The sequence below is a fragment of the Phaethon aethereus genome (assembly GCF_964289735.1).
Source record: "Phaethon aethereus genome assembly, chromosome: 14".
NCBI classification, from domain to species: domain Eukaryota; kingdom Metazoa; phylum Chordata; class Aves; order Phaethontiformes; family Phaethontidae; genus Phaethon; species Phaethon aethereus.
Window position 1 is genome coordinate 10,437,742 of NC_138590.1, and position 69,461 is coordinate 10,507,202.

Here is a 69,461-nt window from a genome sequence, read left to right on the forward strand (position 1 = left end):
GCTACGGGCAAGTCACATGGCGATTTGTGTTTGGGTTCGTTTTCTGAGTGTGGGAATAGAGGAAAGGCTAAAACTGAACATGCAGCAGAAGAAATGACAAGCCTTCAACACAACGTTGAGTCAAAGACTGAGTCAAGGAGGAAGCCAAGGCTCAAACTGGTAGAGAAGGGCCGTTAGTACTTTCTGCAAAAGAAAACGTGAGAAGAGAAGGCTTGGGGGAAACAATCGAGCACATACTTGGTTGCATGGCATACGAGGACAGTTGTCCTGTGCCGTGACTGTGTGTTACCCAGTGAGGCGAGCCCTGCTTTGTCTCAGGGTAAGAAAGAGGTACATGTTGTTGCTGAGATGGGTAAAGCCCACCACCCTCCTAACATGGAGCCCAGGGCTCAAAAGAAAGAGAGGCAAAACCAGAGTCTCAGCACTGAGGATCTCCAAACGCAGCCTCTCACAAAGAGCTTTCCGAGAAGCTCAGAAAGTTATTCCCAGAGGCAGTATTCCTCAGGGGACTGCCACAACGCACACTCACTCACTCGCCGAATTCACCTGCACATAATAACAGGTGAGGAATGCACAGAGTAATGCTTTTTTCTGGAGATAACTCAGAAAAAGTGACTTGTTTCAGCGGGGATCTGCAGTTTTTTACCCAAATCAACAAAACCCACAACAGGACCTGAATCAGGACCGTCCTGTTTTGAAAGATGGGCCCTGGGAACAGGAAGAGGTACATAACCAAACTGGCAATCGTTGCACTACAGGCTTGCATGCGTATGGTTTAAAGAAGGCATTCAGGTCAGTCTCCACCCAGGAGGGATCCCAGCACACTCTGTACTGGGAAGGGAAAAGTCTGAGCCAACTATGTAATCATTCTCCACCTTATCATTGCCCCAACATGACTAATGAGCTAGGGACAGTCTGCAGGGAATGAGGAACATGGAAGCAGCAGCAAAAACAAAGTAGGTGTTTGCAGCTCCTCTTGTTCTGAGCAAGTGCCCTGAAATTACACAGCAATCTTTCCTGCAAAGCGGAAGAAATGGCTCTAGCTTGGGTGTTAGATGACTTTTTAATTTCTCCTCCAAATTAGCAATTGGGGTTTTTTCCAATCTGAGGGTGGGGGGAGGTGAGAGTGGAGGAGTTGTTATTTTATATTTCAACTTTGATCTGATCTTCTTGTCTCAAGAATTCATTTCAAATTCTTGTAGCAGACCCTAGAAGTCAAAATGAGATTAGTTTTATAACCGGAGTTGCTGGTTATGTACATCATGTGCTTACCACATACACATGGCCCCGTTGCTTTTTGCTTGAAGACCAGGTCTGAACTAGATAGATTTGTGCGAGCAGGGCAGGGACGTGCTGCGTCTGCCAGAGCTCCTCGTCTTTCTTTTCAAGTGGTAGAGCCCACAGGTCAGGGGCGAAGATCCTCCTAACCAGTTATTTATAAAGTGTCTTTTGACAGAGCTGTGAGTGAGGGAGAACTTGGCTGTATTGACTGTGACCAGAGCGAAAAAGCCCTTGCTTTCAGGAATACTAAATGAACTGCAAAATAAATAAATAAAATGAAGCGCTCGCTCTCGTTATTGTGCTGCAGGCATCATTTATTAGATGCTGCTGTACTGCGGAGTCCTTATCTCTCCCTCCAGATAGTGTAAATCAGAACTCCTGTTGCTGACACCCCGAGAGTGTTCTCATCTGTCAGAGATTCAGCTGCCCTTTTCTTGTATGTTTTCCTAGAGAGTGATTTTTTATTTTCACTTTAACCCTCAGCATACTCATCATTCATGGCTTACACACTCAGGAAATAAAGGGCCAAGGAGGGATGCTCCAAGGTCTTTTGTTGCCATTGATGAACGTTTCTTTCTGTCCGTAGTGAGAGGATCTCTGTCAAAGGCAGATGCTTTAGCCATGCTAAATACGTAGTGCTTTATGCACCGTAAGAGTCAGGGCTCCCAGACTGGTTTCTCCCCCTCTTCCCCATCCAGCTGCAGTCATCAGGCTTCACCCCGCCCCGTACCGTGGCTTTCAATATTATTCCTCTAATGGACTTAATGATTTTCCCACTTCTGAAACATGAATCAAATATACAGATTACTCGTGAAGGTACTCAGAAAAAACTGTGATTTTATTTAGCTCCAGTGACTTCTCTCACTGAGAATCACTGGTACCTCAGCCAGAGGCAGGAGAAGCAGATCCCATATGGAGGGGTGATCCATCTCAGCAGGCAGTAGGTTTGGTGATTCATCACTGCTTTACCTCGTTTAAATACACTTTCCATTCGTCCTGATGACTTACCGTGGCAATGGGGCCAAAAAAATCTACTTTTAATTAGTAAGTGGCTCTCAGGCTACAGTAAGACTCTAGGAAATATGTTATCTGCTCTGCCCAGTGGATCCCTTCCCGATAGTAAGGGACTTTGTGCAAAGAAGTCCCTTACATAGAGCGTGGAATTTATGCGGTAACTTTGCTTTTTGGTAATATTATTTAAATAATTGCGTAGGTACATACTTTTATGACCTTTCTCATGTTTCTTCCCTTGTGTCTGTCTTGTCAGTGGGTGTCTTGGCCTTATTGAACTTTATGTCTTTCTCTAAAGTCACTCCAGTGTTCTTCCCTCCCTTAGCCATCATCATAAGTTATATCATTCATAACTTATCTGTGAAAACTGTCCAACAAGAAAACAGTTGAGTTTTCAGGAAAAAAATGATAGTGCCTTGTCTCCAGTAAGACTGTATGTCTTTGGGTATTTGGGTAAAAAAACCCCAGATTTTGTTTGCAGAGACGTGGTTTTAGTTTGATTCTTCCTTTCAGCAAGGCTCCTGAGTAAACCAAATTCCTGTGTCTATTTTACCCATTTTTAATCTGTCTCTGAAACCGAGACATCCTCCGGGTCTACTGTCCAATCAGAAGAACAGAAAGAAACTTTACGAAGAGCTCAAACAAATTAAAATAAATGTAACACGTTGACATGCAATCCGAGTTGTGGTATAGACATTTAAAAGTGTAAACTGATCATATGTTTTTGGGTTGGTGATCAAGGACTCTGAAAAATTAAATGGTGCCTAGCCCTATTACAAGTGTTATGACAGCTAAATGACATACACGAATGCTAAAAGGAGGTTTGTTTGTATACACTGTATATACATGTGTATATATAAGCATCACTTTGCATATGAGTGGAAGTGTATATTGTATGTGTGTGCTATATACATTCTAGACTGAAATATTCTGCTCCAATCTTAGTGCAAATGAACAGTGTCAAAAAATCTGCTTTTCATTCTTGAATCTTTCAGAGACAGATTCAAACAGCTGGTTTGTGCCCAGAAAATATTAATCTGAGGAACTGGAGGGTCACCAAATCCAATTCCCTTTTATGGTGATTTTGATTCAGCTGTATTTAGCTTCCAAAGTTTCTTAAAAATCCAAACAAAGCAGCCATCATTTTAGAACTTCAGACAGCAGCTCTGAAGCCTCCTAGCAACAACGCTTAATTATCTCTGCAGGTCGGTGTTCTTGTTTTAAGCATCGGTAAAGCTATCTGTCAGCAACCCGAACACAGTGCCGTAATTCCTGGGCCAGTTTCTGGTGCTCAGCAGGAGTTGACTGTTGCCACACATTGTGCACAAAGAGCAGAGTTTGGCTTGAAGATCGACAGAACCTTGGATGAATTTCAGCCCAGAGCCTACAGTAGTAGTTGACTGAGACAAGCCACATACACCTCAGGAAAGCTGCCAGAATTAAGTCAAGGTTGCACAAGAAGAAATAAGCCAGTGGGTTTTTACTGGCCTGATAGGTCAAATGTACCACTTTTACTATCCTGAAGAACCATTTTTTACGATGCCCAACCATAACAGCAGAAATACAGCTTAATATTTTGGGTGCTAGCAGATGATCTGGGGACACCTGAACCGCTTTGCTCCAGATTTATTGGGTAAACTGTGTCCAGATCAATTGGGTTGAGGTACTAAAAGATGGTTAAATGCTTGAATACTGTTGACACCAAGACAAATTAGATTCCCAGTTCATGTTTAGGTGCCCACCTAGTCTGCCTCCATTCCTACTTGTCAAATGTGTCCTGCTCCATTTCCTTGCTCATTTTTCACAGGGTGCCGGGGATAAAAGACTGCGAGGCACCTGCTTCAGTGGTAAACAGCCATTTAGAAGATGTGTGTACTTGCCCTGATAGATCTAAATTGATATAGCATGAGATCACAAAACCACAGGTTAAATTGAGCTGGCTTATAGTAGACTGGGATATAGCTACTTTCCTTATTAATTTTGTCTTGTATGTAGAATCCGTTTTGGTTTTTGTTTTTTGTTTCTTTTAAAATTATGGCTTTAATGCTATGATTAAAAGATTATTTTCAGAATGCAGATTAATTAAATGCAGTGCCATTGGTCCGGGTATGGTGAGAACTTGAAAAACATCTCAGAGGCATGCTTATGGAATGGAGAGTATACATACAAAAAGTACCAGGACACCAACCTCAGGGATGGTGCAAGTACACTGCAAGAGGGGACCTGCCTTTACTATATAAAATTGTGTTGACACTGAAGCTCAGCGAAGGTATTTGTAAACCTGTCGGCGTGGTCTGGCTCATACGATTATATACTAGTCAGTGTGTCGTGCTGTCACCTCATTAAACGTCGGCATTTTCCAATAATTGTTGATTTCCATATGTCGAATTAGCTATATTCTGCAGCTGAAAACACGGATGAAAGTGGAGGAATGATTCCAATGCAAAAAGTCGGCAAAGTCAGCTGCCTGCAATATAACCTGGAAACACACTACGGCTTAGAAACGGGCTTGTGTGGCCCGAAGGATATAGATAGAATCTTTTATCTCTGTCAGATATAGGCCAGAGCAGCAAAGTTCAGATCTAGTTTTGCATCACTGAACTAGTTCAATAATAACCAGCAGGAACCTGACCCCACCAGATACCCCGTCTGTTTTGGGGGTTTTGGAGATCTGCTTCTCTGGCACACTTCCACCCCCTTTAGACCGAGATATACGGAGTGTGTATATATATATGTATTGAATAAATGCAAGTTTATCCAGTGTAAAGTGTAGAACTAGGTCTAGATGTACCATCCACAGAACTGGGAGACGCAAACCAGAAAACCACAGTGAACATCTGCCTTTTTAGTAGGTGGACTTTAGACTGCAGCAATGGAAGACTCAGTTCTGTTACTGAAAGATTTAGTTATTGCATTTATTTTTATTACTAGCGGCTTTTAGGGCACCATTACGTTGTGGGGTACTGTACAAACACAGGGGAAGAAATGGTCTGAAGAAAGTAGAGGGGAGAGAAGGGTTAGAATGAGCTGAAAGATCCTCCAAGGCAGAGAGGCCGCCGAGGTATGCAGGATGGGTGGTTAGGGTAAGGGAGCAATGCCTGAGACTGTGGTGGAGGATACTTGAAATTCCAAGCTCCAGGACTGCACATACTGGACATTTCATGTTTCTGATGGGGTTTTTTTTGCTCCTCTCCCTTTAAATGGCACACCTTCCATTTGTTTTTCAGAATTTCAGTTGTAAACTTCAAATTCTCCTCCTCATCCTGCCTTTATCTTATTTACATCCAGGAGATTCTGTGCTTCTCTGAGGGCTGATATGCCCTGGCTTAAACTGGAACTGCCCTGAGGATGATTTTATATTTAGTAGCTCCTTATGAGCTGCTCTCATTTGAAGCAGCCCAGACTGCCTGATACAGTATTTACTGCGGAAATCTCTCTCTTGCCTCTCCCGATCACAGTGCAATGATAAGGCTGAGCTTGAGAAGGGGCCAGGGCCTTACCCAAAGCGTGCCTGGGTATCAGACCCTCGTGGGGCACAGTTTCTCCCCCCTTTATGCCATCAGAGTAACTCACAAGATCTGTGGCGAGGGGTGAAATTCTGTCCCACAAAATCTGTTGCCAGGAGAGCACAGCTATCAGCTTGTATCGTTCAGAATATACCTGTATAAAAGGCCTAACCAAGTGCAACCTCCGATACTCAACCCTCATATGTTGGAGGTTTTTTCCTGCGTTTATTACAGGTTGGCCTCTTCTTAGAGGGCTTAAGAGAAAGAGTTCTTCTGCAGAAGTGACACAAATACAAAATCACGTGTCTTCTCCCACCCTTTGAGTCACAGCTTTTTAACAGGGAGCCTTCAGGAATCCTCTTCTCAGTTTTTATACCGAGCTCCTGGCTTTAGTATCCAGATGCTCTGACATGACCGTTGCTCCCCACGCCAAGTCCTTGTGATAGCGACGGGGTGAAGCTCTGCCCCGCAGCTTTCCTCTTTCCAACGGAAAAGTCAGCAGCGAAGGCTCACAGGACTGTGAAAGCCCCACACCTCTCCCCGCAAGCACCCCACTGGGCTCCAGTCTGCAGCAGACAGGCCAGTCCCTTTTAAAATTGTCCCCACTTCAAGCCTGCGATGCTTTTAAGTATGGCAGGGTGTGGGTGGGACGCGGGGTATCAGATGGAGCACAGTCTCGGCTCCGAGCATCGTGAGCCTGCAGAATAAAGAAATGGCACGATATTGCCTCTGTGGAGAGCAGCCTTTCCCGGAACATTGGACTGAAGTGGCGACGCAGGAACAGACTCTGGTCTCTCTAGATTGTGTTCCTGGAAAAGCCGTTCAATTATTGATAAGGGTCGCACTGACATCACCGAAATACAACGAGGCTCTTGCTTGCCTTTAATAATTTCTTACTCAGCAGATCTTTCACTTACAGCTCAGCAGAATTGGCACTGCAGACACATCAGCTGAAATACAATATGCGTGCTGGAAAGAGAGGCGACTGCCCAGCTTTTTCATTTGCAAACTAGAAAGGAACATAGAGCCGGCACCCGGGATCGATTCTGCTCTGAAAAATGCTAACTGCCATTATGGAGTTGGCACTACCAGGTTTTCTTTCTTGCTGATAACGTTTGGTCCTTGTTCATTGTTCAGAGCTGCTCTTGAGTTTCTCCTCCCCCACTTATCACATACGCTGGAAAGGAGGATTTCCCAATAAAGGTAAAGAGAAGGGACTGATACTAATGTTCCAGATCAAATTCAATTTAACAAGCACTACTCTAGCTAGTAAAGCTGCTGCTGTTTTGTTCAAAGTATAGTGCTGACAGCTAAGGAGCATTAACCCTATCTGTTCCTTGTACGAGGTTTAGTATTCCAAGAGAACTTTCTCAATTAGAGAGAAAGCTTTAAGCCTAAATGTCCCTTTGGGACCTGGGACTCTCTTGGGTTTGTTTCTGTGAACGTGCCCTAGAGAATCAGCACCAAGTGGGAAGCAGGGTGACGTTCTGGAGGACCCTCATGAGATTCTGGCACTCTTGAGCCTGAACCCATAGTGAGTTTGGACGAGAAGCTGAATTGCCACCTAAAATAAATGCATATGAAGAGTCTCTTTTTTAACCTGTTTTATTGTTCATAGGCATTTCCAAGTCTCCTGGGAGCGGCTGCCATTCACCTAACTCATGGGCTCACTAGCCGCCTGTGAGGTAAGGAGGCTAATGACTGAGACTCAGAAAATGGAGGCGAGAGGCTCTTGTATCAGCAGATCCCCATGTCAGGCAGGGCTCCCCATCGGCTTGACAACATGAGACCCAAAACGTCCCAGAATTTCCAGGCGGTGCTGCAATATCACAACCGTGCAGCGGTGTCGCGCCTGCGGAAGGGTCAGCCTGGTCATGGAGCTTCACTTCAGCGCTTCCATTTCGTCTGAGAGCCTCTGCAGCCTCAGAAGCTGTCAAACCAACTGCTTTTCCGCTTCCACGCGGATTTAACAGCAAGGGGTATATGCGTGTTTAAGGAGCCTGTTTACCGTGCAAAGGTAAACAGCCAGGTTCCATTTTCACAGTCACTCCTGTGTGAGAGGTAGATGCAAACATTGGGTTGCCAGCGCTACTGCGTCACAGATGCAAACAATTTTCACCAGAGTGAAAGCCCGGATGATACCACCATGGCAACCAATTTTAAATAGAAACAACAGGCCAGCTCCGTCGCTGAAATAAAGGCACAGGACCCGAGGATCTGGTTCCATATCCGTACAACAGACAGTACAATTTTTGAGCATTCCCATTTTCTATATTTTTATTGCTTCTTTCCTCAGAGCGTCGCAACATGCTATTTGCAATTTATATGCAGTAAATACTAATGGAATGAAGCCATCTCTGTGGGGCTAGCAGCAGTCAGAGAACAGTATGGTGGATAAAGGAAGTTCTTGCCAGCTTCTTTATCTTTCCAATTACAGAATCTTTAAGTCCCATGCAGAGAAGTCAGTCTGTTTTTTTCCCTTGAAAATCTCTAAAAAATAAACAATAAATCATTAATGTTGGAAAGATGAAGTGCTGAATCATGCCTCCCACGCTTTAGAACTTGTGTTCCACCGAGTCTAATTATTTCATACTTGCTACGTAAATCTTTGAGCAGCCTCTTCCAAGGATATTCACAGTGAGGGTTGAAAAAGAGAAAGTTCTGATGGACAGTCTAACATGGGGACAATAGTTCTGGTCAAGCTCACTGGAACCTAATGTTGACTTATCTCATAGGAATGGGATTTTATTTGGCCCCAAACAACCTCCAGCAAACTTGAAATTGCCGTGAGAACAGCACAGTCAATGTGCAGCTGACTGAGTGTATAGAAACTGCAAGAAAATGTTGAACATGTTTTGAAGCATTTTAACCAGTGTCTTTTGTGTATCTGAAATGAGGTGAAAATATGTTAAAATCCCACCAGATCTCTCTCTCCCTTGTTGCAGCCAGCGTGCCCTTAACAGAGTCGGTGGGTGTAAAAATAGGAAACTACTTTTTGCTTTTGCTTGGGGATGGGGAGTTACTATTTGGAAAAAAAAAATGCTACTAACCTACAGCAAATTCAGGAAGGGCATGTATCAGGTACTCCACAGCTCTTAATTCTGAGAAGGAACTTCAATGCTCTGACATTGTTTTCCCCTGTGCCATTTTTATCTGACAAGGTAGTATCAGTTGCCAGAAACGATGTGGGTTTATTCTGTACTTTGTATTGTAATATAAATGGAGCTGAATATTTGTCATAGTCCTTTGGGCAGGGCTCCTTACTGCTGCAGAGTTTAATATTGAGATTGGCAACGCTAAGTTAGCTGATGTAATCCATTCCATTACAGATATTTACGGCACACCATGTTACAATACAAAGGCAGAGGTTTAGAGACTAGAAAGATGTGACAAGCCAAAAAAGCCAACCTATTCAAAACCGAGGCTGACACTGCAGGGGTCTATTCCCCTCACTGTACATTCACAAAAATTTATTTTAATGCCATTAGGAGCACTAATGATGCAAAATTCAGATTGGGCATAAAGCAAATGGCAACTCCACCGATGGCAAACAAAGTCGCTGTTATACACACCGCATCTGACCGTAGATCTGTCGTTAACATTAGCCAGTGACTCATGATCACCAGCACATATTGCCCAAAGTCACTCCTAGGCTTCCCCATTCTTCGGCCAAATGTCACAAGCCTTGGCTTATTGTAACGCAGGGGGAAGGAGCAGCATAGAGGTGTGTACGTTCCTCTTTCCAAGCCTCTGTACGCTCCTGCAGTAGCCCACGAGCCGATACAGTGATCTGTGCATTCCTGCAAGTCAGAAAACTATGTGCAGCTTATTTATGCTTTCAAAGTCCTGGCTCTTTCCTTCTTGAATTTCTTGCTTACCTCTAAGCCTTACCAAGCCTCATCAAGCGGCTCTTTTAGATTCAAGGGTAGAATCTGAGTGACTCCCTACCTGTTTAAGAGCCCATTTCTTTCCTACAGCTCTCCTGGAGGATCTGCGGCATCTGTTGTGCAGAATCAGCATTTTCATTAGTCTTAATTGAGCCTCTTCTTGTGGCAGACATTGTAGAGGCTTCACACGTAACCGAGGAATTTCTATTACAGACCGCTGAGGAGCTATACACCCCACACTGCCTGGTGCTTGTGATTTGAAGTGAAAAAAATACTGATAATGTGGTACGAATGCAGTGCTGTGTTTCCGAGACAGACCAGGCCAGCCCAGGAACTTTTTCCCCTGAATTTCTTAAAGTTCAAGGGAGGTTGGAGCCAAAGTGCTTAACTGAACAGTCTAATTTTGTGTTTAGTTTTATTTGCGATGGAAGTGGCAAAATTTGCTTTATGAAACAAATGTTATTTGCCATACCATTAAATCAGTTTCTTGCCTTTTGCAATGGATTCTCAGGGCTGTTGGTAAAAATAATGTTGCTTTTCCAGTATATCATGTAAAGTGATTTCAGCTGTGGTTTTTCCATTCCGACCTCTGAAATGCTTGCATTTTAGACAGTTTTATGCACTTATTGATTACCTGATGTACTGTTCTAATTTCTAGGAAGTACGAACATAGCTCTTAAATCATCCAGACTCTTTGAAATGTTTTAATTTCCTCAAGTAAATAGAGTGTATTTTGACAGCCTTAAATGTACGATGCATGGATCTGATTCCGCTTTTGCACAGGTCTCGTACAACTCCCTTCAGTGAAATTACTCCCGATTAGCGTTGAGGATCAGGTCCAGTATATGGGGAGGAGAGTGGGTTAATGCCAGTTTTTTTCTGACATGGAGTGCTTTAAAAGCACACTGAGACTGTCACCCATTACCATTTCTCAGTTCCCTCTGAGAGGACTGGGAAGGATTGAAGAATTTTTAAGCAGTAAGTCACTTCAGGTCTTTCACAAAACAGTAAAGATTTAGCCATTTCTAGCTAGTGGCTGTTTAGTGATTACGTAGAGTTGGTAAGTTGGTGGTCTCAGACACTGGTGGACAAGTGTCCATACCAACAACTGCTGCTGTCGAGTTCGCTCCCTCGCTGCCAGTCTGGAAGGAGGCTGAATGGGGCATGGGTCTGGTGCTCTTCCCAGGCTTTGCAAGTTTTCTGCCAAGCAGGAAGGCAAATGTTTTATAAAAATGCTTTACAAAGGTGTATTATTTGCCTCATCCAGAATTGTCATGCTCCAGCGCCTAAATACGAAGGCTGCTATTCTCTAACCACCCCATCAAACTCCCACACTGTAGATGACTGCTACAAGTTAGCAGCAGTCCCAGAATAGGGCTGGATTTTCACAGTGATAATTGAGAGCCGTAACTTTCCACCAGGGAGGCTCTGTAGATGGGAGCAACAGCAGAGACAGCAGTATCAACAGTCGAGGCTTTTTACCAGGATGTTATCTAATTTTATTATAGAATATATGCTGTAATCCTATCAACGCACAGCCTTTCTTTAATGGATGTCTCCTGTAAATGGTTATGGACCCATCTTTTGCCAGCATGAGAAGAACCATAGGGGAGCTAAGAAAAAGACTTTGTCGTCATGACTGCCCTAAGTCGTGGCTCAGGAAAATCACAGAATCACAGAATCGTTAAGGCTGGAAAAGACCTTTAAGATCATCAAGTCCAACCATCAGCCCAACACCACCATGCCCACTAAACCATGTCCTGGAGTGCCACATCCACATGTTTTCTGGATGTTCATATTCAGGATTGTGCTTAAGCTTTATGGACATTTTTAAATCGTGCTGACTTCAGTGAACTGATGGTGAGAAAAAAATATTCATGCAGGGTTTTGTTTTCCTTCAAAAGAACTGAAAAGGTTTCTTAGTGCTACCACTACTAAGGAAAACCTTAAACCACCACCAAGCACTCATTAGCTCAATTCTGATGTAAAAATCGGAATATTTAAATGCAAGTTAAATAACAAGAAGCTAAACAGAGCAATATTCTCAGTCACTGTACGCAATAATTGTTGTTCTTTTGGGACTACATGGCCAGGAAGATTGAATCAAAGAACATTTATGGCTCACATTCTTATCTGGTACACAGCCACCTCAATCAAATAACGCCAGGGTTGCACTGCGGCAATTGCTGTTGAGATCAGAATCTGCATATAGATATTCTGTCTCTCAAGTTCTAAAAGTACTGTTATATTTCAAGTCAAAGAGAAAAGAGAACAAATAACACAATTCATTGCTGCAGATTATTTTTATGCTTGTGTGCTCCATTTAAGAGAATAATCTGTAAATTACTTATTATCAAGAAAAGTTATTTGTTTGCACTAATCAAGCCTTAAACTTGGAGGCATAAAATGGAACTAATTATTTTTAACTAACTAATCAACATGTTTCATTCATAAGTTGGGATTTATCAATATAGCACATGAAAGGAGAGAACATATTATTATTTCAATTTAGATAATATGCAAAAAGCACTGTGTTTGTAATGACCTGCTTTCACTGAATATAATCAAGCTCCAAAGCTCTATTACAGGCTGGAAATAGCAGCAGCTTACTTTAATGAGATTTCTGGCTCTGGGCCCCAGCTGTTCTACGCAAGGCTCTCCCTTTGCTCTATGACCTACCAATATGTGCTGTCACCAGTAATGAGACAGGACCTATTTCCTAACATGGGGAAAAATTGGAAAGCATGAGTTCATTCTACTCTGTCGGTGGAAACACACCCTCCTTCCCCTGCAAGGCAGAAGGAGGGGAACACTGAATATGCAACAGCCCCCCCCTCCCTTGCCAGTGGAAATATAGCATGAAACCCATAAGGTAGAGAACTCAAAGGTAAGACCGCAATGCTCTTCTTAACTCGTTCTCCTTAGCACAGAGAAAACTAATGTTCATTAGGCACATACAGAATACGTCTCTCCCCCGTGAAGTATCCCAGCAGAGGACTTTACATTATCTGCAAGGCATGGGGAAGGGGAACAGTGGCGGTCTGATGCTCTGAATTTTATGGATTTTGTGGAATTATGCTCATCTCAGAGCCGTATTGGGAATGTGCCAGGAGCCAAAGAGCTGCACTTAATTTGTCTAAAATGGAGCAGCTTACCACTGCTCTCCTTTTCAATAATGGAGATGCAGCCTGGAGACTACAGACTCCAGGAAGCAACGCTCCAAAATGAGCCAAGCAGCCCAGGCTCCAGGCAGAGCATTGCCCACCGGGACCCACCCTGAGGGCTGGGTCCCGAAATGCTGCAGGAAGGGGTACTGTGACTCCCGGCGGGGGGGAAAAGACCAATCTCATTTTGGTCACTCTGAGTTGGACTCCTAATATTGTTGTCTTTGCTTTTTTGTTATTATACCCCACACTTTTCAGAAATCCTGTTCTTGAAAATGTTTGCGTAGCTAACATTTGGGGTTTTTTCTGCTATTTTTATCCTTAAGCTGTCACTTGAATTCATTAACACTTCGCATGTGAATCTGTTGGTTTTAGGACAAGAAGCCAGTGGTTTTTCCCCTGAATAGCATTGTTCAGTATTTCAGGAATCTGAAATCCACAAACTATTTCTGTGCCCTGAATACAAACCTCTTTGGAAAAAGCCAATGAACATTTTAGTCAGAAAATTGGAAGGTGTGTGCTTAATGCACTTTGAAATTAAATTATTTGGTGCTTTTCAATTTGTCTTTTCGCCCTTCCCAAATACCCAAAGGCACTAGCCCACTTTGTAAATGAATAGGCTATGAAATCTTATTTTGAGAAATGAAGGTGTCACGGAGTTGCAGTAAAAATTATACTTAGCACCAGGGCACTTTGTAAACCCTGACCAATTGGCCCTTGCAACAGCCCTGATGCATTCCTCCTTTATTAATAGGAATTAAATAACCACTTATTTTATTTTAGAAGTGGGAAAAACAAAAACAAAACCCGAGAGGTTGAGAAAATAACTCTCCATAGCACGAACAACTTCTTTCCCATTAAATGCACTGAAGGGCTACTGCCTTCCAGATGCCTCTTGCCACAACTGCTGGGTGCCCGTGGACAGCCAGTGGGGCTGGCTCACCCACTGTGCTCAGGCTCAGCCTCACAAATATTTGGAAAAGGGCACCCTGGCTGTGCCCAAGGCCATGCATGCGGGCTGATGATGGCGTTCGTGGCAGACGAGCCTGTCTTGAAAGGGTCTGTACGCGAAGGGGCAGCCCTTAGCGTACAGACCATGCGCCAGAGAGGTATCTCCCTCTTGCCTCCTGCGTGGATGCAACGCTGTGATGCAGCTGTGAGCAAAATTTAGGAAACTTCAACTTCAGAAATCCCATCTTAGCACGGAGGTACGTGAGGTGCTCTGCTAAAGCCTGCAGTGGGCAGGCAGATACCCCTCTGTGTGCTTTTTTCCTTCTACAATTTCAGAAATAAAATTTGCAAATTAGCTTTCAAATTTGCATTTTAAAGCCCTGTATCTTTGTGGAATTCTTTGTCCAGATTGAGGGAGCGGTATCCTTAAATGAAAAAGGAATTTCCAAAGGCCACATCACCAGTTTTTGAAGTACAGTGGTAAGAACACCACCGCTGTTGCAACACTACCTATTTCCTCTTCTAAATTATTTATGTATTTATTGTATTTTACATGAGCCACGGAAGCTAGAGGCATTTTTGCAGTGTCAGGTCATTCTAAAGTACATTCCATACCAAGAACAGGGCTGGAAAATACAGTTGTACGTAATATTGTTCATTAATATTACATAATTACTGCACACAAAATAGTTCTTTGGGCAATGATAAGGCTTTTTTTCACAAAGACTAAAGACTCCGAGGCAATGTGTTCCATTAAGGGTTGCTTAACGTTTGAGACTGTATCAATATATAGTACCTTCCTCCAGTTGCAGAAAAATGACGAAGCCAGCTTAGCCAAATGAAGCCATTAGCATGTATAATGTGTTTTACACAAGAGTTAAATGGTTTACCGGGTTTATAAAATCATACTTTGATATTGCAATGACCAAGATGAGATATGATCTAGTAAACAGCAGTTGCAGCTGCATCAGCAAAAAATGAACTGTTGGATTTTCTCTGCGGCCTAGAGAATATTTTATGCAGTCTTTGAAAATTACTCCGAAATAAAAAATTTCTCTATTTGTAGGCTACTATTAGCTACTGACAGCTTGCCTGCAGTTTTTAACTCAGCCTTCCTGGAGCAATTGTTTAGGATAAAATGTTGATGCAGCTTTTCAGGCCTGTTGGTTGCCTTTATTACCATTGAACATAAGCAAGTCCTGTGTCTGATGTGATACGCTAGACCTAAAGTAATGCAGAGGAACACCCGAGTGACTAATAATCCCACAAATGATCCCTCTGAATTTTAGTATAGCCCAGTGCACCCTGTAAAGCCCTTGAGCTGTAAGTATAGTGTTATTTTTTACTTTTATTTTGACTTACGAAATCGTGTTAATATGCTGTAGACTGTTGTATGGACAACGTACAACAACCATTATTAATATAAAAGTGGAGATCTGGACATCCTGATAGGCTTTTTGACGTTCGAGAAAAGATGAGGCCTTGTTACAGTTTTTGAATACGGAAGATACAGTTGATAACTGCTCCTAGGAAAAGAGATTCTTATCCTCTTCCTGCTCCTTTTTTTTGTGAGGCAGAAGATGACACTAAATGTACGGCAGCGAGACCTGAATTCTCAGTCTCCCCGCCAGCAGTGTTAAATAGGTGCATCAGTCCGACGTTTCGGTCATTGGCAACGTGCGCACTGTTAACATTTGAAGTTTGCGTGTTGAGTCACCGAGGCTTCACCTTTCTTTCCAGATGACACTGTGACAGCTGCAATCAGCAGATGCGCGAGAGATGACAGTCCTTTGATTCTTAAAAAACCGGGTTGCTGGCAAGGCATTTTCTATAAGGAGTTCCTTCTAAGCTCTGTAAGTCATTTCACTTCTCAGCTCAATAGGCCCTTGATTTGATAACACTCCGGGTCTATCACAAACCGCGCATCTGCTCTCCCGGATTCTCCCCGCATGAGTGATGTGAGTGAGCTGGAGAGGCTTCTTCTGAGGGATTCCATGTTTTTCAGGTTTAGTTTATCTGATAATTCTATTATCGTTAACAATTCCACGTCTTATGGGTCATATGGCCTTACCAAGGCTATGCGGTCCACCCAACAAAATTGCTCTGTTTTTCCCTGAAGATTTTCCCCTTTGCTGTGTTTCATTGGGTGTGTAACAGTGAAAGGTTGAATGGGTGCTACACCAGACCCAAGCAAACCACAGATTTCAAGACTGTTTCTGACTGACTAAAAGCAAGAAAACAGATTTTTCTACATCAGCTCAGCCATCGTCAATCTTTCCTGTGACCTGAGTCACACTTGAGCACTTATAGGGTGACGTGTTATGGTGAGACCGTCAGAATAAAAGCAGGCTAAGAAATCTAATCCTCAGAGGAGAGCAGTATGTTCCCACTTGTGATTTAATCTCACGGTGAAGAGGTTGTCAAGGGGTTTGCGATCCTGGAGATTGATTCTGGGGGTAGCCTGCTTAGTGCACATTGCCACTGGCAATCATCAGCTAAAGCTGCCTAATGATGTCAGCCGGAGTGGCCATTGGAATCCTCTCCTGTAAGGTAGCCAGAGAGTTAAACTGCTTCCAGAAATTAATCCATTAGGTGCTGATAGTGATTAGTGGAAGGTACCATAATGACTAAAAGTACTTCAAGTGTAATTCAGTCTGAAACCCCTTTCAGGTGAAAGGTGCTAGATACATCACGACTGAGCTGCAGGTGGATGTGGCAGCAAATCTGGACACTGAATCTCATCGCTGTTTGTGAGCAAATGCTACTGAGAAAACGCTCCCCCTTCCTTCCCAGTGAAAATTTCCTTGGATATTTATTGCTGAGGTAAAGGGAAATGTAGGATTAAATTTCTAAATTAGTTAGATTCACATTATTTAGATGCTCAAGGCTTGGGGTTTTTTCAAGTTGATCCAAAAGTTAGGTCATGGCGTAAGATACAGGAAAACCAGTGTGTCACTTGCTACATGATAAAGGGTTAATTTGACTGTGCAAAAGATTTGAGCTTATAGCTTGAGTGATTTAAAAAAATCTTCCTTATACTGTTAGCTCTATGTTGAATTAGAGTTATAAGAAAGTTTTTAGGAATGCTTGTCACTACTTTAATGTGTCTGTAATGAAAAGCAACAACGATAGTATCTTCATCACTTTGTGGAAACCAGCTTGGTTTTGCAGTGTTAGACGGCTGGGAAAGAAAGAAAAGAAGGTGGCAAATGAAATCCTATTGCTATTAAAAATAATTAATTTTAAAATGTTTGATAATTGTTTAAGCTAATCATGTAGTTGATTTGATTATTAGATTCTGCAAAACTTATGTGACAATTCAAAAAAAAAGTCCTGTTGGTTTTCATGCATTCCAAATAAAGCTCAGACACATTATTTGAGATTCTCTTTTCGTCATCCAGCCATCGAAGTGGCAACTTCCTCACAGGTTGTTAAATGCACTTATTTATAGGCACTACTTACTTTCTTCAGTGATTTATTCTTCTTTGCAACTGAATGCAGTGCCAGCAATGCCTGTATATTGTTCAGGCATTTTTCCTCAAAGAGGCTGAATAAAATGACACAAATCCTGCTGGGCTGCTGATACCATCAAAAGGCCAGCCATTAAGAAACCTCCCATGGTTTCAGCAAACCATGTTTGTCAAGCAAAGTCAGATTTTGGAAGTTCTACTCATATCTCTCTAGTTGATCTGCATCTACCCTAATGCATTGCAAGGGTGTGCCTGAAATTAAATTAAGGCCATCTACTCAGTCTTTCCCAAACTATTCATGTAATAGCAATCTACTGCTGGAGCCAGGTTCATAGCTTCTTGACAGAAGTGCTGGTTAACCCTGAATCTGATGATGATGATAAGAACAGTATGACTAGAAAAATACAGAGGAAAATCATGCTTAATATCAGATGGGCTCACATAGGTTGCAAACAGTAAACAAAAGGGGAAATTATAACCCAGTAATTACATGTTCACAAACAATGATGTTTTCACATATGTAAACAAGTCTATTTTCACACACGGAAACAAGGTATATATGATTGCTAAGAAAAAAGTTTATTTAATAAAATTGTGGAGAAATACTGGGTTTGGTAAAAATATCTTCATCATCCAAACTTACAGTCAGGTGACTGAGTAGGTTGGAAAGATTTCTGGAGGAAGTAGTAGTGGACACTCCACTACTAAATGAAAATTATTCAGGAAATGTTTCTGCACGTTTCCTTTTCCATTTGATTTTTCTACTGGTGTGTCTACATATAGCTATTTTAGTTTCGCTATTTTTTGGTATTTAATTTTGAACTATATTTGATTTCCATATTTTAATTTGTAGATGTGCAAAAAGGGCAGCCATGCCAGAAATGAACTATTTTACAAAACAGATCTGTAGCAGACAAAAGTTTTGATGCCCTTGAACAATCCACATTCCTGCGCAAGAATAAATTTTAAGGTGCACATCACTTTTGGATGCACGGTTGTGCCCAGAGACCACATAACTGTATATACCAAAAACCAATCAGATGTGCAGTGTGTGGTGTTGGCCATCTGGTAACCGCAGTAGAAGTAAAACTGGAATTTCACTTTGTATCCCTGGTAGCTGGGGACAACCAAGCCCATTACTTTTATACAGATTTACTATGTGTGAAGTAATAATCACTAAATGTTTAATAAATAACAGAGCTATATAAAATACATGCTGAATTAATATTTTATGTTGCACAACTTGCTGTAATATGCATTCATTTTCAATACAGAGCTTCCTAAAGTATACTAGAAACTAGGGCCTTACTTCGTTCCGGTTACTGGGACAGAATTTCTCGGTGGGGCAGTCCGGTCCTAAGGTACCGTGCACGTGAGCCAGTTTTACACCAGGCTGAGGTGAAGGTATGGTGGTCCAGGAGGCACTACATGAGCCACAAGAAACTTCAAGATATCACAGCAATGCAACAAAACTCCTCTCTTCCCAGCACCGCTCCAGCTCTGAGAGCTGCGCTTCAGTGCGAACCCACCTCTGTAATCCCCCTGCCCATAAACGCCTCTATTTATAGTGCTTAAAATGTTCCAACGGCCTCATCCATCATCCTGAAAGATGAGACTTGCTGGCTGTCATAGCTCAAACCTCCTGTCCCTTCATTGACAAATATGTCTGCAAATCAGAAAAATCCCCCTTCAGCCCACGTGAGGTAGCAATTCCCCTCGTGCTGGGTGGAGAGGACCTGGTGTGGGTACTGCAGGACAAACCGTCCCTGAATAATTACCCTTTACTGCCCATTTTTTTGCTTCTATCTGCCCCTATCTTTCACTAGTTAGTTTTTTGCCTTTTTTAAAACCAACATAACACATGATTTGGGAAAGCCTTTAAAATACTTAAGTGAGATGGAGTTTCAAAAGACTTTCAGATGACAATCTCAGAAAACTCCTTCAGTTTTTCACGTTTTTAATACAATCCTTGTGTCATTGTATCTGAATTCCGTATTTCAACTGCTAAAAAACAAGAAGTCAGGTCTTGTGGCATTTTCTCCATGTAAGTTGCCCTCTGACCATTTTGTTACATTATTTTGCTGACTTTACATTCCATGAGTGAGATTGTTCGGCCCAGGCCAGGGCAGTTTAGGGAGGGGATGATTCACTAGAGGGGCCTGAGCCCTTGGGTGCCGAAGGGTGTCACAAACAGGCAGCGTTTAGGGTACGATTTGATTTCTAGCTATTAGCCATGATATTACAACAGGGAATGACTGTCAACGGACACCGGCTTGGGGTGTCCCCCACCAGCCCGGCCTGTCAGGGCCCGGCCCTGCCGGCAGCCCTGCGCCGAGGAGTCCGGCCTCGGCCGGCCTGCCCTGCACAAAGATGGCCGCTCGCGGCGGGAACTGTGCTGCTCAGTCCAAGATGGTCGCCCCACCGGCATACGTCTGACCTTTTGCCCTTACTTAGGATGGCTACCAAGCTGCGGGCGACGTGCCCAAAACAAAGGTGGCCGCCCCAGCTAGGGTGATTTCTGCCCCTACCAAAAATGTCGGCGCGAAGCGGCCGCCGGCGGGCGGGGCGGGGCCTCCTCCCGGGGAGCCGGGCTCGGGGGCGGGGCGGGGGCGCGCCCGCCGCCGAACCGGAAGTGCCGCGCTGCCTCCTCCAGCTGGTTGTCATTTCGTGCGGCAGCTCGGTCCTGAGGAGACGGGGCTCGGCAGCGGCCGGGTGGGGAGGAGGGAGGCACCGGCTGCGGCACCGAGGCAGGAAGCGGCGGCCGCTGGGGAGGTGGGGGGAGGGGAAGGAGACAGGAAAAAAGAAAAAAAAAAAGAAAAAGAGGCAAAACAAAGCGGCGGCAGCAGTGAAGGCTCCGCGCGGAGGACCCGTCGCGGCCAGGCTCGCCGGCTACCGAAGCGCTTCCCGACTCCGCGGAGCCGGTGTCGCGGCAGCCCTTTCCCCTCTCCTGTCGCTCTCGCCCGCGGAGCCTCCCCGCTCCTTCCAGCTCCCGGCAGCAGCGTCCCCCGCGGCGACCCTCCCGGTGCCCGGCCGGTTTACATGAGGGGGAAGGAAGCCCGCCTGGAGCCCAGAAGACGCGCAGCAGGGGAAGGACTGCTCCGAGGAGCCGCCGCCGGACCCCGCGCCCCGGTTAGTCCGCCGGGCCCCCCCTCCGCTGCGCCCAGCGGCCGAGACCCTGTCCCGTAATCTCCGGGCGACTTGGGAGAACCGGTTAAACACCTTCCATGGGGGAGAGAGGAGCCCGGCCCCCCGCCGCCTGCACCTTCCCCTCCCTGCCGGAGGCTGCTCCGCTCCTGAGGTAAAAAAAAAAAAAAAAAAAAATACCCCTCCTGCCTTCCCCGACACCAGGACTCTTGCGAGGGAGGGGGGACACCGCGGGGGACACCCCACAGAGACCCGGGGCCTGGCGAGCCCCTGCCCCGCTGGATGCCGCGTCCCTGAGGAGGAAACCCCCCCAGACGCATAACCCCCCCGGCCTTTCCGCCGGGGGCTCGCTCGTCTGCAGGGAACCCACACAGCTCGGTGGAAGGAGGCGAGCCCCGCACCAGAAACCACCCTCCCAGCAGCAGCGAGAGCAAGAAAATCTCCTTCCCCTTCCTCCTGCACAACTCGCTGTCCCCTCCCTTCCCTTTTCCCGAACGCTGAATGCTGATTTCTGAGATGAAAATCTTCCTCTTCGGACAGCCAGGACTCGTATGAAGGACACGCAAATATTGGATCATAAATAAGAAGCGAGTCTGGCCAGCTCAGAAACCCAGCCCAAAAGGAGCAGCATCAAGAATCCACCCTTCTCCTGCACAACTCATTCCCCACCCAACACACACAGAATACTAATTTCCTGAGATAAGATCTTACCCCGCTAAACAACCACACACACGCATACACACACACAGAGTGTATATTATTGCTAAATATAATAGGTTAAACCCAGCAGCACGGGAAGAAGGCTCTTCTGCAACTCATGCCCCCTTTTCACCCTTCTGAATGCTGAGATCTTGAGGTAAATTTTTCCCTTACCCACAGCAAAGACTCTTTTTGAACAGGACACAAATATATATTAGATTAGAGAGATGTATTAAATTATTCCAGATTTAAATCTATTTTTTGCTGCCAAGGGGTCGGGGGACCAGACGTCATTGTATATTTTTTTTTTTTGTTCCCTCTTAACTCATTTATGGGCGAGTCAAGGCTGCTGAAGAGGGAAAAAACAGGATAGTTAGAATCTCTTTATCCTTATTCCCCAGAAGCTTTTTTTCTCATTGCTGTGCATTTCCTTTAGAAAAAGGAAACCTCTTATTTTGTGAACCAAAGATTTATTTTTCCCTTCCTCCTGGCCAAAGGAAGGAAACAGACACAAATTGACACATTTAAGTAGTTGAAGAGATCTATCTTTTGCAAAAAAAAATCTTTATCCAAATCTGAATTAAATAGCGTGGAGGGAGAAACTGGAATATCTAGCTAAAACCAGGATACTTGCTAATCTCGCCTCAGAAGAGGACGAGGTAAACACTAAACATCAACTTGTTCTTACAGGGAGGGTTCAAACCCTAAATATAATAAATGGGGGATTACGGGTTTGGAGTGTTAGTGCAAAACAACACTGGAAATAAGTCAGCTTTTCCAGTCAGATTTCATCCACATCTGCAGCCTCCACACCATCATCAAAATGCAACCCCCAGCCCTGCTGCTTTTATAAATAATAACACAGCTGCCAATGGCAGTACTGCTGGGTCAGCTTGGCTCTTTCCTGCTCCAGCTGCCCATAATATTCAGGATGAGATTCTGGGGTCAGAAAAATCTAAAACTCAGCAACAGGAAAAGCAAGAGTCCCTAGAAAAACAGCAGCTTTCCCCTGGTCAAAGTCAGGAAGCAGGCATGCTCTCTGAACCTGAGAAAGCTAAAACTGAAGAAAATCAGGGCGATAATTCTTCAGAGAACGGCAATGGAAAGGAGAAAATAAGAATAGAATCGCCGGTGTTAACAGGATTTGATTATCAAGAGGCTTCGGGGCTAGGTACTTCGACGCAGCCCTTGACATCCACTGCATCTTCTCTGACTGGTTTTAGTAACTGGTCTGCAGCTATAGCACCTTCTTCTTCTACAATAATCAATGAAGATGCAAGTTTTTTTCACCAGGGAGGGGTCCCTGCTGCCTCAGCTAATAATGGTGCTCTGCTGTTTCAGAATTTTCCACATCACGTCAGCCCTGGCTTTGGTGGTAGCTTTTCCCCCCAAATTGGACCCCTCTCTCAACACCACCCTCATCACCCCCATTTTCAGCATCATCACAATCAGCATCAGCAACAGAGGAGGTCTCCTGCAAGTCCTCATCCACCTCCATTCACACATAGAAATGCTGCTTTTAATCAATTGCCTCATTTGGCTAATAATCTTAACAAGCCACCTTCTCCATGGAGCAGCTACCAAAGTCCATCGCCCACACCATCTTCATGGAGCCCTGGTGGAGGTGGATATGGTGGGTGGGGTGGGTCCCAAGGTCGAGACCACCGCCGGGGACTGAACGGAGGGATAACACCCTTGAACTCCATCTCGCCCTTAAAGAAGAATTTTGCAAGTAATCATATCCAGTTGCAGAAATACGCTCGACCCAGCTCAGCCTTTGCTCCAAAATCGTGGATGGAAGACAGTTTGAATAGAGCTGACAACATTTTTCCTTTTCAGGTGAGTATACTCTCTTATATCCATAAGAAAAATAACACGTAAGTGCATTAAGATGCCCTAGGAAGGGTTGGGTGTTTGGACAGTGCAGTCTGATTGCATGACTTCTGTGCTTGCTACTAAAAAAAATATGGTTAACTTGAAATGTCATAGTGTGAATTATGGTCCAAGCTGTGAATAATTTTTGAGGGTTTTTTTAATAGTGATGGTCATATAAATAAATACCTGTTGCCCACCAGACATCCGTATTAGCCAGTTTCCTTCAGCTTAATACTTACACACCTTCAGAAGTAGCCGATGAACAAATTTAGTTACAAGTAGAAAGTATTTCTACAAAAAGGAGTGAGGAAAAAAAGTGCTGCCTGATGAAGTATGAAAGATCTGAGGCCTTCTGAAGTGTCTGAGAATGTACCACATCTGAGAAAAAGTATTAAGTATTGTATTTTGGTTTACAGTATCATACGGACTTGCAATGCAACATAATTTTTGTAGCATTTTTTTCAAAACTTTGTTTTTTTTGCATGATGGTAATCAGCGCAGTTTGCTTTTCTCAGTAATGGCAGCAAATTTTGGTTACAGGTCATTAAATCATCACCAAAAATAGATCTGGACGAGTGTCAGTTGGTGGTCTCCTGTATTTTAATATGGCCTTATCCTGGCAGGAGGCAGGTTGTCTGGCAGTTCAGCCTCTCCTTCTAGGCTGACTTCTTATGAATTTGAAAATAACTGTATAATGTTGAACCTAATTTGCAGTAAAAAAATTATGACCACTAGTTAAATCTAGCTTTTGTGTGTGTGTCTACCTTTTGTAAACTCCTTTGGGGTGAATCGAAAAACCCAAGAGTTCTTTGATGTTTAGAGGGTTGTTTTTCGAGATCTTCAAATGAGGGCAAAAGTAAAAATTTCAAAATGATTGCGCTATTTCTAGCCATGCTGTAAGAACCGGGGTGACCTACTTCAAAATAATTTGAAAGACCTGTAGATTAGAAAAATGAGTAATATGTATCATGTTATAAACCATCCAAAAGAAATATAAATATATTTAATAATGACTTTGCAGACTCAGAGGTAGGTTCAGTCCTTCCTAAACTCTTCAGCGTCTGTTTGGTGCGCAGGGCCCAGCCTTCCGACAACGGAGCAGCTGCTGGCAGTAACTTCCCATTAGAGACCTTTTTCCTACTGCAGAGCTACTAGCTGGTTCAGTATCAGGTAGAGCCCTTGTAAATTTAGAATGCGTAGTATTAATTGATTTTAATGTCAGGATTTGTAATTAATATAATGAACCTGTGTCCAGCATACCAAATTTATACACTCAAACGATTAGAAAAGGGGACACAGCTGGAGTCGGTCTTTTTTCAGCCTCGCTGCGGCGAGACTTGGCTCGCAGTTTAATTCATTCTGTACCCTGACACGTAGCTGATGTTCAGAGTGACAGAATGAGATCAAGTGTGTCCTTGCTGCTGTGTATAACGCCCAAATATATATGCAGCAATAGAAATGTGCTTGGTTTGACATCAAGGACATTACAGGAAATTGGCAAAGCCAACCTTGACTTCTGGGTTGTGTTCCAAACAAAAAATATAAGACACATGTATTTTGATGATGGTAAAGAAATAATTTTTGTGTAGCGTGTTGGTATCTGTTTACGTAAACACTAAGATGAAGCTGTACATGTCAAGACCAAGTCTGACACTTCTTCATGCCAAGAAAAGGAAAGTGTTGAAGTGCTTTCCAGTCTGTTACTATCACTTCTGTGAAGAAAAGGGCAGGGCAGCAAAACAGGACTTCAGCATTGCAGACCTAGAAAGATGCTGATTAATTTTGAAGTCATCTTGGACTACTGCTTTTTATAACTTTTTTTTTGTGTAAAATCTTTAGCTCCTTTGGTCACTTAGTCATTTGTGTGTTGAAAGCATACTGAATTTTTGAATCGCTGGAAACAAATTATGTAAAACTTGACCTTTGATGCCTTTTTATTTTTTCTTGATTATGCTGCTTGTATGCCTGACTCAAAGCAGAAATAAGGAGTTTTGCTTATTGTATATTTGAGTTCATGCATATATATATATATATGACGTATCCTTGATGATGCAGTCATGTACTGGACAAGGCTATTTTGTTACTGGAAGCTTCTTAGATTCCTGGTTAGGAAATAATTGAAAGCTGTCTTTGCTGCAGCAACATAATGGAGTAATTTGATACAACTATTCCTTTCATTTAATATTTATGTTTTGCTGCCTAAATCATTAACCACTGTTCCTGCAATCTAGTGAAAATTAGTTTCTTTAGAAGGCAAGATTGCAAGCAATTGCAAATATTTGGGATCGCTTTTTTCCCCTCAAAGATTCTCTCTACTCCAAAGCATGCTAAAACACAGAAGTCTATGTTTTGCTGGAAATCTTAGGGTAACCAAGTGTAAGTGCTTGTTTCCTCTTCGGAGAGGACAACATTGCATAATGTCCCTATAAGCTACTAATGTGAGCTACTGCTCACTTCAAATATTTCTGCCCATGGCCCTTAGATGCTTGTCATGAAGTGGGCATTCGAAATGGCGCAGATAAAAGGAAAATACCGTGGTGATCTGTTTGATAACCTTGCAATTTGATAATTGCTTGCTAGGTATTGAGAGCCGCATGCAAAACGTGCTTTTTGTTTTAAGTGTTTTTCATTTGTCTCATAACATTTCAGAAATAGCATGTCTGTAGGAACCGCTTGTTGCAGAGATGGAACTGGAAGCAAGACTGGAGGAGCCTGTTACCAGAGCTGTTAATTTCATTAAGTTTTGATATTGTGCTTTAGCCACTGGGCAGCCTTCCTCCTTCAAAGATCTTTTGAAAAGAGAAAAGCCATTGTTCTTTGTGCGTTCATTTGAAAAGGAAATGGTCTCCAAATGAAAAAATGGTTCCTAAATTTAAAAAAAAAAAAAAAATTAGTCTGACACAACAGCATTCCCTGAGAATTAATAAATGAAAATGCTTTGACTGTGACTATTGCATCTTACAAAGTTACTGATTTTTTAAAAAATAATTCCTTCTACTTCTCTCCCAGCAGCACTGCCAAACTAAGTGTTCAGTAATTGCATTTTACTGCAGCATTGCCCTCAAGATTGTTTTGGCTTTCCTTTTGCTGTGTACTTGCACTTCCTCATGAGTGGAACATCCTGCCTGTTATGCAATGCATAAATCTTGCTTTGATAGGCATCTCCAGGTTTCCAGATCGCATCTTCAAATGTGTGACGATGTTTTTTAAATTGGTCTTTGAAGGCACAAGCAAATTAAGCAATAGTGTTCAGCTTTCTGTAAAAATGCTTAAAAATAATTTGTGTTTCTTCCTGGAATCAGGCTTGAAAATAACTGCCCATTTCAAAGAATTTTGTACATGAGAGCAGTTCATTATACCCACTTGTTGAAAATGTTTTTTCCTTTCTTCTACAGTGGCTAGTTTCCAGGTATATAACCCCTTCCAAATCCATTGAGGGTCTGTGCCAGAGAGACTTTCTCTTCCCCCAGGCAGATATGGAATGTTTGAGAAAACACATAAGGGATTACAGAATGTGTTTTAATTCTGAGCTATACGTCATGATTTGTTTGCCTGTAGAAATGGGTTGATTTAATAAGTGCATTAAACAAATTCACAGGGAACTGGAATTATAAAAAAAAAACAACTTCTTGAATGCATTTGCCAGCCTTTCCTCTTGAAGGAATTTTGCAAATAAATTTCTTTACCATGCCTTTTTATTTTAATATTTGTTCTTTGTTTTTGAGGAACCTTTTCATAAATCATGATGGCTGGTTGCATAAAATGAGGCTACTTGTTTTGCAGAATTTTATTTTTATCCTAGCAGTAGCAATTATTCCAAGAAATTTCAAGCTATCATTTTAAACTAGAATAAATACTTGAAGTTGGATTTTTTAAATGTCTGTTCACCCATTTTTCTATAACTACATCAGCTGTGTCATAGTGTTTTGTATGCAGTTCCCCACAGCTACTGATCTGTGGAATTAGAAGCACTCTGATGTGGTATGACATGCACAAGTTAAGTACTGTGGAAGTTAACACTGTTCTTGTTTTATAAACTTACTACTGATGTTAATACTTCAGCTTTGGCCCTCCTATGTGTTCAGGGTTTCTTTTTAAAGGGAGCTTTTCTTAGAAGCTATTTGAATTATGTTTGTATTTTCCTGAGATTAAAAGGAATATTCTTATTAAGTATTTTGCTTTGAAAATGGCATACTTAGAAGCCCAACACAAAGATTGAGAACACAAGATATTGTGGAAAATAATTTCTAGAAGATACATAAAAAACTATGTTGCTAAAATAGAATCAGACACATTACTGGAAATTTTTTATAAAGGTCTGTAATTTCTAACAGTTAAAAAAAAAAAGTTCAAGTTTGACAAAACCAGAAGTGCTCCCTCCAAAAAAAACCTCCTATGTTATGCGTCACTTAACTTTTCCAGCTTTTTCTTATTGTTCCCTGGTGAAGCTATAAAAGATGATCAGGGCAGCACACAGCAACATCCGTTCAGGAAAAACCTGTTTATTCAAAGCCTTTAATTCACTGGATACTGGACTGGGAGCTGGAATACAGCACTTGCAGGGTGGTGGGAAGGAGGGGAGGTTTACCCAGAAGCATAATCAAGTTCAAATTTGCTTTGCAATTAAAAGAAAAATGTGGAACTTGTATTTAGTGCCTACAGTATTACCTCTCCCTACACACTTTACTTCGACTGAGACACAAGGTTTTTTAATTGTGGGGAAATATGTACAAGGTTTCAGAAAGTTTCAGGCTTCCTGTGCTATAATGAGGGTAGAAAACGTGGTGGTGAGTCTTCTGGTTTTCACAAGTATTCTGGTTTGACAAAGATTTATATATCTAAAATAAGCCCCAGTTTTACAGCTACACCTACTCCATAAATACTGCTTAATCACCTTCAATAAATTGCTTAACGCAATGGCATACTTTGCATTATTATTGATGCCTCGGTCTTCAGAGAAATATTTTATGAGATTAGGCACAGCCTTAGCTACCAGCAAGTGCTCATACCCTGCCAGGCTTTACTTTTTGTACAATTTGGGATTTTAGCATTGGGAGGCCCATCACGGGAAGCACTGAATAGAAACTCTCAGGTTCTGGAATCTTAATTGTTCCGGTGATGATAAGGCTGTGAGTGCATATTAAATGCAATGAATCTGCACTTTAATAGGTAAATTAGAGGTACATTTTTCTGATGTGCAGGAGAATTTAGGTATGGGATTTTTTAAGTGCCAAGTATGATCTTCTTTTTTGGAATGAAAGGTCTTTGGACTTTGAAAAATAGGCTCCATTTTTTACAAGACCTCTAAACATAAAATAAGCTGTCTGGGTGCTAGTGGGGAAACCACTGTAGTCACAGAGGTGAAGTGGTTTGCCCATGCTGTATGAATCCAGTGGCAAACTTTTGACATGATGCCCTGAGTTCTACTCTCTATGCTTTAACAATGAGATTGCATTACTATGAGCACTCTACATACTAATAAATTATTTCTATACAGTAGGAGAATCAGAATATTTTTATTTTTCTGTAGACAGAGCTGACCAGTGCATAGTTTAAAACTGTTGTGTTTGCTGTTGTAGAATATTTAGTCTTGACAGCTCTCTCTTAACCAGATCTGCTACCTGTATATTATTGTGAAAACAATACTGGATATTCAAAATTATGTTTAATGAATGTCTTTTGAAATGTTGGCTGACATTTTAAACACAGGAGTGGATTAAGACTGCAGGTTGTTTTCTTTCTCTTTTTTTTTTGTGTGTGTGTGCCCTTGTATTCAACCTGATGCCTTTCTGCCTCAGTTCTGTTTCCCAAGGCTGTGTGTGCCCTTTGAGCCCTTTGATAAAGCACAACTTCAGATGCACTAAACATACTTGTGCAGAGTCCAGTTCTAGTGATCAACCTGGGTAACTAATATCAGTCTGTAGTTAACTTATTTTCTTACTGACGTGTACATATTCTGCTTTACTCCAGGGTAGTCAGTATGCCTATATCTTAAGTAAATTAAAAAGTATACAGGAAACAATCCAGCTCCACGGAAAGCACTGTAACTTTGTGAATTGATCCATTAAAAACACCACCATGTTGTTATTAATTCTCTCTACATGAAGTCTGTTGAAGAAAACATTACTTTTTTTCCTAAGTACAGTGTGGCTTATGTGCTTTATAACTCATAACTGATGTGTACCTGAGAATAACTCACATTTAGTTGCCGGTTAATGATCAATATCTTGCCTGTTAACAGCTTTTTTGGTGTTACGGAATTAAATGAATAGTTACATGTTTCTTCAGCAATACAGCCGCTACTACTAATCTGTCATCAGTCTTTATTCTTATGTTAGGTGTATATAATACATATATATATTTCAGATATGTGTTTTTATGTTTATATTTATTTCTGATAAAATGTGCTGGCCATCTTGGAAGTTAAGACTGGCAAAATTTGTGCTACTGATTTCAAACCAGTCTTGGAATAAAAGGCTTTTAAATTGTATTAAAATCCTAAAAAACTACCAATGGTGACTTTCTCTAGCAGTGTGGACCTTTTTAGTATCAGGACAAATAGTCAACTAAATTAATGGAGTTCTTTTATAATAAGCACTGTGCAAACCTCTGAACCAGTTGAGCATGGCATTTTGGCTGGTCTGTATTTAGGACATACATGACTGACATCTTTTTATTGGATAGATGTACACAGGTTTACTTATATACCAAGTTCTTGAGTTACTCTGCATTTCCAGACAGTTGGACTGCTGCATTAATTTCAGGAATATATCTGAATTCAATAACAGTAACTAACAGTAGTAGTGGCTCTTAGTGTTGTGCTTAACATGATTTGCCATCTTCTAATTAATAAGCAGAGACATGGAAGAGCAAACTGTTCCAAACAACCCAGGAATAAGACTGATCTTCCCAAGGGTGCTGAGGCTGGGACAATTCAGCACTGTGAATTGACAATGATGGTTAGATGTGCTGTAAGCACAGAGCCCTTTTGTTGGAAAGATAGGCAAGAAACAGGTAGTAACAGATCAGCATTTTGAGGGTCCTCTAGCCTGTGACAGTCTTCTCCATTGCTCTGAGAAGTTACTGGAACCACTGGAGAGCGTGAGTATGAGCATGGGCCGCATTTTAGCCAGTCCTCTTTTTTATGTGATCGATTGCTAATAGCCGCAGGTAGGAATACGACCATTTAATCTTTTGTATTGGTGTGCAGGGTCATGTTTTGAAGTGTTTGCAGTATGATTAGAAGCTTATGGACCTTAGATGACAAAAGTGACAGCTAGCTGGTTCACTCGGAAAGGAAAAACTATGAATTCCTCACTACAAAAAGCTTCCATTGAAGAACGTGTCAGCTAATTAGCTCAATTAAATTTTTTTTCTCAAATGTTCACGATATTAAAAATGTACCATTGCAGCAAAACCCTCTGTTTGTTACTAAGCTCAACCCAGCGTAACAGACATTTTAGAGACAAGAGGCTGTCGTCGGGCTCACGTGCTCGAGCACATACACAGCACAATAAACTAGAAATTACTCAGCTTGGGTTTCTCCCTTCGTGTCTCTCGGACAACTGAAATATTAAGTGCCACAAATTTAACAAAGACTTAGAACTACTGAAGTTCTGCATTTTGTGAAATAAAAATTTTGTAGCTTTTCATGGTTTGGACTTGAGGTTAATTCCACACAGAGAAACACAATACAGTATGAAAGCCAGAATGGAAGAAGGAATAGCAACTGAGGGATGTCAGGTTTTCAGAAAATGCTCCCACCTGTGTTTTAGGCTATTTTTGTCATGTTTTGAGGACTGCTGAAAATGTAGATATTGTCTTCCAGCATCCATTCCTGAGTTTACACAGCTGTTGGATCCCAGTGGGTCCAGGATGGAGACCCAAAGACTTCTACTCAATTCTGCTAAGGTCTTTTAGCGTAACTAGAGCCTGAAATAGTATGAACTAGTAATGTCTAAACCAAAACAAGCTAAATACTATTAGGAAAGGAAGAAATCAGTAGGAAATGTGTGAAAATAAACCACAGAATTTAAGAATTTAAATGCTCGTGATAGTTTCTTTAAGATGCTTCAATTACTTTGTAATATAAATGCCCAAGGAAATAAATAGTGTGGAGAGACAGGGCAGCGCTATGCTTTTTATAGCAAATTTGATATTGGGCTAGACGAATAAAGCAAATGGTTCCAAACTCTGGTCTTCCTAATGCTACTTGAAATGCAGCACATCCGGGTAGAAATAGTTCAGCTATTCTGTGTCAGTAATAAACTGTTCTGGCGAGAGGAAAAATATCAGAACATTTCACTGAAAACCAGCATTTTGTAGTGGTCAGAATGTGACTTATGAACTTGGAAATGGATTGGGATTCTAGGAGCTAGTGGGTTCCTGCTCTTAAAGTAGTGTTAGGTGTTTAAAGTTCAAGATGACTGATCATTGTCAGATACAACGAATGCCTCTGGCAACGCTGCAATTAATACTGCTTTAGCACTTCATCACTGGAAGCAAAGGACATTATAACTTGATACACAACAGTCGGTGTGCAATACCGTTTTTTACTTCACTGCTGGTTTTAAAAATTATCAAAGCTGGATCTGTGTGCTTTGGAGAGATTTCAGCTTCACAGCTAGAGTTAGGGACAAAAAATATACATTCACTGCTGTTATAACAATAGTTGTAGAGAAGCAGTTTAGAGCAAATGTCTGTCTTGAATTGCTCACATTTTGCTTTCTTATTTGAACACATACTTTCCATGTTTGATCTAAGTTCAGAGGTGACTCTCTTAGAGCATGAACAAAACAAAATCTTTAGAATTGATGTTAGAGTTCTTGGACACAGAAAAATTAAATTTAAGGTGGATTTATACAATATGTACAATTATTATAATTGCATAAAATTCTACAAATGTCCAAATGTATAAATACATTGGTAACATGGACAGGTGAATAATTTTGGGAATGAGTGTGATTTTTTTTTTTTCCTCCATTAGGGACCTTTTATGAGACTGTAAAGATTTCAAAGTTTATATATAATTTCTGTTACACTGAATTTGCTAATTAAAGTAATGCAGTGCCAGGATATTTTATGTTGTCTTATGCTACTGTAAGTCAGATTTTTTAAGACATGGAGTTTATTGTTTTAGTTGGGAAAGTCTGAACCATGCGTGTGTTAAATGATGGCATTGCTTAATATAAAGCAGAAATATTTGGTAATATACTTCAGATGGCTTGAAATAATGAAACAGTAAGGTGCATGAGACATCTTGCCTCCCATTTGTTGAGTCGTCCTTCAATTCTAGTAACACTGGGAATACCAAACTTGTGAATTCAGGGAATTAAAAATCAGAGCAAAGTTGTGATCTAGTAAACCAGACTATTCGGAACACTACTGCTTGTATGGAATATTTTATAATTATGCAGAATTTAAACTGTCTGTCCAGAGTTAGATTGTTTCAGTTATTGAGGTTGTAGTTTAGGTGGAGGAAACTCTACTTCTGGAATTTCGATTTTCTTCAATTTGGGCTGAAATACCTACTTTATGATTTCTCCTTGCAATTCTGTCTCCCAGGATATGATCTTTACTTCCTAACTGTGGAATTATTTTAAACAAAGTTTAACTGTGTAGTAAGGAATTCAAACTAAATATTGAATTTGGGTTCTTAAGTGATTGGTTATGATAAATACAGACCAGATTAATATTTAAGAATATTCTAATTTTGAATATTCCTGTATCAGACTGACTTTACTGGTGTATGTGTTTTTGCTTAATTCTGCTGTAGTAATGTAGAACAAAACTGAAGTTTTTATGTTTCAGGTGGTCTTGTTCAACACTATGTGTTACCTAAACTGGCTTTCTTTGTATTTGCTTGCAGGATCGCACAAGGACTTTTGACATGCATTCACTGGAGAACTCGCTAATTGACATAATGAGAGCTGAAAATGATTCACTGAAAGGTAAATTTAGGAAGACACTATTTCCTTCAGTAAATAAATGGGAAGATGTGCTTACTTAGAGTTAAGAAACTTCAGTTTTGGTTAGGAAAAGGGAAGTTACGTTGTGCACCTAATGCATGTCAGTCAGCTGGGGTTGGCCTCCTTTTCTCAGTTGTCTCTGGATGAGGCTGTTGCAACACTTGAGCACTTGAGCGTGTTCTGTCTTTATACAAAACAATGCGAAACACAAACATAAGCTCATCTTTTGTGTAAGTTGCCAGTGTTTTTAATAGATGCAATGTGTGCAGCCTGTAAAAATGATCAACTTCAGATATCTCGTGCAGCTGAGACATAACTTTTTGCTTAATAGCGTGTTCCTGCTGAAGTCATCGTTCTTTCTGTCTTGGGGAAGAATGAGGTTTACCTATGTCATTTTGAGAAGAACACTCAGCATTTCATCATAATTTGTTTTAGTTCTTTACCTCTCTTTTTGTTGCTGCCTTGAGTTGCAAAATTCTTTGTGCCATTGGGAAAGGAAAAAAGGGGGAACTGACTCGCAATTGGTATTTATTTTCTTTTTTTTTTCCTCGCAAAGATAGTCTTTCTTTGAAAAGACCTCAACTTACAAAGTATTCAAAGCATTGTCTTCATATTTTATCTAAACCTGAATAGAAACTGCTTATGGTATACAATTCAGAAGTCTAGTTTCTTACTCTTGTTCTGTATAATGAGTAATCTATTTCAATTCGATGGTTACTTGTATAAGTAAAAGTAGTCAAATTCTTACTTGCGCTCATTAAGTTTTGTTACCAGTCATGAGACCACTAAAAAACCAAACCTGTGTTTGTGGTTTCTGAAAGCAAATTTCTTTCGCTATCAAGGCTTGCGGTATTAATGAAATCAGGCTTGTTTTAATAGTGGTTCTTGCTCAGAAGACCAACCTTTGATAAACTGGCAATAACTTGCATTTTTTGCATTCACCTTTGTCTGAAATGCAGCTTGCATTTCACATCCCCAGTACTGTGCCACAGTTCAGGGAGATGAGAAACACCAAGAAATACGCTTTCACATTGAAATGACAAGGAGAGCTTCATGTAGATATAAGTAACGCCAAATTAATTTAAAAACCCAACATACATTCCCTTCTTATGTGGCGGGGGCCAGGCTTTTTTAATGACAAGTAGTTATAGCTTTCATTTGTTTTATATCCTGTCTGGCAACATCCTATGCCCTCAGCATTGGACACCGAACCAAGAATCGGGTGCCCTTCCTTGACTGCAGCACCTGGGATTTGCCCTGAGACCTTCTATTCCACTGTCAGGCAGGCCCAGCCCAGGTTTTCGCTGCTGAAATCTGGCAAGATAACAACCCAAGGTGATACGGCTGTAGAACACGTAAAATTGCCCTTTAAATTTGAATTTAACAAAGTCAGGTTCATATGTATTCAGCAACTAAGCAAGGGTAGTTTTGTACAGTAGTATGATTTGTAGTTTAAATGCTTTGAAAAGATTCGTTGCAATTGAATATATTTTTTTTGAGTGCTTACCGTGTTTTAAGAATGATGGAATAAGCGTGTCAGCAAAGAAATGTATAGTTCTGATACACATTAATTCCTGCTTGAGCTTGATTGTTAATCCCCTCTGCAGAGTCATCTACAGTTTGTCTAAAGTTTTGTGTGCGTTGTATCATACTGATGAGAATGCAGTTGTATTGTTCTGGGAATTATTTCTTAAGTTCTTCGTAAATTGTTCTGTTTCATGGTTAATAGTTACAAAACTACAAAGAAAAAGTCTCAAAACTGAGATGAAAAATTTAAGTGATCCTACATGAAATACTTAATTGTGAAGCCTCGTTTTTCAAGGATTTCCTCAGCAAAAACATTTACATTTGCTTATAGTGAAATATGCAGTATGCTGAATTTGACTGCTGCTTATCTGGCATGGCAGACTTAATACAGTAACTTATTTGCTGTAATATCCTTAGGAACGGATCTTTATTCAAACTAGGATCTACCATGTTGTCATAATGCTGCAGTGATCGTCTGTAAGTAGGGCAGGATTTGTAAGGAGAAGAAATACTTTTAAGTTAAACCAACTGATACAGCTGGAAAAAATTGGAACTTGCTAGTACAAAACATGTTTCAAGTCAAGCCTGAAGAAGGGCTCATGTGATCACAAGCCTTTTGTGTTTTTTTTCCATCTGCATCAGTTGGTGTATGATATGTCAACACAGATTCTGTCTCCTGTTTTCCCTTTTCTTGCCTCACCTTCATTTAAACTGATTGAAAGGAATCTTTAAAAACCTTGGATCTAGAAATCTTCAAATTTTACAAATTATGGTTGTCAGTTCAAATCTTGCTTGCCTCTTCAAACACCTGCAGTTAAATAAGAAGATCTATAGGAAGTTTTTTGTTTTGCATTTTAAATGACTTAATCAGTGCATACAGTGCTTTTAAAACTAAAGTTGGATGCTCTCGGAAAGGAAAAGCTTCTGGGTTTCAGACTTTAAAAATAGCCTGGGCAAGACACTAATAAAACATGCTGTAGAGAGCAATCTCAGAATGGCATGGAAATAATTCAGATGATCTAATAGGTCTCACTGCTATCTTGTGATTCTTTGAGAGGCTTTAATATTGACTCAACATGAGTTTAGTATATAACACTAACACCACTCGCTTTCATATTGTGAGAAAGAAGTACTATGTTAAAATATACCTTCAAAACAACTTAAAGAGAATGGACGTGATAATAGACACCAATCACAGTTTGGAAGCCACTGTCTCTTGGAAATAATTTCTATCTTTAAAAGGTATGTTCAGAGCAGCAGGTTTGGATCCTGTAATAAAATTGTAAGTAGGAATTCTTCAAAATTTAACAAAACTCATTCACAGTGTGTGCTTCTTGACTGAGGTGAATAGATTGTGCTAGCCTTGGATTTGTTCAGGACAGTAATAATTATCTTCTTAGGTTGTCTTGCTATATGAAATAAGTAGTGTTTCCTACCTGAGGTACAAAGGTTCATCTTAAGATCATTGATTCAGTACATTCAATATTACCTTTTAACGCTTTTCATGGGCATTTTACCATTTTTTCCCCCCTCCTTTTAAGGTATATTTTTAACCCTGCTCAAATCCTCTTCCTTTGCTGAGCATCTGCCATTTCAATATGTTATTTTTATCCACACAAGTGAGTGTGCTGCATGCTGCATAGCCAACGACAGCCTGCAGAAGCCTTTCCCTGGAGACTAATTGCATCTTCTTTACAATGTATTCAGCCTTCATGAGCTGAGCCTGGGATCCAGAGACCGATTTTCGAATCTGGGTCTTCCAGATGGCAATTTGAGCATTACTGTAATAGTAGTAGATTGACCAAATATTTCCTTGTTAAGTGACACTGAAATGTCTTTAAATACTTTATAACTGCAGACTGTTTTATTACTGAAATATCCTATGGTTCAGTTCAGGATATAAGGTTATTCCCTGGAAATTATGCAAGGTGAAATGGATTAAAGAAGCAGGCCGGTACATCTGCTTCTAGCGCTGCGAAGCACTCCTGTAAAATTTGGGTGTGAATAGCTCAGTATCTGCATGGATGCTCTAACGACTAAACATACTGATGCACACGAAGGAAGGTTTTAGAAGTAGTGTTAAAGTCTGAGTATACATACAGACACTGGGGGAGAGAGAGTCGAACGGCAGCTCTTAAATTTTAGAGATAAGAAAGCTGGAATGATGAGAACTAGCACCATTCAGGATTTCTCTGAGCAAGCAGATTTGTATTTTAAACTGTATTTTTAAAGCAATCATCAGCCCCTTAATATTGATCTGAAAAACTATTTCAGATGTGAAAAAAGTAGGTAAACCTTATGAAGTGTTCTTTGATGAAAGCAATCAAAATAGTTTTGACAGCATTTGCTGAATATTGGGTAAGAAACTAAACTAGTTGTTTCTTTTCTCGATGTATGGATTATGCAGCATGTTCGTATTGAGTAAAATGGACTATTTGTTTTCCTATATGATCTGGAAAACTAATGAGTCTCTGGTGAGAATCAGTCCCAATTTTTGCCAAGGGCTAAATAACAAAGGCTACAATTCTTTTTGGGGAAGTGGTCCTTTATAGACGCACAGGACAAAATCTGAGCTATTTTAAAATGTAAAATAATAGATTTGGAAGTTTTTCTTAAATTTCAAAACCATCTTTTCATAGCAGTGAGGAATGCTTGAGGTTGGTGGCTAAGATCAACCTTTTTTCCCGACTCTTGTTCTGTGTGAAGCGGTGCACGATCTAGGTATCGAGTTCTGAAAGTCAAAGGCCTCTGGCCCACGCGTATGACTGTAGGGACACTGCAGCCATCGTCATGGCTCTGCTGCCTCGTGTACACGAGTGAGCTTTCCCAGGGGAACCGTGGTGGTGGTACCTCGGACTTCTGAGAGCAGCATCAACGATTGATCTCGTTTGCGTGCCATGTCTCAGGGCAATCTTATCTAAGGATTACTCATTTGCAACTTGTCATGTATCCAATTTAGGATGAAAGGCACAAAAAACTTGCGCTTCTACTGCACCAGGCTGTAGGCAAGGTTTTGTAGACAATTACGGTTTGCTGTAGTTGTCTTTGGAAACTGTCGATGAGTTACTGTGGTGAATGTTTCCTACTTGGGATCTTCTTGAATTTTACCTCCTGTGCAGTAACCAGGAAAGGCTAATGGGATTTGCAGACTTGAGTGCACATTACTTAAAAGGAAAGCCAATTATTATCTCAAAATATTGCTGAACTGGGTCTGATAGCAATAAACTCCAACCCATGCTGATGGAGGTGTGATGGAGGAAATGGTCTGTGTGAATTCTTTTGGGGATCAGCAGCTCCCATTCCTGTTGCAATGCACTGTTTTCAGCTGGGTTAGAGTAGAAGTATTAATAACTGCTATTAACAAGTAAGGGCATGCTTTCTTTCCAAATGCAGCTAATACCCAAAATTCTGGGGCAATATTCAGTGTTTTAACTTTTTAGTCTTTTGGTATGCTTTTTTTCCCCCAGTTCCTCTTTTGATAATTGAAGTGTTTGTTGATTTATCCCTACCTTTCCAACAGTTGGGGGTTACCAGAGCATTTATTTAGGAGCAGCCAACAATCTAGTAAGAAAATTAAATTCCCTGGGCAACAGGAATGAACAGAAATCTTCCATTAATAAATACTGAGATCAGACTGTAGGTTGGATTCTAACCTTACATAGGAGTAATCACAACCATACATAATGTATGATTTTACATTCATTGGCTATTATCTAATAAACTTCCAGCCTTCTCATTTAAATTGACATTTGGTTTTGTGGCTTGAACTACATGCTGCTTTGTAAGAGATGCTTAATTCGATGAGGCTTGGACAGGCAAAACTTGATTTGGAAGAAAAAAAAAATCATGCCTCCAACTTGTAAAAAAATATGAGGACTTGAACATGGATGATACACAGCGAGAAATTAAAATAACCCCCCAACTTGTCTTGCGAGGAGACACCTTTTATTCACGATCCCTTCCCGGCTCCTGAGCTGCCGTCCGCAGGCTCACCTGGCGCTACCAAATACTGCAAGGGGGGAGGTGAGCGCCTTTTAACTGCAGACAGCGGCGAGAGAGACATTTTGTTAAAGTCGTACCCCACTGAAACAGGGACTAAACCACCCCGGTTTAAACGCCAGCCCCCTCTGCATGGCCGATCTCTGGCTTAGAGGGGGCCTTCGGTAAGAAGGGGGTGTACAAACCCCCCTGCAGTTCTTGCCTCTGTGGACTATCCCGCGCCTCTGGGCCTCCTCGGCCGCGGTGGAGCCGCCGCCGCCGCGTCCTACCGCGCCGGTCCCCGCGCAAGCTGCGCCGGCGTATGGCGATTTCGCAGCGCAAGGTATCGTTGCTTTCCTCGCGGGGTTGCGCCTGCCAGGGCTGTGCTCAGCGATAGGCGACCGCATGCGTTGCTTCGTAATTGTAGCCGAACCTTTGCTGTATTTCCAAGCTGCTGCAAGTTGACAAGACTTCTGTCGCGGCGAGGAGCGGGGGGAGGAGCGCCGCGCGGAGCTGTACTCTTACCGGCGGGCTCCCGTAACTGTCCGGAGCGTGCTCCTCGAGCGCTGGTTTCAAGGTCACCGGTTGTGTCGTGCTTCCTGAAGGCGTGCTGAAGCCTGCGTGCTCTTCCCAGTTTGTGTAATACCGGTATTAAACAACAATGGAGACTTTTAATATGGCCGTATTCTTAAAGCCGCAGGCAGCGCCTCGCGTCCCCTCTCTGCCGCGGGCTTCTCGTCCCTCCCCTGCGGAACGCGCAGGCCCCTGTACCGGGAGAAAGAACATGAGTCTGTCCGGGCTGTTTTGGTCTGTCAGAGCCTTGGAACGAGAGTGATTGCTAAGTTATCAAACGATTGCCTGGTTTGGTGGCACTGGACGCCGTAAGAAAACGGGGTCAATTAAAAAAAAAATTTTTTTTAAATTTATGGCAGTCTGGAACTGGCAGCATTTAGATGGATGTAACTAAAACAAGAATTTGCCTGTTCTTTGGAAGACGTATGTGTACTGGAACACAGGTTACCTTGAGGCAAAGGTAAAGTGGCATTTAGATTAAGACTTTTGAGATTTTTTTTTTTTTCCTACTTATTCCTTGACTTTGGCACCGTAATTTTCTGTTATCAGCTGCAAAAAGCCAAGACCCATTTACACTATCTCAGAAAACATTGTGCATTTCCTAATAAATAATTAAACCATTTGTATCCATGTACACTGATACATATGATGTAAAAAATAAAGCAGTAAAGTTGCTGCCGGTCATTTTATTATTTCCTGCAGAAAAAACCAAAACAAAACAAAAACTGCAGAAATCCCAGTACAGGGAAGCAACATTTAAGACAGTATAATAAACATTTTTGCAATCATCTGGAATAATTTGGGAAACTATATTACAATCCAAATTATGTAGTGAAATGTAGTAAGTTAGTATTTGTTTTCAGTGATGGAAAACGTCAGTTAGAAGAGGTGAATGACTTGTTGACAGTAAATTAATTCCCTTTTATTTATTGATATTCTTAATTGTAAGTGTGTGGGAAATAGTTTGTAGGTTATGGTGCTCCTCAGAATTTAAGGATTTTTTCAAAATGTTAACATTTATTTGCCTTTGGAACGGCATTTGGAACTTGAATTTGACTTATGTTAAATATATATAATGTTAAATATAGTACTGGAAGAAGATAAGGTAAGGAAACAGACGCTGTTACCTATTACGGTACTAGTTTTACACAAGAATTACTGAGTAGTTTAAACTTTGTGATAATACCTGCATTTTTATAGAAATACAGGTCTTGATAATGCAGATGTCAAACAACTAGATGTTCATACTTCAGTACTGCAGGATTTTGAGGTAGGTTGTTAATTCAGCTGAGGAAGAGCAACACCTTGATTTATGCTATCTGTCTAAACTGGAGCCATTGAGCAATAAGCTAGAGGGTATTCATGTAACCACCCTTTGAGGCCAGGAAATTCCTTCCCCTGCCACCACAGAGCAGTACAAATATCCCAGGGTTTTCTGATCCTGGTCCAGCTTTGAAATCAGTGTTAGGATTCCTCTAAACTTCATTGGAGTGTGAGACCTACTTTTTTTTTGTCCCATCTTGAAACGTTTCTCATAGGCCCCTTGCCATGCCGTCCCATCTCCAGAGTCTGTATGGAAAATTAAATGCCTTTCATACTCCTTAGACAAGATACTTCCCAGGAATGTATGTGCAGCAAATGATGTGGCAGTTAGAGATTTTTAAAACACAACAGAACATTGAAATGCTGCTAAAAATTTTCATGTCATAATCAGTGATTTGACCTTGAAAAGTGTCACAGCCAACAAAATTGTGCTGAATTCCATGGCAGCAGCCTTGCTAATCTGATTAAAACCTTTCTAAGGTTTTCTTACCTTCTTTTTTATATCTTTGTCTTCGTTAAATTAATTCCATCCCTGTTTTCAGAAGTGTGTTTAATCTTCTGCCTTGTTCAATGTCACTGTCCACCAAGTAGTTTTTTTTTAAATTTAATTTAATTTTTTCTTTTCTGAATTCCTGCTTTGATAATCTCTGACTGTCCTGGATCATCTTCAAAGCAGTCTTTAATCTGGAGCTGTATTCCATGAATAGTGTCTGTTCCTTCTTTTAGAAGCCTGCCTCCCTTACCAAACTGCTGAAACTACCTGTCTTTTGTCTTTTTGCTCACTTTGTTCACTTTTTTCCTTGATGTTGAGTTGTTAGCTCTTTGAGCCTTTTGTTAGCCATGTTTTGCATATTCTCTACCATCATGTTTATCACACTAGAAATGGCATGAAAGGAGAAGAAAGAAAAGCCTGAAGTGTTTTTCTTAAACCTGGAGATAAAGAAGGAACGGGAGGTATAATGACAATGGGGATGAATTTTGAAAAAAGATAAGGAGGTGACAGATGAGGTGTAAGTGTAAATGTGAAAGGCATACAGAAACACTTTGTAGTAGTGGTCAGTCTTTGCATATACCCAGGAGTGTGCAGCGGCCTGAAATCTGATTTTTGCATCAATTACTTGAGATACTTTAAGAAAAAATTATGATGTATATACAGTTTATGTATTCAGTATCTACTTATTTTAGTTCAGCATTAGGTCGAATGATGAGAACTCTTGATGAGGCAAATCAGAAAATAGATCTTACAGTGGATTTATCCGCACTTGGTTTAATGTATTGTTTGTTGGAACGCAGATTGGTTAGCTGTGATGCTAGTTTTTGGTTTTATTGGTTTGGATTTTTTTTCACTATAATGTTGGTAGTTGGACTTTCAGGTGAGCGGAGCAGTCACATGCTGACTGTAATGTGTGAATTTCAAGTGTCTTTAGAGGTGCAGGGAGTGATACTGTTTCAGCTTTACTTAAAATTCCTATCAACAAGAATCCCAGCTCAGCAGTCAGATTGGATGAGTATGAGAAGAGGATAAATTTTGTGTATGGAATGTGGGGATAATTATGATAGACAAAATACATAGAACAATTTATAATACGTTAATAAATTCCCAGTAATTTATAGCAATGTTACATACAAATCTTCATATTGTCATTCGTGTTAGTGTACAGATGGTAAGGGAGATGGGGATAGCTTTCTGAAGGCATTCTAAAGAATGTCTTGGTTGCTCATGTGTCATTTTAAATATTTATAATAAATAGTGTTGGTGTCTGGTCCTGTATACCATTTAGAATCGAGGTAGAGGAAATGAAGTGCTTATTCTTCTAAAATACAGTTTTCTGTTTCTCTTCCCATTTGGATTGGGTGTGGGGAAGTGCATAGTACCATTTTTTCATGTATATTACTGGAAAAATTAATGTCTTATCTATGCTGGTTTCTGTAAAAATTAAATATGGGGAAATGTTATGCTGGAAAGGCTTGACCGTGCTTAATGTTTACTTGCTTGTGTTACTATTTTCTTATTGTTTGTGAGGGAAGTAAGAGGATGGTTAAAAAAGGAATGAAGCCCTCGTGTTGCATTCCAGGCTGTCTTGTGATCATTCCTTCCACGGACAAAAATAAGTTGCTTTGAACCTATTATTATACGTAAGGAACTCTGGTTTTAAATCTTGCAGCGTGTAAATATATGCCAATGTAAATCCAGCTCTTGCACGTCACAGGGAGGAATTGCATTTCAGGTTATTCATTAAAGCATGGGCAGAATTCAGCCTGTTCTTTACATTAATTGTTCGGCTGATGGTATAGGCAGATACCAGCATCTCTTGAAGCGGAATGCTGCGTATAAAGAATCCAGGAACACAGTGTGTATGAACCATGGCTGTGAATGGGAGGTTTCTGAAGTTTTTGCATCTTTTCTGTACGTTTTCATAAGTTTTTCAAGAAAGTCTATAATAGGGTCCATAAATTGTTCTTGTCACAAAATAAATTCTGTCTAACGATTTTTAGCATATGACATCCCATTCTTTCCTCCTGTCAGAAAGTCCATTGTTAGTATGTGTTTTGGAATATACTGAAGTTGGCACATTTGAAGTAGTTCTATGGCTGAGAACGCGATTTGCTCTTTGATGGCAAAGCTGTGTAATGCTTTTCCTTCTCCTAGTTGCAGACTCTGCCTTTCATTTTTTTTATTTTTAAAGTGACTATAGTAATAGTGTTCAAAAGATAAATGCTGCCAATTATTCCATATCATAAACTGGAAGATATATTAAGGGAAAAGATTGGATGTTTTTATAACTTGTCTATTCTCCGTAAGTCATACATTAATATAAAATAAAGCTCAGTGTCACCAGCAGTAGGGTGGCTGCTTTTCTGAGATACACATATAATTCCAACTAACATGCAGTCTCCAATAGAGGGTTGTGCTCCATGATTTGCTTTTTCTGCTTTTGGTGTCTTATTTCTGACACTGGGGGGGTTCCTGCAGGAGAGGGAAGAATTATATTCACATACATATGATATTTAAGGGTTCCATTTAAATTGATTTGCAGTAACCCAATGTAATGTAATTGGAATTACAGAGGAAGTATTGATACCTTTTAGACAAAGCTGTAGCTATGTTTAGAATTTAAAGCAGGTTTGTTAGGAGATTTCTCTGTATTTTGTTTCATAGCGAAGAAAACTTCAAAGTTAGCTTTGAAGCTTCTGTATTTTTGAGAGGAGTGAGACTGGATTTGGTTTGTCACCTTTCATGAGTAGTTAAGTGGTTGTTGAAATGTATGAAAGATCATCTCCTGAGGTTCAGTCAGCGCGGCCCTGTGTTAGTCTGGCAGACTACCTGAGAGCGTCAGCAGTAAAGGATTAATAATGGTGCTGGGTTTTAAAGCTCTCACACAAACCTAACTGCGGTGTTTTCATAGTTAACCTTCCTTTTTTTTTCCATTTCCCCTTCAGGCTTATGCTTGAATAGCATGCTGGAAGCATGTCTAGGACTTTTTGTCCTGGTTGCCCAATCTGGGAGTTAAGTTGCCCAATCTAGGAATTAGCTTGAGCTTCTCACGAAGGTGGGTTTGAAGTGATGCTGGGCTGACCTGGCCAAGTGGAACCCTTTCTGCGACGGGTTGTGCAGTGGCAGTGTCTCTGGGGGCCACGACAGCTGGCTTTGTGCAGCTCATGGGCATGAGAGCAGCTAGTTGTATTTTTGTTCCTCCCCAAAGATTATTCTTTTCTGAATAGAACTGCACAGTCTCTTCAGTGAGGCAGTTTTGCTTTAGGCAGATTAAAGTCCTAAAAACTTGAAGCTCATTGTGCAAGCTGTGGAAACAGGAGCTTTCACTTTCACTGTTTCTCAGCTTCTCTTCGCCCCCCCCCCCCCGTTATTTGATGTATAAAGTTCTCAACAATCAAACTATTAAAAGTTGTTATGTTGATATTATGTTGATAATGTGCTTTGTGCCATACAGTCAAGTTCTACCTTTTTACCATGGGAACCCAATTAATTCAACATAATCACAGATAAAACAGCGTTACCATCAGAAGAGCCAGTGCTAAAAGACCTTTGTAGGTAGATTCTCGTCAGACTTTTAGAAGAAAAGAAATCTCGTTGCTTTTTGTGTGTCGGTTGTTTTGTGACAGTGACCTGGAATTTAAAATGAAAGATTCTAGTCAGACCTGTACTCGAATGCTGTGGAATACCAGAAACTTCATTTCATTAGTGTTCTCAACAGAAGGAATCGGTAAACACTTGTCCTCAGGCATCTGGCGTTACTTGAAATAAAGCATACTTGCAGCCACATTAGTACTCTTGTTTTTAAGCATTTGTTTGGATGTTTTGTACAAAAGCTAGAGATAAATTTCTCTATATTTCTGTGGTGGTTTTTTGGTTTGTTTTTTTTTTACACTATGTTTCTTTAAAAATAAATTGGGAGGAAAAAATGCAGCTTTTGGCATCTCTGATATGTAATTTTGCAGAATCAAAGGTGTTAATCCTCGATTTTACTGTGCAACCAGATGTACTCGACTTTTCTGGTTTCATGCTGACTTTGACATTGCTAAAAGTGTGACAAATATGCATTCTTCAGATGTAAATATAGAGGTGTTTAATTTTTGTAAGATTGTCTTAGCTTAAGAAAATACTATTTGAATGTTTTTCATTCTTCGAAGTTTGGTAGTGTTTGAAATCCACGTAATAGGGAATGTCTCATATTCCTTTTTAGTAGCTTGTTTTTGACAACAATTTTTAAAACGGGGATCTCATTTGACAGTATCATAAAGGTGGCTGTGACTGTAAGATGCCAAGTTCTGACATGGAATAAGTTCGCTGTCAGTATAGATTTGATAACATTTTGATTAATTTATTCTATATTGACAGAATTATCCTGGATCAGGTATCATATGTCTGTGCCAACTCTTTACTGTTCATTGACTGTTGTTCCACAGTCAACATACCATGTGCTTGGGATAATTTGACAGAAGTGAGATGATGTGCTTGAACTGGGCAAAGCTTTTGCACACATGCACATGTCTTATGGTAACAATTGTGGAACTGTGGCCTAATCCTTTTGTCCTTAATATTTTAGAACTAAAATCAAGGAATACATAAAAAGCAGTATTTTTTTTGCCTGCCATGCAACACTTTATGACACTATATGCTTTCCTCTTGAAAATGTCATCTAAGACTTAAGTTGTAAGGCTCTTTTAAATATACCTTTTTGTAGAAAACATCTAGGCAGATAGGATTTTTATGTTCTAATTTGAGAAAGTATATATACCTCTCTGACAATACATGCCTTGGTCTCTGAATTGCTCCTTCATACACAGAGATAATTTAACCAAAAGTAGGTTAAATATAGATGTTCTTTATAATTCTAATTTTTCTGCTTTTTGTTTGGTTTAAGGATACTATTAGAGTCTTCACTAGTGAAATTGGGCTTGAGATGACCTTACAGAACTTCTTGTGAAATATACCTGTGGTAGAAACATGTGGTCCCTGCATTACGTATGAAATGCATTGTGAAACATGAAGTGATGATAAAATCTTACTCCTGAGTTATAATCAACCCTACCTGCCCTCAGGGAGTAGTAGGGGGAAAAAAGGTACTAAAATACTGTAGTTCATATTTTAATGGCCTTGTGCACAGCATTGTCAATCTTGCTACAATTACAAAATACAGGTTTGTGTAGAATAATTTAGAAATTAGGCTATGCTGTTGTAATGGCAAAACTAGATTGTACTTCAGGTTTTTTTCTATAATTTAAAAATAAAACTCACGAAAGCATAAATATTTTCTATAATAGATTCAAGGCTATCTAGCTCACATTTAGAAATAATCCCGTGAAACTTTGATACTTCTGTTAAGTCCTAAGTGCAGCACTAAATTACCTCCCTATCTTCTGTTTAGGGGAAGAAAATGACTAGCAGTGTAAACAGTTTCAGTGAAAGTTTGAAACTCTTATGTTTGTGTATTGGTCGTATTTGCTTTCCAGCATAAGAAACTGGCCACCTATGACCATCTACAGTTAAAAATTTTTTTAGATGATACAGAGATGTTTCAAGGTAGTCTTTGAGAAAACCTTATTATCCCCCTTTTTAAAAAAATCTGGACTCTTACACTTTTCTCCATTTATATAATATTTAACAAAGAGCCAGTGATGGTACAGAGACTTTGTTTTCCCGTCTACATTTTACTGCTTTAATCTGCAAGAGTTGTAGCCCATTCCCCCTGCAGTAGTTCCTTCATTTATACTGCAGGTTCTTGCTTGTCACTTTTTGTCCCTAAAAATCAGCACTTAAAATCACTACTCCTTTCATGAAAGCTTATGAAATTGGGATCACTTCAGCAAAATCTTGTTCAGCTTGAATATTTTTCCTAGAGCCTGTAGGATTGGTGTAAAATATGAAAGAATATGTGCAAGTTGACAGAAGTTTTCTAGCTCTCCTGGAGCTGGGTACTGGGAGGCTGTTTCAGTGGTAGAGCCTGTTGGTAGGGTGTGATAGGGTCTTGTTCTCATAGTCAAGTTATCTAAAAAGTCAACATGAGTATTTGTCCTTTTTAAATTTCAAAAATACTTCTCTGGTAACTTCAGTGATTCATGTGCATAGAAACCTGAAATTCCTTGGAACTCACTGCTGAAACTAGTCTGGTTTGATCTTCGAGAAGAAAGAAATGAGAGCATATCGATGACTAATGTAAAAGATTGCCGTGTGCCTGGCGTCTGCGCCAGGGTAAAGAACAGAATCCCTGCCTTGAGGAGCTCTTGGACTAAAGATACGAATTTGGTACAGAGCTGGACAGGTACTACATCAACGTAGACTTTGCATACCTTAAAACAACTGTAGCAAGGTAGTGAGAATGAAAGTACAACCGTAATTTAACTTTGAGCATTCAGTTGCTCTGTCCATTCCAGGGTTTTGTGATGTTTGTATGAATATTCACTATGGATACTTGCATAATTCTCTTAGTTGTAACGTGGCCTTAGAAAGTTGCAGTGATGTTCACAGGAGATACGGCTCCTCTTGCTTGCCGGTCCCTTTGCTTTAAACAGTCTGCTCTTGAACTGACCTTTTTATGTAAATCTTCCAGTTAATGGCACAAAATCCACCTGGAATTGCTACCATGGTTGGAAGGCAGGAAGAACCATTGAAGAGGGCCAGGTGCTCAGCTGGGCACACTTTTAGCAGGACAAGCTTGCAGTAAGTCTGGGTTTTAAGCGATCTGGGACTACTGCATACATTTTTCATGCTTCCTCAGCAGAATGTCTTTGTAGTTGGGAACTGTGTACTTTATACAGAATTGCACATGTGATTATACACAACATAGTGACAGTCTTTTTGGTGCTTCCTGTAGAGAAGCGAAAGTGCAGCACATTTAATTGGAGATATGTTAGGCACAAAAGATGTGATTATTTAAAAACAAAGAAAAGAGAGAAGGAGATGGCCAGGAGCCCATTAAGTGTTTCAAGTGAAGAGAAGACACAAAAATTTAAGTTGCTTATTTGTTAAGTTCCTTAAAATGAAAGACAATAAAAGCAGTGGGTTTTTGCAAAAGATCATTGTCTTTCTGTATTGCTTTATTTCTTACATAGAAAGGAGTGTTGTAGGGATGGCTGAGGTGACAAAATAATTGAAGCAGCTGCTAATTTTTACATTTTAAATTTCAAACTTTTTATCAGAAAAATATCTCTGCATAGGTTATAAATAAGCAGTTGAACGAGTTGCATAAACACTTTGTATTTTTTAGGTTTTGTAACATAATTCTTGATCAAATAACTTGTGAGATTAGTAAATCTGTCTTAGACTCTTTATGCAATTATCTGAAATGTTGGAGAAATGGGGAAAGGGAAAATAGATTTGAGAAATCCAAATCAATGTTATAGTTGTCTCAAGTCTTAGCAGGGGATAGGCAAGCATCCTGATCTTCAGAATTAACTCTTTCTCTCTGGTTGGCAACAGTTACCTTAAGGCTTCATTTGTATTGCAGCTTAGCTAGGGTACTCCCATAGCAAAGATTTCTCTTCGTATGAAATTATGAAAGCCAGAGGCAGAATTGGTAAATCACGGTTAGCTGTCTTCCTGGCCTGCCAAAAGAGCATTCTTTAGTTTCAGTGTTGTGTGTTACATTGTGTGAAATTAATGGCATGTGATGAGCTCTGAATTCAATGAGCAGAGAAAGTTTGTATCTGTGCTGCACTGGTGTAGTTTATAAACTGTGACTCCTGAGAAATGTTTTCAAATGTCAAATGTTGGTGTTTTGTGGGTTAGCTGAAGCAAATGCAGAAAATAAGAAGCAAATTAAGAAGGAAAGAAACAAATCTTAGTATTTGGTTCTCAAACACGCTTCAGTAGTATTTGGCACTAGAAATACTTCATAGCTGGTGGCTGAGCTTTTTTTGTTGTTTTCCGTACAGGTAAAGGAGAAAAATGCTATTGCCTTGAGTGACACAGGTGGCAAAGCAGTGAGGAGTCTGCTGACCTAAATTGTGGTCACAAATCCGCAGTGGGAATCGTATCTGTGCTGCATGCTTTGTTGCCAAGAATGGGTGTACCAAGTGAAGGAGTGTGTGTGGTTTTGTTAGTAATTTAGAAACCACAAGCAACATTTTTATGGCTTCATAGGCAGAGCTGTTTTTGAAAGTGCTTGATGTTTTCCAAAACATGCAAAGGCTTATGAGCTTTGTCAGAAATGCAGTAAGATTGCTGATTGCTTTCTGTGAAAGACGAGTTCCTTTAAACTTTCTACTTTGAGGACTGCATGAGAATCTTGGGATTTATAAATTAAAAATTACCATGGAAAAATTATACTAGTAAAGGCCTTCAGCCTTTACAATTCTCCCATAAAGCCAGTACCTGTGTGAATGCTCCAGAGTATGCTCCAGTCTGAAGACTAGGGCTTCGTTATTATGTATTGTTGGTGTTCGTTGTGTGACATCTCTATCAGCAAAAGATCAGAGAAGTAAAATGATCTTACAAATGTTAAATAATCATGAATTAAAGTGGATTGATATAATTTTTATTTTGAAAGAGGAAACGACTCCTGTTCTGTTGTGGTTTACAAATATTTAAATGCTTAAACTAATTGTCAGCCTCAATTTTGAATGAGGAAGCAAAATAAAATGTATGATGTGCTTAGAGTTTCTCATAGTGCTTGCCAGGAGAAACCAAGTTTTGAAAACAGTTGGCCTGCTTTCAGACACAAATTTTAATGAGATTAAAAGAGAAAGAATGTGCAAGCTTGATTAGAAAGTTTGGCTGTATTCTGACAATGGGTCCTGGAAGCCAGGACAGAGAAATGTTGTATTTTTTAGTGGTAGAATTGATTTGTTTTGGAAAATGCAAAGTAGGAAGCAGTGGGTAGCTGTTGAATAATGACAGCGAAGTGTACTAAGTTAGTATGAGAGAATCTGTACTATTACACACAGACTGCAGGAGGTCTGAAAGGCGGTTTTAGTGGTCCAGACATTTTCTCCTTGACTTTTAAGTTTTTCAGCTGGTTATTTGCCAGTAATAATTTAACCAAGGATTTTGTGGGTTATGCAAAGCTTTTATAGCAACCTTATTTCAAACACAATAGTCTCCGCTTTCCTTGGGTTAGGGCTTTTCCTACAGTTCAGATGATTTGTGTTAGAGCATGCTTGAACTTGGCAAGGTAGAGAGCACGGTGCGTTGCAGAATGTGTCAGAAGACCTGGCGCATGAGAAAAGATCCATTTACTTACAGGCATACACCCAGCAGCGGATTGAGGAATAGGTTTGAAAATAAATGTGCAAATTAAGAACTAAAATTGTTTTCAAAAAGTCTCTTTGAGTGTCCAGATATACTTTGTCAGCCTCGTGTCAACACGTTTTATCAATAAGTAACAGAGGTGGTGCAAGGAAGGCATGGTATTGTGGGCGGTGGGGGAGGTCAGCTTGTGAACGCCATTTTAAATGACTTGGAGTATGAAGAGGCTTGAGAATCACTGAGTTAGTATAAAGGCGATTAAAACAAGGTCTTTTGGTCCTTATAACAATGTTTGAAAGGCTGTTTTCTTTCTCATTTAACATGCAGCAAGGACATATGGGAGAAGGCGAGGTAACAATATTCCTATTTAATTTTCTAATGTTGACAATGTCTCATGGGAGAAATAACATTAAGTTGTTCCTAGAGGGCAAACTCCAAAATTTAAGATTATAAAGCATCAGTTTCACATAAGTTTACGTAGTCTGCATGCCATAAATAACCATTTTAACTGAACTAGGTAGCGCTCCACAGCGGTACTATTGAGGCTGAAACGATCACAGTCCTTACAGTGGACATCATCTATATGATTTGTTACACTGGAGGGCTGCGTTGCTGTGCTTGTGTGTATGTTATGAATGCCAATGCTGGAGAAGTTTATTTTGGTTCTTTGAGTGCTGATGGTTTTCTTGACGCAGCATAGACTATAGTGAATGTACGTCCTGGCCTGCTAGGTTAAAGAACCAGATCCTGCAAGCATGCACATTGAGTTATCTAACAGCAGTGGTCATGCTGATGAACCTGAAAAGGTTGTTTAGGTATGGAGAACTGCTCCTTTCCAACAATACCTGCAGGATTGGGGTCTTAAGAGATGAAACAAATGACATGTATATCAGTTCATTAGCGGAAAACAAAATGACATTTAAGTCTATATTACAATATTTTTATCATAGTAGGAACCAGGTTTGCCTAGCTACAGAAATAGACCTGATTATAGTTGACTTTTAATTAAACGTCGACAAAGATTCGTGAAACTTCAAATAAAGCAAGCTGTCCGAGCCTTACATTTTGTATTTGTGTAAATTCTATGGACTGTGGATTTTATCGTATTTTTTTCTTTCAACTTGTTAGCTGTTTGATTTTTGCATGGAAAATGTCTGTACATTGGAACTGGTCAAATTCTCTCTTTTCAAGATGTTTTCTTTTTTAAAATCAATTTATTTCAAAGTAAGGAAGCAAGAGCAGGATAAATTAACCTTATCAATACATTACTGTGGTAGATTGTAATGAATTCTGAAAAAGCAGACGTAGTATATCGCATCATAGGCAAAAGGAAAAGTATCCTAAACTTGTAGGAGAAGTCATTTATTTGCTTACTTTCCCTATATATATTTATTTATTCCTAAATGCTCCTTAAATGGGTAGGATTCTATTGAGTTTGTTGTCTAGAGATGGAGTACTGTAACTAAAGGGTGAATTCATGGAAGAGATCAGCTTGTGTGCTCTATTTATTATATTACACAGTTGCATTTATAAATCAAAGAATCTTATTTAGAAGTAATAAATATTATTAAGGAAATCTATGATAAAGATTATCATAGAAGTACACTGGGGTGTGAGAGGAAGCATGCTTACAACATTTTCTCTTAGTGAGTCCATTAACGAAACTCTGTTGTAACACCTAAGTAAACTTGCTTCTAGGAATGACACAGTATTGCCTAGTTTTCAGTCTTTGTTTGCAGTAAATTACAGTGGGTCTTCCTGTTTTTATCAGGATACTTTTGTTATTTACAAGTAGGTGGTTTATGATACAGCTTTTTATCAGGTAATTTAAATGTGTAATATACTTAGCTGGTAGAATTCTTGTTTTCCCACTTGTACCACGAAATTGTGTCTACTCATTCTAAGAAACTGTTCTCTGGAAAATAGTATGTATGGCTTAAAGGGTTTTAGTGATGTCTGCTATTGAGAAAGTCCCAGAAAAAAATTTGGCTTATATTTCCTTCCAGTTTTACACCTTTTTAAAAGAAATGTAATTGGAAACACGAAAAACTATGGAGAATGGTCAACTTTCTAATGGCATCCATTAGAAATACTGTTTTGTTGCAAATCTTCATTAGTTGCAGTGCAGTTATGAAGAAGGTAGCAACGTTTCCTCTGAAATATTGAACTTGAGTTACTGAATGATACTGAAAACTCTTAGGTTCATATGAAATTGAGAACATAACGGCTTATTAAAAGGGAAGATTGCAAACAGTTCTGCTGCTAATGCAGCAACTAGTGCATTTTTTAAAAATTACTGAAACAGTGTGTGCTTTGTTCTGTTAGTATGTTTTTTTCCTTCTCTTTTTTTTAACCCCCTCTTCAGGTCAGTCTTCACTGTTTCCGATGGAAGACGGGTTCTTGGATGATGGACGTGGGGATCAGACTCTTCACAGTGGTTTAGGATCACCTCACTGCTTCTCCCATCAGAATGGAGAAAGAGTGGAACGGTATTCCCGTAAAGTCTTTGTCGGGGGACTGCCACCAGATATTGATGAAGGTACACCCAGAAAATCTTATCCAGAAAACCTCCTTCTGGCTTAATGACAAAACTGTGCTGTGAAACCTTTTGTCTGTTAGCTCGTGAATGATTGTGTTCCGAACTCTGCGGAAAGGCTTTGATGCGTAAATGGATCTTTGCATTTTACCACTTTCAGTCCATGGCAAACATGAGATAATTCAAGCTAGTTTAGGCTATAGCATTATTCTGCCGTTGAGTAACAACATCGTATGTTACCACACATTTAACTGGCTAAAAACATTTAACAGTATAACAATTATAAAAAATGGATAATGGTGCAAAAATAAACAAGTAAGTGTTGCCTGTTGAAACTCATAAATACATTGCAATCATATTATAGGCACCAGAAGCCAGTAGTAGAAAAAGTATTGCTGGTAGTTGTGTAAAGTTTGTATAGTATAGTAAGTCATAGATCTTTATTTGGATGCTTATGTGTAGTTCTTACGTGTTGTTTCCAGCAATGATTATGTCCTGTGGTAGCTTCTAATGTGAAACATGATCTTATAGTCTCTCTTTCTTTGTTGTTGTTGGTGGGTTTTTTTGGTTTTTTAACTTCCTCACCTTTGTGATTTTAAAAGCGGATGAGCACATGAATAGTTTGATCTCTGTGGACCGTAGTTACTGAAGAATAGGACCTTTCCCAAACCTGTGCTAGGAGGGTAGCTTGAATTCTTCAGAATTGCTTCTGTCAGCACTCTTCCTGTTAAATGCACAAGTGTGAATTAGAATAAGGAGTATATGATTTAAAATCTACCATCACAGCTGAATTTTTGAGGTTTTTCTGATCCTGTTTCTAGAAAGCATTTTATGTATGTACTTTAACACGAAATTTGTGGTAAATGCTGTTCTGAATGGACACACATATTTTAAGATATATATTTTAGATATGGAATCAATATTGTTCTCCTTGGTTTATATCTTCATCAGCATGCAAAGCTGACACATGATCATTGCTGTATATGTTCCTGATGATCTGTAGTACACAGCGAAGCTGTCAGTACAGTGGATTGTCAATTGCTATTTCATTAGAAATGTCATCGAAGAGTGTAAACAAACTGAAAAACATCATTAGTAACACCTTTTCAGCTATCTAACCAAATCTGAGGATGATGAAAATCCTCTAAATTGTGTATTAGGAACCCCCAACAGCTTGCTAGTGTAGAAAGCCCTATAATACCATAAACAGAACACAGCTGAGCAGTGTGCCAATTTAGATGATGCTCCAACAATGTGAAGTTTGTTGTTTTTGTTTCAGTTTTGTAATGAAAAATTCTTGTCCAGAGAACTTTAACTAGCGATGGTTCAAGTGTTTGTGGAGAAGGAAAAGAGGAGAATCACTCAATTTCAAGAACAGAATTGCAACTAGAAGACTTCTATGGGACTAGCATATGCAAATTTATACCAGTAATTTGAGGTCAAAGGCAGAATTGAAATGGATGCAAAAATTACTTCTTGATACAGAAATATGTTCTTGCCATCTCTCCTATAAAATTACGTAACTATGTCCTGCAAGTTTACTCTATGTTAGTTTGAGGACGAGCTCAGATAGTGTTTGCACATGTGGCACTGGCATGTGATAGGAACTGGCATGGCTGGGTCTTGTGATAGTCCCTTCAGTTTTTTCCCAGTCTTTCTACAATTATAAGGCATATTAGCAGAGCTGATTGCTTACTAGGAAGTCAGCAAATTGTCTCTAAACTCTGTGAGGGAGAATAGTTGAAGCTTAGTTATGATAGCTGTATAGATGCAGTGACTCCATTTCTGCGAATTAGCGGGTTACAAGCTTTTATTTCTAATCATCAGTAGGAAGAAAAGCTTGGTCTTTGACATGTCTTACTTTCTAATGTGCCTTCTGACTTGTCATAAAGATTCCCCATCAACTAGTAAGCATTGCTATGAGCTCCTGAACCTTTAGGGTCACAGAATGTTTGTCGTCCATTCAATTTATTTTAATTTCAGTTTGTGCCTTTTCCCTTCTGTCTTTCCAGATGAGATCACTGCTAGTTTTCGTCGCTTTGGACCTTTGATTGTAGACTGGCCACACAAGGCAGAGAGCAAATCTTATTTTCCTCCTAAAGGTAAACATCTGATAACCAATAACATATGAACATTTTAGAATACTTTTTCTTGATAAGACTCCATTTTAGACAAGATTTTTGTGACAATGACTCAGTGTTGAGGGGGGAAAAAAGTTGAATCCTTGGGATTGTTACAAACTGATGGAATGTAGAATGTGACTTCGCAGTTATTCTGCATAGAAGAATTCTTCCTTTTAACTTCCTGTTTTTACTTTATTCCATTTTCCTTTTTATCCCCATTTTGTTCCCTATTTTTGTAATAATAGTCAAGACTAGTCTTCTTAAAGGGACTAAATGCCCCCCACAGAAACTGGGAAGGATTTGTACCTTATATTAACAACTATTCTGGCAGGTTTGCCTCTACAGCTGCGGCTTTTGTTCATACTGCTGGCTTCTCCTTTTCAAAGGAAACGGGGAGAGAGTGTGCTGATCAGCAAGCTCCCTGGTTTCCTTCATGTCTGCAGACATCTTACAGGAGGCTGGGTTGGAAACGTGTGCGAGAGTCTTGAAGTTTGTCCCTTACTGTATCGGTAGCATGATGACAGGGTGCCAAGTGTAATTCTGGGTAGGCAAATAGACAAAAGAAATTATGTGTTTGTTTTGCCTTTTGTAGGATATGCATTTTTGCTGTTTCAAGATGAAAGCTCTGTACAGGCACTGATTGATGCATGTATTGAAGAAGATGGAAAGCTCTATCTTTGTGTTTCCAGCCCCACTATCAAAGACAAACCAGTAGGTAGAATTGTCAGGGTCTGCACAATTCCTGTATGATAACCAGAAGTTGTTATCTTCAGAAGCTCTTTTCTTTTTTTCTGTCTTCAGAGCGCTCATATTTAAATTTCTTTAAGGTGTCAAATTAAGTTCTTAAAGAGAAGACCAACTTAACTTATTTTTAAACAAGACATTATGAAGTTTTTTAGTCTAGTTACAATTCATATTTTTGTTAGAAAAAGGTTTGCTAAATTTCACCACTACTGATGCAATAAATAGATTTCCAGACAGGTGTTTTATGCTTCTTATTGAAGAAAATGTAGAATTCATACTGTCTGAGTGTTGCATGTATGTTTTGAGAGAGACAAATTAAACTGAAAAAACAACAACATGGGATTGAACTGTAAATTATTAGTACAAATGGTTTTGGGGCTGATGCAAGTCTGTTAATAGTTGGAAAGACTTCTGCTGTATTCCTGTACTTCAAATTTGGCCAGCTGTAGGCAAATATAAAGCAGCTAGTTTTGCATAGTAAACAAACATGCAGCATTGCACACTGGAGCCTGTTGCATTGAGATAACGCTAGTCTAGTGCTTACGCTTGGCTAGAACAACACGAATAGCGTAGATACGTATGCACCGATGTGGTTCGTACAGCACAGTTCAGTCACGATTAAATAAACGTGTAAGTAGAGGGTGAGTTTTTTCCCAGAAATTTGGGTAACAAGGAAGTGGTGAAATTTAGTATGATCAAGTGGTCTGTCTTAATGGAGCTTATTACAATTTCATTTTGAGAAATGATTGCTGAATGAGTAGAAAACAAGTTTAGAAAGTAGAGCCATTTAAGAGGTCATTGTCTTTGTAGGGTACTGTTTTAATTTATATTACTGAGATACTTTGAATTGTGAATGGTTAAAAAAAAAGGCTTTTTGTCCATAGGTTCAGATCCGGCCTTGGAACCTTAGTGATAGTGATTTTGTTATGGATGGTTCACAGCCTCTTGACCCACGAAAAACCATTTTTGTTGGTGGTGTTCCTCGGCCTTTACGAGCAGGTACACTGCGTGTTCCGCAGCGCTGGGCTTGTTGAATATGCAGTCTGATTTGGGGAGCAATGGGGGAAACAAGTTATTTCAGTAAGGGAAGTATTGAGTGTTCTTGACACTTATAGTGGGGGACATGAATACAAATGGACTGTTCCATTTGATGCTTTTAGAAAAAATCACCAAGTCTACACTACTGTTCTGTTTTCCTTTCCTCTTTAGTGGAACTTGCAATGATAATGGATCGGCTGTATGGAGGGGTGTGCTATGCTGGAATTGACACAGACCCTGAGCTGAAGTACCCAAAAGGAGCTGGGCGGGTTGCATTTTCTAATCAACAGAGTTACATAGCTGCTATCAGTGCTCGCTTTGTTCAGCTGCAGCATGGAGAGATAGATAAACGGGTAAGTCTTCAAGTGTATTCTATTTTTGTTCAGTGCTTTCTCTAGAAAAGCTTTTCCATGTAAGTGTGTGTCATTATGAAGACTGTAAATGTTATATGAGATTAATTGCATATTCAGGGCTAGGTGTGCCACTTAGATACAACACAGAATAAAAATGAAGGAGTGGTACAGAGCTGTTAGTTCTGGAACGTGGGAGGCAACTGTGAAGCAGACTTTCTCAAATTGCTTAGCATAATGGGAAGCATGTCAGCTGCCTTGCCCTTTTATAAGAATATTGCACTCGTCGTATACTCCCACTGCAAGTATTTGCACTTGTAGTGTTTGTACAGTGTCAGGGAGTAAGGTATCTGCCAGGGATGGAGCAGTTCTTAGTCCTGTTCTGTATCATTTGAGAGAGTGGGCAGAATCTGGCCCTAGTGTTACACATTGTGTGCTGGGTGTTCCTAAAGAGCATCATAGTAATGCATTGTAAACTCGTTAGTGTGCATTACAGCCTCACTGTCATCCTCCACAGCTCATGTAAAGGCTGTGTCTGGTTATTTTATTCCTTGATTATTATAAATTAAAGTAGTATGCCAAATGGATTTGCAGTTTGCTTGCCTCTCCCCTCTCATCTATATAAAATGTGACTTTGCCAATTACAGTCATCATTGGGCCACAATTTTGAGAAAGTGGGATCCTTACATCTACTGTTCTAATTCATGCTTTGTCTCTGGATTTTTCCTACATGACTGTCATTATTGATACTAATTACTACAAAGGAAACCCCTCAAACTTGGTTGATTAACTGATTATCATTTCACTTCTGCTTTGGCTATAAAGTTTGAGTAGAAGAATTGTAACAACCATTTGACTGTGGGCCTGAGAATTGGAATGTCTTTGTTCTAATCTTGGCTCTGAAATAAGTTCTGTACAGCTTTGAACAAATAATTTGGGCCGCCCTTGTGCAACTTCTGCTTGCATAAGCAGAGACTTGGGTGAATAGGTCCATTGAAGCTGGTGGGACTACGAATTTAAGTAAGTACTTGTGAACTCTAGCAAAGATTTCGCAATCTGTTTCCCCTTCCTACTCTCCTCCCACTCTTCATTTCCCCATTTTGTGTGTAGTTCAGAAGAAATGCGGGGAGATAAGTGCTCAGAGGGTTCATTATAAGAGGGGTTGGGCGCATGAAAGAGATAAAAGTACAAGAGTACAACAAAAATACTACTTTTTATTAATAAGGTCCTATTTATTAATAATTTCTTCTAATAAAGTTTTTCTGTAAAAATAAAATTGGTAACAAGAAGAGATTTCCTGTAAAATTAGGCAAGGAGGTGCTGCTAAAGGGTGTGCCCTTCAAAGAGATAATGCAAATTAGATGCTCAGTGGCCTGCAGTACCCATCACTGCAGAGCTGCTGATGGGTGCTGCCACCCTAAGTGTGCCTGATGAAGTTGCTGTAATTTAAGCTATTCCTCTGTATCTGAGAAGCCTCGCCATACCTAGCACAAGTAACAATTGCAGGCCACGTTTGGCACGTGCACTTCAGCACACACTGAATAAATGTGCTGAGGACTCTGACTAGTATCTATGGGTTGTAAACTTGTACAGAAACCGGTGCTGCATTAACAGGATAAAGCAAGCAGAGGTATAATTACTTGTGCTGTAGTTTGGCCTCTGAATATGTCTGAGTAGACATAACAGAGCAGCAGAATCGCCCCATTAAGGAGGTATGCCAAGCATATTGTAGGTTCTCCTCATAGCACTTCTAGATGATGCTCATCAGTGAATACCCAACCTCAAACTACATAGCAAACTAGGTGATGAAGGGAGAATGTGGTGCTAGGAGTATTTGTCTGCCTCTGCTCTTTTACAAATTCATACTTCTGAGTTGGCATGGAGGGGTGTTTGAGAAATGGAATTCTAGCAGTGGAAGAGGAGAAAAGGCTGCTGTACTATCTCCAAGTAGTTTATGTGGACTATAAGCACAAATGGCATCAAACCACTGTGGTGCCCCGTCTGTACTGTGATAAAACTGGGTAAGTTTAAAAACACAGGAGCTTGTGAATGTCCTTATTTGGATGAGCTGGCATACGTCTGAGATTTGTGAGATGTAGAAAGGAGCATCGGTAAGCCCAATGCAGAGGTAACAAACAGGTTAACAGTAGACACACTAGTCACAGTCAGGATATTTGGAAATGTTTGTGAAACCACCTAATTAAATGAGCTTCAGAGAAGACTCACAAGCACTTACAGAACAGGAACTTGTACCTATACTTTTTTAATGTGAAGTTTTGCATTGCACTTCTGGTATGTCACATGGACCTTTCACAGTTCTGTAGGGTGAAGGAATGGGAGTGGAGGCGATTACTAGTTCTGAGGTGGAACTGAGCCTTTAGGGGATAGCAGTTCTGCAGTTGTGATTTAAACATGTAGGCATGTCTAAACGAGATGTGCTCTAGCCAGCTTGGTTGGATACTGAGAGCAGCAAGCTTTGCCTTGCTGTCACAGAGAAAGCGCTCTGCAGAGCTACGAGCAGGATTTTGTAGCCCGCAGTATAGCAGACTTGGTTTTGGTATCCAGATGCCTAGATTAAAACCTAGTAGTCTGCAGATGTTTCAGTGTGGATGGGTCCTTGGAGCACCAGCTGGTAAGTTCCTGTGAGTCATTATCAGCTAAGAACTTGAAGAAATTTTTCTTTTCCTTTCTTGTCTGCTGTACTGAATTACTGCTCGTCATCTGGCCCTTAATGCCAACAGCACAGGTGGCCATCAGTTCCATTTTAAGCTTCTCATTTGATCCCAACAAGGTTAGTTGCCTTTTGCTGAGAGGACTAAGCCACAGACAAAGAAAACAGAAATGTGTTGGGTTTTGAAGATAATGACATTTTTTGAAGTTGGAAATGTAGACATTGAAATTTGCAGACCATGTGCACATTTAATCTGCTGTTAAGTGTTCTGTAAACAGTTTACATTCCTATTTACTCCTGCCTGAAATGGTAGGAGCTTATTTCTGCATTACCATACTTAAAAATAGACCCCCAGAATTCTCCACGGTTTTGATGTGAATCTGCATATCAGTTCGGCAGCGATGGGTTTATTGGTCCTTTCTGTAAATCAGTGACAGCATGCGTGATACTGATGGTCAGCATTGGTTTCTGGGTTTTTTTTTAAAGGATCAAGGAGAACAGTGTGAGCAGGATTGTTCTCAAGTTAAGTGCCCATAATTTTTGGTGTTTAATGGCTATGATCAAGGGTAATGAAGGGGAAAATCCTTGAGTGTAGTGTTCCCTACTACAGAACTGTGATCGCAATCCTGCTAGAACACAGGGAGTAAATAGTGTGGAATTGTCATTATCTACATTGTTATTAAGAACTGTAAACTTTCTTCTCATTTTCTGAATACAGGTGGAAGTTAAGCCATATGTCTTGGATGATCAGCTTTGTGATGAATGTCAGGGGGCCCGTTGCGGTGGAAAATTTGCTCCATTTTTCTGTGCTAATGTTACCTGTCTGCAGTATTACTGTGAATATTGCTGGGCTGCTATCCATTCACGCGCTGGCAGGGAATTCCACAAGCCCCTGGTGAAGGAGGGAGGAGATCGCCCAAGACATATTTCATTCCGCTGGAACTAAATGATCACTGCAGTGCTCATATGCAGGCCCTCAAATTAAGTGCACTCTTCTGTTATCCTGATTGTCCCCACCCCACCCTACCCTTTCTCTTATTCAAGATAGCATGTCCTTTTGTAGTAGTCTGTAATTTAACAATAGTATAATGAAAGAATGACCTATAATATGGGTATTTTGTAGAATCTTGTCATTGAAAACTGTATTGGGAACTCCTTTTCGTATTGATAACATGTTGCAAGTGAGTTGCATTCTCTTGTCTTTACTACCGAGAGAATATTTAATTTCATGCAACATTTTCATAGAGGAGAGAAAAATATTAAGAAAAGAGAATTGAAACAATAGAGTATTTTGGGTTTTTAATTAAATTATTGTTATAAAGAACATAAGAATACTTTTATTAAAATAACTGTGTAACAATAACACTATCAGTCTGTTCTGACACTTTTCCCCCAGGAAAGCCTGTTTTTGCCTCTCTTTTTGTTTAGAGTTCAGATTTTTCCAGCAACAGATGAAGTTAGCATTTACCTACCAACAGGAAAGAGCATGTTTAAAGCAACAAAAATGCATGATCAAAGTTGAAGCAGCATTATAATAATGATCTTTTTAAAAAAAAAAAAATCTGTTAAGGGTTTTGAGGCTGAAATTTTAGCTTGGTATGTATCTGACCGTGCCTCTGAGTACCACCCACATCCAAATTAATAATGAGATAGGCAGAGCTTACTATATTTTCATCAAAATGATTACGTTTTAAGAATTCCTGAATGTAAAAGTTGAGTAAAGTTACTACTGAGGGGGGAGTGCACTTTTTTTTCCTTTAAGAGAACTCAATTGTCTGGTTACAGCCCTAGAAATCCTACCAAAGCTAGAGTAATGACAACTAGTTAACTGGCATTTCCTCTCCTGAAGGATAAATATATAGATTTTATTTTTGATGGCTATATATAACTCTATATCCTAATATACTAACATTCATCAGGTGCCAGCCTTTGCTCTCCATTTTGACATGAAAAAATAGAAAACCTAAAGATACCTCAAGGATATCACTGATTTTTTCTGAAGTTTTGATATTCCATTGTGTCACACAAACTAAAATTGGCTGCTTATTCGTTTCCCATCTTGGATGTGAAGTTTGTTTTAGATGCCCTCTAACTCAGCTGTAACAGAAGGCATGAACCTAAGTAGTTTCCAGGTCTTGTTTTGCACCGTTTTCTGAATTTGTGCATGAAATGGTGCAAGTGTGTATATGCCTTTCTTACTCATCCTGTAGAAAGAATCCCAACTAGGATCCCAACTCTTCAGAACTTAGTATGGGGAAATAAAGAAACGCAGGTATTTGAAGTGCCCGCATTGCTAAGTTAATGCCTGCTTTATTATAAATAAGTTCTACCTTGAGAAGCATTAACACAGTACATGTTAATTGAATGATAAAGAGTGGGTGCAGGGGTTTAGTTTGAAATAGTTGAATGAGGGAGTAGTTCTGAAAATTATTTTTATTACTTTTGAACTAATGCCCTGGCCAGCTTGTCAAACGATTATTTAGCAGTGTGCAAACAAACAAATTTTGTGGCAATCTTCTCAACTGCCGAGTGGCATGGTACCATCCTGGATTCTCTCAAACCAAAGACTTGCCTCAGCACTGCTTGGAAAACATCTACTCCCTTAAAAGCCTTTGTCGGCCCCCTCGTCCCGTTCCCCCAGCCCAGATTATCTTTATGAGAAGCAGTTTTTATTTTCAATACAGGCTTTAATGAACTATACCTTACCAAGTTCCAAAGGTCAAAATGGAGACATTTGCTGTCTACTAGTCAAGTATAGAAAGGGAGCTGCTTTTAATGAAATCCCTGAAAATATTGACAACAGTAATGCAAATGCAGAGTGCTCTTGTGTAGATTGTCAGGGACTTTTTTTTCTCTGAAGTACATAATTATAGTTGGAATGTTCCTTTAATTTTTTTAATGCTTGTAGGTGGCTTGGGGTGTGCTATTGTGCCGATCCTACCCAGTAAACAGGTGAGATGGGTTACCATTACAAGAAATAACACTGTTTGAGAACTGGCTTTGAATAATAATTTTCCCTTTGTACATGACCTGCTGAATTTCGGTACAGTGTTTTTGTAGCTAACTTATTTTGTCATGCACATAATGTATATTTGTTATGCACTACTTTTGTATATCTTGTTTTTCCAACAGTGAGCATTTTTAGGCACACTTTTCACTGACGGGATATCTCTTTATGCAATACCTCAATTTTTCATATTGCAAAGAGTAGCTTTTTGTACTTTTATTACTGAGAGATCTTCATATACTTCATTTTTTAATATAAATAATTTTAATAAATTTTATTTTCTTATATTCTGCTTTTTATACATTTCAGTGCTCTGCATACATTTTGAATTATGGATGTTGTGCACTGGCAATGCTATTTTAGAATCTGCAGAGAAAAGAAAGCATGTTGCTTAAACATCTTAGCCCAGCACCAGGTATTTGGTGTACATATAATTTAAGAAATAGTATATGTAAAGTTGAGAATTAAAGAAGAAAAGCATGAAAGTGACAAATGACACTGTCTTTAGACCCATGAAATTTAAATGCATAAATATAGTGTAGAAATTTAAAAGTAAAGAAACATCAAAATTGTCTACTGCTTCTTACTAAGTTTTTAAAAATTATACACAAATGCAGACGTTTTTGGTGAATGTTTAGCCATTTTTAATATTAATAAAAAATTGATGTTAGGTGTTTGATGCAGAAATGTGTCTGCTCTTTTAAATTATATTTAAAGAACAAAAGAGAGCCTGCTAGGTGGCAGGCATGTAATGTTAGTATGCATGACTAATGTAAGAAATTGTTATTCTACTAATATTCACTTGTGATTGTGTGACAAGCGTGTTTACAGATTATTTGGTTACACTTCGAATTACAGGGCATAAACAATTATATACATTACTCTGTACTTAAATAGTGATTACATGTCCTTCTGATTACATGGGATTTGTAGTTGGGGTTACCGTGTAGCTCCAAACGTAATTAACATGTAATTGGGTTACCAGTCGTAGGGTATCACTTCAATTTGCAAAGGGGTTAATAAGCATGTAGTTTTATCACACTAGCATGGCACTGGCCATGTATTTACAATGTAGTTACAGAGTAATTACATGGTTATTTTTGCAATGTAAAATAAAGTGTTTCTGATTATTTTATATGTAAAGGAACCCCACTGCCCCGTGCTTTTTGGTATAGTATATACTTCTCCATACACAGACCTCTGCAGAACGCAAATTTAAAACTTGCAGTGAATGAATTTAGCGTTTTATAAGGATGCTGTTGGAAAGACTTGATAATTCACCCCTTTTGTTTTTGAAGAGTTAAAACCTTCTGTTAAAAGGTGATTTAAAACTTGAATGTGATGAATTGTGGCAAGTTAACTTCAAGTTATGTGCAATACCTATTTCAGACTTCTGGAAGATCTTTGCAGTGTAATTCTTTGTTTTTAATTGCAGACATTTAAAAATGTCATTTTCTACTGTTCTAGTAAATCCTCTTTCTTGCTGGTGTTTCTAAAGAAAAGAATCAGAAATCAATCTTTCTACTAATGTAAATTTGAGATTATTTTTAAAAAAAAATGGAATAAAAAGTTTTGGTCATTTGCTTTATTTTATTATCTTATTTTAAAGCTACTGTGATAGCATTGTAAGAATTGGGACAATATTGTATTCAACTGTTTTATTTTTTATATTTTTAAATTTTAAAGTATAATTAGTTTTTATAATTTTCATCAGATTTTTTTGTTATATTTTTTGGAAGTGAAACTTTTAGCAAGTGGGTGTCTAGTTTTTACTAATCCCTAATATGTTTTTCCCTCAATGTATTGCTCATATTATCAGAAGGAAAAGTTATTTAAGTATGTCAGTTAATTGTACTACTTGGCTGAATTTCCATATAGTTTTTACTGTGTATGGGGAGGTTGTAGTATTTATTATAGCATTTTAAATAAGGGTAATTCATTTTTTATTAAAGTCATTTTCACGTTTAAGTTCATATTTTTGTATGTTCTACTCTAAGTTATATAACACAAGTTACTTTTTTTAAAGAGTTCATTTGTTGAAGTGCTAGTGAAAATTAATGTTATTAAATAGTTTGCAAATGACTATTTATACCAGTATGCATATAATTTTTAAATATTTGTAATGTGAGATGTTGAATGAATAAAACTTTTAACTCAATGTTTCTTCTAACCTTTTTATTTTAAGCTTCCTGTAGAAACATGTTCCTTTGTGGGTGAAGCTCATGGGGCTTGGGGAAGTGATTTTGATGAAATGTACAGCATGTGTCTGGCTATATGATGTGTAAAGTGCTTTATGCTAAGTTCTGCCGTCCTGTTCTGGTCAAAACGCGGTGCATGGTTTTGTGGGGGGTGTGTGAGGAAGGGTATATCCGCTTGAGAGATGCTGAGTAGCCTGGACACTGCATTGAATTGGTCGATGTGCAATGCTGCAGAAACGGAAAGGGTGATGTGTAGAGGACTGTGGAACTGCTCTCTGTTGAATCAGGCTGCAAGAAGAACCCTTCTTACTGCTTGTGTCCAGATGTTGTCTTTAGGGAATGTTGAATGCTAACTATTTCATTTTGTGAATTTGATGCTTGTTGAGTATTCGTTAGAAATCGTGTGTAGCTTTGGAAAAGCCTTTCAGCAGCTTCAGCACTGCCATTTCTGTTGTTTGCACAGCCTTAAGCATGTCAACCTAGCCACAGAATTGTAGTGATCGCTTTCTACTTAGTGCTCTCTGCAGATAATTCATAGGGACAAAGATGAAAACCAATACACAGCTGTGAAATCGAGCTAACTGGGCAGGTGACATGTTCAGTGAGAAGAATACCACTGAGGCGCATGTAATGCATCATGTAAGTCAGAAACCGCTGTGCAGCTGGGACAAAGAGATAACCAGACTAGGGTCAGAGTAGAGCCAAGCAAGGCGTGGACAGACAAGGATTCTTTTTTAATTGTCTCATGGTTGTGATCTGATGCTAACAGAAGGAAAAAGTCTGGCATTTTCAAGAGCTTGCTAGTGTCAGCCTTTAATTTAAAATATCTAAACTTGAAATGTCTAAAAAGTCTTGTGAACTGCTACAACTTTATGTATCTGCCTTTCAAGGACTATTCAACAGGAACCATGCATAAAGGATTCAAGGGTTTTGCATCCTCAGCAGGTAGGAATTGCCAAACTTTGGTTTTCTTACTTTGATCCAAACAGCGAGGCTTCAGTGAAGTACAATTCTGATTGGTCTGGAAGTAGCTCTGCTAAGTGGAACTGTGAGTCACAATACGCACATGGACCTTTTGAGAAAAAAATGCTGCCCAAAATGCAGTACTGCAGTAGGGATCAAACCGTGCCCACTGCACTGACCAGCACTTCACTGTTGTCGTCTGAGCTGCTAATCTCTTGTGCCATCATCTAAGGAATGGTGGTATAAATGTTAAATGGACGTTGAGGATCATTCTTTTCTGTGGGTGCTGCAGGAAATGCAAATCTTGTGGAATTGAGCTATAATGGGATTAGTTCTGTGAGATGCTAATCACTTCAATTCCTGCTGGCTTCAGAGGATGCAAACTTAGAAGCTAATGCCTTTAGAAACTATTTTTTTAACAAGGATAAAAAGTTTTTGCTGGTGACTGTGCAGATACTTCCAGTCCCAAGAAAACACCAAATGCTGGTATGCTTTGGATCAAAAATACAGAGGCTAGAGATGGGTGTCTGCCCAGTGTATAATGAGTTCCTCAGTGCTGCGTTTTGTGCCCGCCAAGCAGCACCAAGACAGTATTGACCAGTTTTTAGCGTCTGACTTGGCTGGTAATGGAAGCGTTGTCTCTCTGTTCTCTGCGTTGGTCTTGTTAGGAAATAGTCATAGTTCAGCCTCTCCCGCTGTGATAACAAGTTCTTGACGTTCTTTTCAAGTGCAAATGGTCTTTTAGAAAGCATGTGTTTATCAGTGGTTTATCTGATAATGTTTTTTAACAAGTATGATAGACTTAAAATTTGGTCCTGGAATATGGGGAGTTTAAGTCTTTTGATGCCATGATGGTGGAATTAGCAATGTCCTTCACAAACAAGGCACTCCCTGACTGATTTCAATTCACAAATGCTCTAAACTTATGTGTGTTTATCAGGGTATAGCATGTGATTTACAGTTAGGGATGTGTATGTTCATTCTAAAATTTCCTATATGAAGATTGCAAAACACTTTGTTTAATGTTTAATAAATGAAATTTTATTACATAGGCAGAGGCTGAAAAATTCAGTCAGGTGAAACGCCAAAAGTCTGGAGCTTTCAAAACTAAAAATAATCACTCTTGGTAAGTGATGGCCTTGGCCGATTCTGAATTGGTGAGATGTAACTTTCTAGGAAAGATGATCTAACAAATCCCTTTTGGGTTTCAGTTTGTCCTGAAATTGTCAATAAATGCTACAGGCAGACTCCAGGAGATGGAGGTATGCCTTCTGGGTGGAATTTCAGAATTTCCACAGTCCATGAGTCTCAACTATCTTCTTTCAGCACAAATTGCTCGTCAAGCACAGCCGACCACCAGCTTTCTCTTGAGTGCTGCCTTCACTAAATGAACTGCTACATTCCACATTGGTGAAGAAACTACGTTTCGGTGGAGATGGATATGACCCATCTAGTACAGATTTAAAGGCTAAGGTATATTTTAATGAGAGTCTCTTACCTGTCAAGTCATTGTTGGACTACTGTCTGTCCTGGTTCTCCAGCTGCTGTTTATTCAGTGCTGTGAAAGCCCACTCAGCCACAGTCCAAAATGCACGTTGCTTACCCAGAGGAAATCGAAGACAAATAATAGCCTCCGAAAGGATAGATGAGGAAAAAACACTGACATCTCTTTCTCTTTGTAAAATAAGCTGATTCAGTCCGTCAGTATGAAAAACAGCTTCTGGGATAAGAATATACTTGCAGCTGTCTTTGCAGTCATAGAAATTGAAGGGGGGGGGTGTGATTCAGTGCTCTAAATATGTTACAGAACTCCCCGTTTAAGATGGGAAGAAACTCCTTCTGAAACTTGATGCTCTGATGAATGCTATCGGATATCACCTGTTTTTATGACACATCAGCTATAATTTGCAGACTTTTTGTGGGGCTTGTCAGAGAGACAATTTTATACTAAAGGTTAATTTATTTGAATGTATCTATCACTAAGGGAAGCTCCCTCCGTCACCTTGTTTATGGAGCTTGGGAGATGATAGTGTGGTACTATCCTGTTAAGGTTCCTTCACAAAATTTGCTTGTCAAAAGTTCCCAGTCCTCCTTGTAAATATAAAATTTGAAAATATATGGTCTGTGTTTGATTGTGTTTTTCTTTCTGAAATTTAATTTTGGTGAGTCATGAAAGCTGAGATGAAATCCTCTGAACACAATGCAGGTAAAGGGTAACAGTGAGAACACACTTTTGGTTTTATATTAATGTTTAAAATGGATTTAGTTTTACTGCTTTCAGCTATGTGGCATTTTTTTAAATTCCAAAATGGTATAGCAGGGTGTGTTGCCCTTCACTCACCTGAAAAGCAAGGCATTGATTTTACTTAAATGGCAGACTGATAGTGTAGATGCAGTTGACATGCTGTGTGCCGTAGTAACTCTTAACACAGTTTTGTAATCTGTGGAAGGGTAGCGATTCACACACAGAGCAATGCAACCTTCTCCAACCCAACGTCTGAGAAGATGTTTGCTGCTGACTCATGAACCAGGGTCAGTTTGCTTAGTGATTGTTTATGCCTTGCTCTGCATGTGAAAGCGTTGTCAATTTAGCAAAGTGTCATTTTTCAAGACGGTGCTTGTCACTTTAAGCACACGCCCTGTACTGGTTCGTGTGTGGAGTACGTTCATGCCAAGCGTTTTTGAATTTTCTTTTACTGAGTTAAATGCAATTTTTCTAGGTTTTTGAGGAACATTCTCATTGTAAGCAGCAGGCAGTAGCCCCCAGCTTTGCTTCAGCGGGCCAGCTGTTCACAGGCAGATGTTGCTCTGTACACACTGGCAGACTCAACTCAGCTCTTCAGTCAGTGGCAAGAAAATTTGCTCAAGGGTTGCTTTTACGGGGGATGTCTTTGGAGGAATGTGATGGCAGAACAAAGCAATGACTGCTTCAGTTTTCTCTGCAGAGCTAGCAATTGTTGGAGACAGAAGCCTTGCTCTGTTCCTTTTCTGGCAGCACCCTTACGTCTCTGGGGGTAGGGAGGGAGTGAAGGATCAGCATCTGGAACAGTTCTGCAAAGACCCTAGTACCATTACAAAGTGGACTTACTGCTGAGCAATGAGTATGTTCAGTGGTAGTTACGCTGCAGTTAAATAGGACTGTCTCCTATGTGCAGACAGATGTGCTGGTGACTGCGTTAGCCTGCAGGCCCACGTTGGCCTGAGATCATGTTAGATTTCAGAAGAGAGGCTAAGAAAACATGAGCTTTCTGTGCTTGGACAGGTGGTCTTGGAAGACCTACATTACTGCTGAATCTGAGGATGATTTAGTGATTTTTGCTTTTTTATATCCTGTACTGAACCACTGTTCTAGGATGTGAGAAAACTGTATCGCGAGGTTATTGCCGGTAGGACTAAACTTCCTCATCTGTGTGTTCATGGAGGGTCTAACTGCGCATTCCCCAGAATAGCAGTAGTAATATTTAATATCATAGTCCCTGCAGCCTAAAATTTGGTAAAGTTTTACTATGTCTGATCTGGAAACAAAGATGTCATTATTAAATACCAGTAACTTGCACATTTGTGTGGAAAAATGAAAACGCAGAAAGGGAAGTCCTTGCCTGTTATTTGCTGTATCCACTTGACTACAAGTCTTTCCTGGAAATAAGGCTGTTTAGTTCTGGTGTTATCTTCAGTGATAATTTTGCCTGTTAGAGTTGCCCTATAGTTTTATTTCAGATTGGGAATATTTATTTACATACTGTAACACAAAGTTCTAAGCCAAGTGTT

At 39.8% G+C, this 69,461-nt stretch overlaps 1 protein-coding gene across 2 annotated transcripts; it reads left to right on the forward strand.

Annotated features, from left to right (window-relative positions):
- Positions 1–21,830: 21,830 nt before the first annotated feature.
- CPEB4 (cytoplasmic polyadenylation element binding protein 4) lies at positions 21,831–60,492 on the forward strand (the record flags this gene model as incomplete). 2 transcript variants are annotated; one of them, XM_082006071.1, is made up of 9 exons in its annotated part: positions 21,831–22,952; positions 32,857–32,938; positions 50,391–50,414; positions 52,429–52,602; positions 54,612–54,701; positions 55,315–55,433; positions 56,351–56,465; positions 56,676–56,857; positions 60,244–60,492. In XM_082006071.1, 9 exons carry the CDS (start codon positions 21,831–21,833, stop codon positions 60,469–60,471), a joined length of 2,136 nt encoding a protein of 711 aa, XP_081862197.1. In that variant the 3' UTR covers positions 60,472–60,492. The 2 variants fall into 2 exon arrangements, with proteins under 2 accessions (XP_081862197.1, XP_081862198.1); XM_082006072.1 differs by lacking the exon at positions 50,391–50,414.
- Positions 60,493–69,461: the final 8,969 nt, after the last annotated feature.